The following is a 69,516-nucleotide window of genomic DNA, read 5'->3' on the forward strand; positions in this document are numbered from 1 at the left end:
GAACAACAAAAAAATAGAGTTGTCGCGGCCATCAGAGTTGTCGCGGTCGCCATTAGAGCTGCCGCGTCTCGCCGCCAGTCACCACTATACCATTGCATTTCAACTCGAAAATTATATGAAAATTATCAGAACATGACGATCTATACATTGAAACAACTTATTTGGCCGAAATACTTGATGTTTGTCTGGATCTGAGATAGTTAGAAAGTTTTCAAATTTCTGTTAACCGGATTTGAGGAAGATGAAATCATTTTTCACTTGCGTGATGGTAAAACGACGTTTCTCGTCAGCCAGCGACTTCAACGGTACAGGCAATGATGTTTCACGCGCGGTTGTTTACGGCAAAGGCGGCAGTCCAGCGATTGTTAAATTTGTATTTCTATTTTTTTTAATTAATTAAAAAAATAAATTGATTTTATTAAATTATTTAAATCATTGCTTTAACTTTTACTAATAAAAATTAATTATCTGCAATATTAGATTGATAAAATAAAATTGTAAATAATAATAAATTGATAATATTAAACAAGTTAATAAAAATTTGAAAGGATAATTTTGGATGTTTTGGCTTCTAATAAATGATAAATTCAAATTCATCAATCTTTGGTGTGGAATCTAAATTCCACATTATGATGTACATTAAATTTTAATAGAAATTTAATTCTTATAAATTATGATAAATCAAACAAAGGGAAAAAAAAAAGAAATTTAAATTACTTTCCTTTCTCCCTTCCTCTCCTTTAAACCAAACACCACCTAAATAAATTTCAAGTCTATTTTTCCGTAACTAGTATTTTATTTATTTATATTCTTTGGATGCGTATAAGAATCTAGAGGGTCGTATAATGTTAGATTATATATAAGGCACAATAATCCTTAAGTTATTATTTAAAATTAAGAAATTATAGTATGTAAAACAATTAGGTTGTTATGGGTGGCAAAATCGTAAATTTACTGTATGTTATATTATGGATAATAATTTAGGCCTGCATAAGAATATTATAGCCTTGTAGGTTCACGTGTGTATCAGACGAGAAGTTACGTTTTCGTGACGTGAGGAATAGAGATAATGTAAGCTAAGCTGTAGCCACTTGTCTAGATTCAACTACCGAAGAGCATGGAACCATTCTCTAATCTGTATGAATAGCTGTTCCCCTTCATAGACGGTCCATAGAAAAAAGACTTGCCTGTAATAAAAGTATTGCAGCCTTGTAGGTTCATGTATAATTAATTGCATATGTTATATTACATCAGACATCACATAGAATAATAATACAAAGTCCGGACTTTGCTGAATATACGTACACAAGAAACTTCATCTTAATTTACGTCGACGGAATTATTAACTTAAGAGAATGATGAAATTTGCTTCCACAGCACAAGTATAAAATATGTGCACAAGAATTGAAGTTCGCTGAAACTTACCTCAATGTATTGTAATTGATACCTAATTCATAAACGAATACTCCAAAGGACAAAATTTGTTCCTAGAACTTATTCAGGAAAAAAAACTTAAATGATTTGCAGATGCACTATAACATGGCTAATTGTTATAAAGGGCATAAATCCACCGATCACGTGATATCTTGTACTTTTATGAAATATACATTAATTTTTTTTTTCTTTATAGTATCTACCTGAAATTTATAAAGTATATCACTTTTTACCTTTTCATTAACATCCTTAAAAGATTTAACATACTATTCACAAAACATCTATTTTTCTTCTGGATGTAAAAAGGATATTTAATATTCTTTAAACGATAAAAAAGATTTCATTTTGTAGTTGTTGGAATTAATAATGATTACAAAACTATCTATAAAAACTCATCAAATTACGTATATAAAATCATAAAATTACCAAAAGAAGCACTCTAACTAATTTGTAGCTTATTTATAACATAAATCAAGAACTCATGCTCATATAATTCATCTTAAATGACACGTCTTTGTCAACAGTAACAAACTTTAACAGCAATAAATAGAAATGATCATAGTTATCTAAAATGCATTCGAAATAATCATAAAATCATTTATGAGAAATCTTGAACATTATACTTTACTTCCATCAATAAAAAAATAATAGTATAAAACTAGTTAAGAGAATCTTGGAGTTTACAGCTTATTCCCATCAATCCAAAATAATAATACATTCTAGAAGCATTGAAAATAATAATCAATGAATAGTCTTTTTATATTTAGGGATAAAATAATTATTTTTTAACATGCTGTTAACCCTCTAATGGTGCTAATTAAAAAAATAAAAACTAATAAATTTTATAAACTTCACATAAAAAGCTGTAAAATAAAAAATTTTAATATAATTTTATAAAATATAAAGTATTAGATGATAGTATAAAGGCAGTAATTATAATGGAGTTTGCTTCACTATAAATTACAAATTTAATATTTATTTCTATAATTATACAGTCGTTAATAATGCTGCATCGTAAAACAGTTCTAACATGATTAGATTCTAGTATGAAATATCTTCTATGTGGCTCCAATAGAGTAATGACAGCCACCCTTCCGGAGAAAAAGGCAGAGAGCGGACGATTCGAATCTTGACATCTTGTTGGCGACTGGAGTAGGGGACGTGTAACAATGTCATCAACTCGTCAAACCAAACTTTCATTAATATAAATTAATTACATGGTAGTTTTGATGCCTTAAAGTCTTTGTGGTAAGTAGGAACTACCTACCAACTCTTCCCCCATGTTTTATAAGAAGAATAAGAACAGCATGCGCCAGTGTTGCTCTTCTTACTTCTGCTTAAAATCTGAAAGAATGAAATAGAAAAAAATGGGAGGCCAAAAAGAAAGCAACAATGGTAGTAAGCTGAAATTATTATGCCTCCATGGATTTAGAACCAGCGGGAAATTTCTTCAGAAACAAATTAGCAAGTGGGATCCTTCTATTTTTGCTCACTTCGACATGGTATGTAATTCATTGTTAAATAATTATTTCGGCTGGCTAGTATTAGTGTATTACTATCGTATACAAAAAGGGTTAAAAATTAAGCCGCAGTTACAGAATATTTCAATTACAAAAGTTCAACCGTAATAATAGGAATTTAATTAGTAAATTAAGAATTTGACTGGTCATGCTTTTGATTAACTGAAGAGATTTATTTCAAGTAACAGGACTTCCCAGATGGGATTTTCCCGGCCGGCGGCAAATCTGATATAGAAGGCATATTTCCACCACCCTACTTCGAGTGGTTTCAATTCAACAAGGTAAATGAATAAATTATGCTCATTGATTTTGTGAAAATGAATCAATTAATGTACCATGATCATCCGTTAACTAATTGATTAATTGTTCAATCAATCAGGAGTTCACAGAGTACACAAACCTGGAAGAATGCGTATCTTATTTAACTGAATACATTACAAGCAATGGCCCTTTTGATGGTTTACTCGGCTTCTCCCAGGTACATACTTTTCCACTTCATTATCTGTGTGTTACTGTAGCATATTAGACTCTATGATTTTGTGTGTGAGTGCTCTGATTGGACCAAATAACTTATTTCTTTGTAAAGGGTGCAACACTGTCAGCTCTTTTGCTGGGCTACCAAGCACAGGTAATCAAAATTTGTATGCTTTTTCTCTCTCTCTCTGTCCCATAAAGTTGAATCATCAAGGTTACTGAAAAAAGGGAAAAAAATATTAAATTTGGTGAAACAGGGGAAGGTGTTGAAGGAGCATCCACCGATGAAATTATTTGTGTCAATATCAGGTTCAAAGTTTAGGGATCCAAGCATATGCGAAGTTGCCTACAAAGACACCATCAATGTGAAATCTGCCCACTTCATTGGAGCCAAGGACTGGTTGAAATTGCCCTCTGAGGAGCTGGCCACTGCCTTCCACAACCCCCTCATCATAAGGCACCCCCAAGGCCACACTGTCCCTAGACTTGGTATGCATCTATCTTCGTGTTATCATATTATATGCTCATTTATCAACTTTTTTTAAACTCAGGACGCTATCAGTTTGTACGTGTAATATTACTCGTTACTGACTATTTATATTGATCACTGCAGATGAGGCAGCCACCGAGTTGCTTCGCGGTTGGACCGTGGAGATCCTCCGGTGCAATAATCGCGGTCTGAATAACAATTATGATGAGATGGAGAGTGGGCTAATCGAAAATGTGCAGAAGGAGCCAAGAACAGAAAATGACAGCAAAGAAGAGATGATTAATGCTAATGCAGGGAAGACAGAAGTTGAGGTTTTGGATGCTGCCAAAGCCTGATAATAATGAACGCAAAATGTGCCCAACTTATCCCAATTGAAGGCCTAACTTATAACGGCATTTTGGTTATTGTTACTTTGCGTTGGCGCTAATATGCTTTCTTTTCTGCATCAATGAGAAAATGAACAATAAATTTGATTATCAAAACTCAAATCTATATGGGGGTATAGTTGAGACCAAAACTAAACAATCCAAATAGCCCACAACCACAAAGCCATATGGCCCAAATGCCTGTATAATATTCATAACACTAAATGAAAATATGTTTAGAAGAGACAAATATAATCATATGTGAGAGAATAATTAGAACACCGATAACATCTCTTGGTTAAAACCGAACAGTGGTTTAAGGTGATTGCTCGGTAAGTCGGTATGAGATAAAGTATGGGAAGATGCTTTTATTCTGGTATGTTAATCCTCTTTCGGCAATGACTTAAAGTTACTCTAAGGTAAAGCATAAATTATAATTACATACGTAAAGTGATAAATAGTAAAAAATATATTATAATAAAATATATTATATTTTAATCGTGTGGTTATGAAAGCGTGTTCTACTTTACAACAATTCTAATATAATTGGACCCTCCTCTTTTAATGGAATTCTAATTCTAACATCATACGTTAAATATTTTCTTAAAAACGAATAGCATGAAATCTTTAGAATACATTAAACTAAAATAATGCAATTATAAATAGATATAGAGACTAGAAAAGAGAGAATTTTTTTTTAAATTATGAAAATGAAAGTGAAGTTTATGGGATGTCCAATAAATTAAATTTGTCTCTTATTATTTGTAATTTGGGATATAAGTGTATGTAAATTGGGTCAAAGGCAATGGTTAACGCGTATCGTCAATGACTTTGCCCTTTAGTTATTTGCATTACCAATTAGGGTCGGCCAAAATTAATGGAATGGGTGGTTTGAGTTCAAAATTAAACACACTGCTAGTCAGTGCGATTATTTCCATGTTTATTATTTTTTATATTCCATATTTGACCTCTGTTTAATTTAACGGACGCCGTCAAAATCTATGACCACAAACGCGAAAACCCATGATGAGTAACGAGAAGAAACAAAAAGAAAGAGATCGTGTGAAATTAGATTAACGACTGCTCTCACTCACTAATGCCAAGTAAACTTCCTTGTAATAATAATAATAATAATAATCACGATAATAATTAGAAAAAAGGAGAAAAACACGAGTCATTCCACTGGAACGAACAAATAAAACAATCAAACGCAGAGTAGAAACGAGAGACTCTCCCTCAAAAGCAAGCAAATTACATGTGTTGAGCTGAGACGACGAAGCAGAAGATCTGAGACTTTGATTGCTTATAAATGGAAGGTATATTCTTTTTTTTTTTTTTAAAACCCTAATTTCTCTCTCTCTTTTTTTCTTAACTGATTTGACTCTCTGTTTGACTGGATTTTACTCTGCGAAGAAGCGGATTGACTCCTGTGATTCTCCAGAAGCTTCTGTTTTTGTTATGTTCAATCATGTGGCTGATCTTGTCTCATTTAATCGTACTTTTATTTCATCAGTAACTGCTGCTACAGTTGTACTTGGCTTATTAAGGAAAGTGGCTATTTTTGGAAATTAAGGTCTTGTGTTCTTGAATTATATCCTATGATTTCTGATAATTGCTCGTAATTGGCTTACTGTTGACGAAAATTGAAGTTCTTAAGCTGTCTTAGTTTCTGGAAATGATATATACTATGTGTTTGTTTGTCTGTGTGTGTATTTTTGCAAATAGAAGAACGCGAGATTTAGTTTTTGCTAGCTATATGAGGTCATGCGCTAGGTAACTTCTATTACGTGTTGTGAATTGAATCATTGTGATGCAAATGCTTTACTGCGTGCTCTTCCTTTTGCATTTTTAAATAGTTTGGTGTAAGAAAGTTGCTAGAGGTCTCTCAAATTGTCTGGTTACACTGAAAATTGGTCAAAGGTAAGAAGGAATGAAAATGAATCTCCAGGGACAAGGTTGGCTTTCTTGTTGTGTTTCTGTATAAGGAATGAGAATTGCCTTCATGACAGTAGCAAAACAAAAAATAGTATCAAGATATAGTTTTTGGTTCACTTGTATTTTTCAAGTTAGGAAGTTTTCGAATATGCTAATTGTTCGTTCTGCACACATGTCGGTGAAGTCACCTGCTAAAGTGATAGTTCATTCCAAAGAAATTTATGTGGTTTCTCTCCATGATCCACGCACTGCTAATGAGTTTGTACCAATTTTGTTATACAAAACCCCATGCCACCAAAAAATAGCTAGACGGGTTACTGTTTCCTCTCTTATATTTTGTGGAAACAGATTCTTTGGGCTTCAACGAAAGCTTATGATGCAATTGGATGTATCTTTTTGTATTTATAATCTTTCACATTCCCTTCTTCCTCCTGTAGTTCTTTTGGAAACTAATTTCTTAGTGTTGAATAATCTTTTGATGCAGTTGCTTGTTTGTTTTTGTTTTTTTTAACACATGATTAAATCTGGTGATATTGGATTATATACAGGATTTACTTGGCACATTATGTCTAGACATGTTATGGGGATGTACTTTTGGGAAGTATAAATGTTAGGGTTGTGAAGGTTCGTGTGATCTCGATATTCTAAAAAGAATAGAGAGTATTTATGGACTGTAGGATCTATAAATTCAGGATGGCTTTGGTAAACTGAATCAATGTTGTTATAATTCAGGATCAGTTTCACACAAGCATGAATGGTATGGGTCCATTGTATTGTGTATACATATTGAAAGTGGTGGGAATGAGTCCAAAGAGAATCAAAATCCCGGTTATTGATTGGTAAGTAAAGAGCGGGTAAATACGATTAAACACGTGGGACTGTGACAGGGGTTGCATGTGTATGTGCATGCACAAAATGAGATCTGCAGCTAATCTACATAACTATTTATACACTTACTTAAAAGGGGAGAAAGGATATAATTGGGATGCTTCAAAACTAGGGGCGCCAATGTACAGTAATTTTGTTACTAAGAGTTGACTCAGAGAGAATCACAATTTATTTTTTTTTGTTTTTTTTAATTATCGTGATGGTATATTGGAAAATACGTGTCATTCTGTGGATTGAAAAGAGATAGATGTATTGAGTTGAGAGAGAGCTTGGCTTCTTCTTAATCTTCTAAGCCTTTGTACTTTGGCATATGACTTGGATTTGTTGGTCAATGATATCAGACTGTAGAAAAAAAATGGCAGTAATGCGAGGTCAGATCCAGTTCCTAACTAAATTTCTTCATTTTTAATATTTAGGAGCCATCTCTCGAGGTCCAATGTGCCACGAAGTGCCACATGTTGGATATGTGTTTGAAAGTGACAAGTGAAATTGTAATGAGGTTGTTGCTTAGTAAGCACCTATATGTTTTGGAGCCTTTTGATATGTGTGGCTTTTCCTTTGGGATTGTTATATATGATATGTATGGTTAAGTCACTGATTCTGTATCAGTGAGTGAGCTAATTGAGTGAAATTGCATCTTCAGTAGAAAATAAACTAAGCCTATAACCATTATTCAAAGTCAGTTCCAACTTCTGAGTTTCACTGATTACATACCTTTAATGGAGTTGTTTGGCTTGGCAAATATCATCTAGGATGTCAATGTGAGAAGGGCAGTTTATTGAGTTGTTTGGCTAAACTGATATATCATCACAGCGTGTGAGAACGGTGGTTTCTAGAGTTGTTTTGTCAAGCTAATATCATATGGGACCTGGTGAAGAAAGGGCATACTAGTTAGGATAAGAGAATAGGGTTATGTGTTTACGTTTGCGAGAGAGAGAGTGAAAAGTTCAATGTACTATTCAAAAAAATGCAAGGTATTAATTAAGCTTTGTTATTGTGAAACGCTGATGGATATCAAGTCAATGCGACCTTAACCTCCAGTGTATTGCCCTTGGAAAAAAGTCAGCGTAGCTATGTTGTGCTGCTGGTTCATGTACGACTGCAGTCTTGTCTCCTTATGGAACAAATTAGAACTTTAACACAAGATATTTGGCAGCAGGGAGTTAAATCAATGACGCCAAGCCTTGGGTTAGATGGTTGTAACTGATTCGGTGTCAGTTATTTCTCTTTATCGTCAATGAGCACATAGGTGGATTTTGGTTCAACTCTGTGAGTGTGTCCTGACTATCAAAATTTTGAATAAGATTTTTGTTGTTGCTCATAGTTATTTTTCTGCCATTTGTCATTCTTATTTTTATTTTCATTCCTTTGATTCTGTTATGTCATCTTTACATTTATATGGCAGTTTCTATTTATTCTTTTTGACATTGTTTCTGGGGGGCTGGGTTAATTTATAATGGTATTGGTTGAATCAACAGTAATAAGGGGATTTGTTCAGTTGAGAAAGACTGTTATAGATTTTTATGCCAAGTTTTAGCAGATGATGTGACCATGTTCCATGGATAACCTTGCTGTAGTTTGTATATGTTAAGTGTTGTTCTCTCTCTTTAGCCTTATCTCAAGTGGTAAAGGTGTGAGATGTAGTTGGACCAAGAATTTTTTATTTTTTTTTCCATCTTACTACCCATGGCTTCTAGCTTAGAAAAATAAAGAGAAGAATGTTAAAAGCATTATTTTGATTTTGTATTTGAAAGTATGGGCTGATGCTAGTGTCCTTTGTTGCAACCCAATTTTGATTGTGAATGGCTTTTGTGCTCTAAATTGCAATGAACACCTTTCTTCTTTGCTTGACTCCTTGTCTTCGTTTTTGTTTATTAAAGTCTGAAATTTGATTAGCCATAAGTTTTATTGAAACTCCTTTTGTACTTAAATAAAATAATAACAGCTGTTTCTGGTAGTGGTATGATGTGCTTGTGGTGTGACCATGGTGATGATAACTGTAGCTGGGAGATTGATGTAGGATAAAGAATTATGGAGCTATGTTTGGCTTGTTTTGAATTATTTTAGGGTTCTAGGTTAATGGCAGAAATTATGTGGTTAAATTCAGGATTAGAATTGTGTTTGACTCAAATTATAATCACTCTTGGGCTGCCATCAAGGCTGTAAAGAAAAGTTTGGATTCCTTGGTGGTGGCTACCTTTTAGTAATCTTGGGCTGTTTTTATTGATGTAAAGACTGGAGTGATGGTCATTGGAGACATCATAGAAATATGGAGCTTTTTTGCTAGGCTTGCTTCTTTTTTAATTGATTTGAAAATTGTACTCCATGCCATCTGTTTCTGGGTTGTCTATAGGCTGGATGTTTTCTTTTTATATTCTATATATGCTTCATTTGGAATTCCTATATCCGATTATTCCTATGTCCAGAGTTTTTGACCCTTACATTTTATACTGCAAATTTTTGTTGCTATTGAACTTAAATCATGAATTTTCTTACATATGCGTGTATATTTGAAATAAAATTTGTTGCAAGAAAGTTCTTCAAAATTTGTCTTCCATATCTTCATGTGCAAATGAAATGGCAGTGGAATGTTGGGAATCTTTAGCATATGATTATAAGGATCAGATACTCTAAATAAGATTATGGTTTCCACGCTGACAGGGATTATCAACTTTCTTATATTTTGTTGTGACTGCCCTTTTTCTTTATTTTGGGTTTGGGGACGGTAGGTGGGTCTGTGTGAAATTTAGATGTAATTGTGTCAGAGTACACTCCAGTGACCCAACTGATCGATTAACACTAGGGCTTGATGTGTGGCAGGTGGATCCCCAGACCAGGAATCAGTAGGGTCTGGGACAAGAAGGTCCAGTGTATCGTCTGGCAGTAGGTCTCGTAATCGGAAGGACTTTCTTTATAGATTTGTGGACTGTGGAATTCTGACTGCAAAACTTGAAGATTGGTTTATATCAATTTCAGAAAAGTCAGCTCTGAAGAAACCGGCTTTGGATGTCCCTTTTGAGTTGATAGAACTTCAAAAATTTGATTATGCACTGGAAGGGGTTTCTTTCCAGCAGCTAATTCGGATGCCAAATGCTGTTTATGCCTCAACATCCGATGCTGTGGAAGCAACAGCATATCTTGCTGTTGAAGATTTTCTGCATGCGAGTGTGAAGGGCTTGTGGGAGGCATTTTGGGGTCATGATGAGCCCATGCCTTTTTCTGTTTCCTGCCTATATAATGCGAACTTAAAATTTTATCAGGCTGAGAAGGCAATCGCTAATGGAAAGCTTGAAGGGCTTTGTGGTACTGGTATATTGCTTAAGAACCCTAGACATCCACATGGAAAGTGGGATCATATACTTGAATTGGCTCTTCTGAGACCTGATATTAGAAATCTAGCTTCAGATAGTGATCAACAACCATCTTTATCTGTTCTAGGTGAGGCTCTTTTCTATGCTCTTCGTATACTATTATCAAGAAGCTTAAGCAGATTGAATTTTTGTCTGAGTTCAAACACAGTGTTTGTTCTGCTTGTTGATTCTCAATATGGTGGAGTAGTAAAAATTGAGGGAGATGTAAATAAATTGGATTTTGATGTGAATAATGTTTATGACTGTGCGGCTGAGTGGATACAAAAACATTGTAGAATTGCTGTCTCTCCAATTGATAGGATCTGGAACAAGCTTGGAAATGCCAACTGGGGAGATATTGGTGTTTTACAAATACTTTTTGCAACCTTCCACTGTATCATACAATATGCAGGATTGCCCAAGCACTCGATTGAAGATTTAGCTGCTGACCACAGTTCTCGCCTCCAAACAAGAAGAGTGGAAAGACAGTTGGGGGATACTGGAGTAAATGGAAATGGTGTATTTCGGTTTCAGCGCCATGGTGTTTCTACTGAAATTGTTGAAGTTCAGGATGAATCCATCAACATTGAGTCTGAAGAGTTGATGAAGCTGGAAATAGGGTCTGTGTTATGGTTAGAGGATTCAAATTTTCAGAAGGGTTATCAGATTAATGAAGTCCTCAGAAATGGTGATCTCACATATTATGTTGCTTCACCAGTTGAAGACCCAGGAAAGTCCCTGTTTCTATATGTCGGTTCCCATCCTTCTCAGCTGGAACCAGCATGGCAAGACATGAATTTATGGTATCAAGTACAGCGACAGACTAAAGTATTGACTATCATGAAACAAAAAGGTTTCTCAAGCAAATATCTGCCACAGTTAAGTGCATCTGGCAGGATTATTCACCCAGGTCAATGTCGGAGGCCCAGCTCAGGTGGAAACTGTGATCATCCTCTGTGTGGTACCCCAATTCTTGTGACCAGCCCAGTTGGTGAAACAGTAGCTAATATGGTAAGTGAAGGCCGATTTGGTCTGGATGAGGCTATTAGGTGTTGCCATGATTGCTTATCTGCACTGTCTACTGTTTCTTCCGCTGGAATTCGACACGGAGATATCCGGCCGGAGAATGTGATCTGTGTGAGATCTGGTGTGAGGCATCCCTATTTTGTCCTGATTGGCTGGGGGCATGCTATACTTGAGGATAGGGACCGGCCAGCTATGAATCTTCATTTCTCATCGACTTATGCTCTACAAGAGGGAAAGTTGTGCTCAGCTTCAGATGCAGAGAGCCTGGTTTACATGCTTTATTTCTCATGTGGTGGGGCTTTGCCTGAATTGGATTCAGTTGAGGGGGCACTGCAGTGGCGGGAAACCTCATGGTCTAGGAGAATTATTCAGCAGAAGCTTGGTGATGTTTCTACTGTCTTGAAAGCATTTGCTGATTATGTTGATAGTCTATGTGGAACACCATATCCTATAGACTATGATATATGGTTAAGAAGGCTGAGAAAAAATATTCACGAAGAAGATCACGGGAAGGAAATTGACACATCAGGCTAGGACTTGGTTGAAAGGTCAAGTGGATGCTCAGTGTTCATGTTGATCACTATCACATGCTGACAGCAGTTCATTTTTCAAGTCTCAGAAGACTTGGAATTCTTGGGTGGAGATGTGATCTTCAGGACGAATTGATGGCCCAGTGTTTCTGAGAATGGCTTTATCATGTGGAGGGAAGCAGTTTGGTAATGGCAATACTGGGGACTGTTAGTTTCTACAATGATTGACATTGGTACAGAGCCTTTTCAAGATGCTTCGTCCTTCCTAGTTGTGTAGTTATTGAATGGGTTTGTAGAAATTATCTGGATATGTTGCAGCCGGGTCCCCTCCTTTTTAGAGGCTTTGAAAATTCAATTGCTATATGCTGTGGTGGTAAGTTTCTTGTTTGGTGTATCTATTGTTATCATTTGTAAAGATAGGTGCCATTAGTTTGCTCGGAAATTTGTGTATTTATGTATGAGATTGACCTACTAGAATTATCCAGCCGAAGGCATCATGGGCCTCTTTTTTTTGCCTTTTTTCTTTTGAACTGTAAATGTGTTTGTGAGGACCGAGGGCTTTCCGAGTCTATTTCAACCAGCGTTGTCTGGCTCGTTGGGTAAGAATATCATAACATGCGGAAACAAGCAATAAGTAAATGCAAATATTATCAAATAATTAGATAAATTTTCCAGGAGCTGGTTCTCATTTATGTACAGGTACATTATCAGCATTTTATCCCTAACATGGTATTAGAGATGCATTCTGTGGATTCTTCTTTTCTTACTTTCTTTTGGGAGAACTCATGAATCTTGCTTGATTGTAAATTTTCCAATTTGCAAAATGTGCTTTTGGACCTCAGGAAGAGATGAAGCCAACGCAGTCACCGTGCCATCTATGGACCATGAACCCCAAGACCTTTCAATTAAAATTGATCTCTTTTTTAACAACTCTTAATTTGGGGAGCATTTACACACCGAGAGAGAACCAACGTATGAGGTCAAGATTTCACCATGCAAATGCATTCAAATCAGAGCAACTAGACTCCAGCATCACATTTTTTCCACCAGCTAACTGTTAAAACCAGCCTATGAATATAGGGTTTCTTCACGAGATTTGAAGACATGATCTAAGGTTTTGTGGAGAGAACAGTTGTCTGTAAAGGAGGGTAGATTAAAAAGGTTGATTTATTGAGAATTATGGAGAGACAAGATTGAAAAGAAATAACAAAAAGAGGAGAAATAAAGAGAAAAGTGGGTTGAGATCTTAGAATGAGAGAGAATTCGGCATTCCTATTCTTTGATCCTTCCCCCCATATACATATAATTCTATTCAGCATGAAATAAGCAAAATTTGGTGCAAAAATTTTGTTTCATGCGTGCATTTATATCAATACGTGATTACGTTTTATTTATTGAATATGAAAAAAATACTAAAAATTCATGAACGTTGAAAAAAAAAAAAGGTAAGACAAGGGCCAATTTACCTTATTTTTCAATCAATAAAATAAACCAGCCTGATCTTATCTTATATTTATCAATTTTTTCTGTCGGAATATCAATGCTCATGATATATACATTGTCATCCAATAATCACCGTCACGAACTTGCAGAATGAGGATGTACGTAACACATTATTGTTGAATAAATTAACGATTGAGAGACAAGAATTAATGCATGCAATGCTATATGCATGTATATGGTTTTTGCTGAAAATCTCAATTGGAAAACAGAAATCTTCTCCTTATTAACATTACAAGCACCACTGCAGATGATACATATGACAAGCATCTGTTGTCCTCTTAATTTGTAGGAAGGACATGCATGCATCATCATGATCACGTCGCTCTAGAGCAAGCTGGCCTAGATCTAGGTAGAGGAGGTTTAATTTATTAATAACGTAACTAAAGATCGAACTGGAGAAGGCTACGAAGTACGTACGCATAATAGATGAGTTACAGATGCATTAAGTAATTAATTAATTAATGCATATGCAAATTAGGGATTCAATAATTAAAGAGCCTGTGCCAGGCAGGACCAGAGTCCAATGTCGATATTTGCAACCAAACCGAGAGCTGAATCAACAACACCGGCAAGGACTGAAGGAACAGCATGAAGAGTTCCAGCAACCTTGGACAGAAGAGCGCAAACAATCTCTTCAAGTGGGAGTTGTACTTGGACGTAGCATGTGAATGGGTCGAGAAGATTGTATGTTTTAGTGTCAACTGGACAAACGAAAGAGCCGTTCGAATCCGTGTAGGCAACGACTGAGGGAATGTTCAGGCAGACTAAGGTCACCTTTAAGTTGGCCAAGCGCGGGCAGGTTTGGCCCGACTCAGGGTTTCCAGTTGAAGAGCAAAGTACAGTGCCATTGATTTTCACCAGAGATGTTTATTTGCCATCAACGCTGTAGCCATGAGCCACTCTCACTGAGGCAGCTGTGGCAACAATAGCAAGCAGACCAAGCAGCAGGACTTTGCTGGAAGCCATATCGATAGAGCTAGAGCTGGAGGGAGCTTTAATTAATTTGCTATTAGGCTGATGATGTTGATGACATTACTATGAAACCCCGGCCATAGTTATAGGCTCTTATGAACAATTTAATATCCTGCTCCACGTGGATTTCAGTTGCCCTATCATTTTTTTTATGCCCCAAGATACATTCCAAGACTCTCGGCTAATTAATTGCTTACGCATGTGATTAATCGCGCGAATCCTATGATTACTATATAATTTCAATATTATTATTGATTACTTACATGTTGTTTTTATCCAGCTACAATTCATTAAGTAATAAAATATAAACAATAATGAGGTTCAAATCCTCTCCCCCATTATTCTTATTCTTATTAGCTAACTGGCTAGCTAGCTACAATTAGTAGGCACTCGAGAGAAGTACGCATCCCCATTTATGTCCGTACGTGCATGCATGCTGCACTATTTGCAACAAATATCAATCAACCTAGCTAGCTAGCTAGCTCCACCAGTACTGTATAGTGCCACAATTAGGGTTAATTTATGTATATTATTTTTAACCATATCACATTAACTGGTTAACAAGGCACAAGAATTTATCACCAATAATATATAGTAGTGCTTGCTCGTTAATATTTGTTCGAAATAAGTATATATTTTATAAAAAAAAAAAAATGGAAAACAGTTCACTCTACACGTACAGGTGCATATGCGATCAAGTTGAAGTACTTGAAAGAAATAATAGAGTGCTTAGTTCATCGACATCCAGTAGACGCATGGCATCGCCATACCTGCAGGTGGCGGCGAGTTAACCATTACCTTCATTTTGTTGTATAAACAATAAAGCACGTTGTAAAAAGAAACGTAAATTGTGAACTTGCTTTTCTTTTTAAAATAAATAAATAAAGTAAGTTGTGAAAATTAATAATGAAGTTTAGATCCGCTAGTTCTGCTGAGTCATTTCATTTGTTCAGGATTAAATAAAATTCCAATCTTATGAGGAAAATAACGTTTATATAGTTTATTGAAACAATACGTGGGATTTTGATAATTTTCTCCTGTTGAATCCATAACAGTTTTAATGAGAAGTCGAAAAATCCCTTTGCTTCTGTTGTTCTTGACCTGAATCCTCTGATTTCTTTTTCCTTATTTTACTTGAGTTTTGAGTGTTCCGTAAATATAAAATTTCCTAATAATGTTGTTAATTCATTGGAGATAAATAAATAAATAAAATCGATAGAAAGTCCGCTTAACGCGTGCATTCAAATTAAAGAATAGCACGTGCGGAATGCATTAATGCTAATCTAAAATGGTATCTATATTCATTAATTTCCTTGGAGTAGGTGTCAAATATACAAGTTGGAAGACATCGCATATTCAAGTCTTCTTATCTAAGTTGTGCCACAATGGTTGATAATATATATATTTTCTTTCTATATTGGAGTATATCTTTATCACACTCAAATAAATTTGGAAATTTAATTAGACTAAAGCAAGATAGTTCTCAATAAAACTTGTAATATTATGTTAAAAGGAAAAATAAAAACTAATGACTGGTGTGTGTGTGTGTGTGTGTACTATAAATTTTGACCCTTTGGAAACGCGAAGGTGATAATGTTGAACTATGGTGTATATTAAAATTTTCTCTTTCTGTATCCTTTTCGATATCTATGCATGGCTTCGTCACTCATTTTGTCCTGCATCAAATAATTGAGCAGAATTCTGTGCATCAGCTTCCGAAACCACTGGTTTATATATATATATATATGGGTCATTAGAAATATGTTGATAAACCTACCGAGTAACGACACAGACAACCAATAAGTTCTTATTTTTCTTCGGAAAAAAAATGATAAAGAAATTAAAGACTGACGCCATATTAATTTGTTTATTTTTGTCAAAAATTTAAATAGATCATAATTAATTTAAATTTTAAATACATTTTAATTATATCATTTACATTTTTTAAATTAAATAAAAATTTAAAAAAATTAATGTACCGATTTAATCACTTTACGATTGAAATTTTTTATTAAATTAAAAAAATAAACGGATTAAAATTAAGAAAATTAAATTAATAAGTTAAAAACAAACTGTGTCGTAGTTTATAGTTGTCAGATTATATAATTGTTTCTGTCAGCATTCATAACGAAGTTCATAAGTCATACGCACTCAACACAACCCCCTCATCTCAGTAATACTCATCTATTAAATTTGAACAAATAAAATAATAGTAAATATACGTGGTAAAAATAAAAATAAATGAGAGATATAACAGACTAACCTTCCATCCCATTCCTAACCATACATTTCGTGCTATCTAAATTTTAGACCAGATGCCAACACATTAAGCAAAAGCGTAAATTCAAGTTTCAACACCAAAAAATTTGGCGCTATAGCTCATAGACCAGCAAATGATAATTTAAGAACTTTAACAGTATAGATGCAATTATCAGCGGTAAGCCATCAACCATCAAGAGAATCCACCAATCTATTAAATATTTTGAAAATGTTCCGAAAAGTATTCCAAGACAAGCCCTGAAATGGCATCAAACTAGTAACCAAATATTATCAACTCTGCTACACTAATCTGCATCCATCTCTTCCAACGCTGCTCTGGCGGCTGCCTTAGCTTCCTCAAGAAGCTCATCTGGTACCTGAATGTAATAAAAACAGAAACAAAAAATATATAAACAAAATCACTAGCATAATTATGCTGGTAATATTAAGTACCAACAGCAAACAGCAACCCAAAAAATTGCTCATCTAAGATCCAGTGAGCGAGGGTGGTAACAGCAGAGGAATAGAAGAACCACAAGTTTAAAACACACTAGTCATTTTAAATTATAAATTACCTTCTGATGCTGGCGGTTTGATTCATCACAGACCCAGCTCATTTCCAGTTCAAAGGCCTTGTCCTTAGCCTCATCGTGCACTCCATAAATGCTGTTTAGCATCAGATAAAAACGTTTAACCTTAGAGAAATCAAATTGATGATATAGCAGATATTGAAGTATCAAACTACAATTAGAATTACAAGTCTCATACATGCAAAAAAAATTCATAAATTTGTCAAGCAAACAAGAGAAAATATTGACAAGCTCAGAAATTATTCTTACATATAACATGCACAGCATGTAAGTTATATTTGAAAAGGCCTATTGAGAGTTAGTTGCCAGGATCCCTAGTTGCCAAGATCCATTCTACACTCAAAAGTTGACACAAAATAGCTGCATATCACTTTTGTACTACTCCAGCCATGATGCATTAATAAGGCTATAGCCAATTAGCCATCATCTCCAGTTTTAGCGCACAGATCCATGATAGTTCAAACACACGACTTTCAAAGTAATACTCAACTGACTTGAAATGGATGTTCTGTCTAGATCCTTATACATTATATGAATTTGATAAGTAGTGATACCTATACCACCACAATCTCATTGTATTAGTATTAATGTCACAGTTGCAACAGCATTTGTCAGTCCTAACTTGTACTGTTGTACTATAAACATGCATTTCCTATTTTGGCAACAGCCAATTCTTTTTATCTTCCTGCAATGAATTCATAACTTGTATGTCATCAATCAACATACTACATAACACTCACACTAATGCTAATTCGTACACTTTAACACGATTAGTTTAAAGACACTATGTCCAAGTCTTTATTTTTAGCAATTCAAAGCACAAAAAACACCCCACCAAAAAAATATTACTAATTACTACCGAGATGTTAGTCAAGAAGAAAACCACCAACGTCACACACTAAAATAAAAAATTTACAAGATGAATATCAAGTTACCAGAGAATAAATATAGAACTTACATCTTGGCTACTTCAATGACCCCTTGTCGGCAGGTCATTTCAGAAAGCTTCAACTTTTCAATCTCTCTGTGAAAATACAAGTTTCAACAGTATCAGTACCATCAGTTAATTTTCTCAGAAAAATGAAAAGCAAAATGAAGGTAGCTAAACAAAAAGAGGAGATGACCAGATGTTCACTTATGCCCACGTCAAAATTCTAGGGAAAATAATAAATCTTCTATTTTTGAACTTGGTAAATAAATAAATCTAAACTTACGTTTTAGCAGCCTGCCTGCCCTTTCCAATTGCAGCTCCAAAATACCTCTACAACAAATGCCAAAACACCAATAAGCAAAAACCACTCTAGAATAACAGTAATACAAATAAATAGAAGTTATACGTGTAGAACAAAAAAAAGATGGTAAGACATTAAACATAACTATGAAAGTATTTGACAAAATATTAACTTACATAGGAGATACCAGAAGGTTCAATCATATACAATTGCGGTCCATCTCTGTCATAACCTCCAAGAATTACACCACATCCAAAAGGTCTGCAGCACCACCATCATTGGTCTTACAGTTATTAAAGGGGAAGGAAAACAACTTAGTAACAAAAACAGAGGTAAGTAATATCTCATCAAATCATCAAACCTGAGCCACCAATATAGAGTACATAGATGCACATAGCTAGCAACTCGTTGAGCAAGTTCTTTAACAGGAATTGGTTCGCCATATACACTGACAGTCAACAACAAACACAGGATGAAATTGTTATGATATGATAAATAACATTAATACTTGAATAAGTAAGAGAGCATTAAAATGCCATGTAAGGAGGAGCAACCTTGGAAGGAAAATCTTAACTATCTAAAAAATTTTGATATTCTTTCTCTTATCTTCTATTTTCTTCTCCACATGATCACAATACTTATAGTTTGTTACTACATCTGGAAAGAATGTTATAAGTTTCACAAAATGTTGCTACTATATAATTGAATACCTAATACTGCATAAAGATTGAATAAAATTCAAGAGTTAGTTGTTAGGCATATTATAGACACATTTAATCTTAATGTTTTTGTTGCTTTGCAAACTGAAGGATGAAACATACTGATTGCATATTAACTTAGCACTTTCTATTCCCTCATCATAGCTACAAGCCTAAGTCCTGGACCTAGCCTCAAATATCATGCCTTTAAAGCTGTCTTTTCCATATATATAGCTAAAAACAGTGCCACTGCATTACACAAATTGCATACAAGTAAATGATCTAAAAGCAAACCTTTCATAGTTTGTAGCTTCAGACTTGGCCCTGGTAACAATTTGTCTCCCATCTGCTGCTAATCCTGCAACAGCCTGCAATTGAAAAATGTCAATATATGCTCCAAGATACAGTTTGAAATAGGTACACAAGGATGGGTTTACATGCACCAATATACAGTTTGAAATAGGTACACAAGGACGGGTTTACCTACAGCCCATTAAACCACAAGAAAGACACCATCCATAAGAAGACATCAAAAAACATCAAACAGTCTTCTGCACTTTCCACAGAAAGAGAGGTTGTGTCTACATAGATGACTACAAAGGAAACCCCCTTCCTTCTCTCCAGATAACTCAGTTGTACATTTATTTCCACATTTTTATGAACCTTTAGATTCTCTCCTAGTCATACAAAGTCAGCCCCAAACTTTAGATTTGTATCTTCTAGCAAACATCCACAATCATATCAGCCCAACACCATATGAGCTACTGTGTATAATTGTCTTACTTCAAACAAATCTGAGCATCACCCTCATCTCACACTCACACACACACACACACACTCTCTCTCTCTCTCTCACTAAAATCACATAATCAAAAGACCAAATTACAAGCTAAAATTCTCGATTTCACTATTAGGGATTTAAAATCTAAACTAAATCTATACAATCGACACAGTATAAGATAAAGGTAAGTACCATGCCGGAGTGACGATGAACGGAATGGATTCTTCTATTGGAACCAGGCAACATCATCTTCGACGCTATTAGCTTCTCCACTCCCTTTGGAAAAACAAAATAAAATACACCTAAAAATACAAATTTTTAAGATTTAGCGAATAAGTAAAAAAAAAAAAGAATTTACCATAACGATGCCATCTTTGCATTTAATTCCAATCACAGTCCTGCGAGCGAAGATTGAAAAAAATAAGAATATTAAGAAGGGAGAATAAAAAGAAGAGCGAAAGAGAGAGTGAGTTAACCTACCCGCTGTTGTCGACGGCTTTGGCGGCGTATTCGATCTGGAAAACGCGACCGTCGGGAGAGAATGTGGTCACCGACAGATCGTAGCCTGTGCCTATGCTGCTCATTCTTGCTCTCTTCTTTCTTTTTCGATTTGTGAGTCAATTCGATCCTCTTTCCCTTCTACTGAGAAAGCAAAGTTCTGTGAAATATAGACGAGTTTCTTTTTTATCAAGAAAAAGAAACAGACCGGGACTTTAAAATAAAGTAAAAACAAAGACTGATGAAGGGTATAATTGTACTTTTACGGCGAAAGGAAAATTACGGAGATGACCTAACAATGTGGTTAATTTATAAAATAACCCAGCTTAGATTTTCTCATTTTTGTTACTGGAAAATATTATCTTCCCCTGACAAAAGAGACAGATTACTTATCAACGTCATACTAATTGAGATGAAATTTATTGAACTTTACAATTAATTAACTTTACAGTTATAATATGTTTTATCATTGATTATGATTTTTTTTTTTTTGGTTACACTTCTCTAATTCATCGTTATAATATTTAAGAAGTAAATAGCTGTTGTAATATTCACTATGTTAGCGTGATACTTATTACTAATAGAGTCCTACAACTCAGATGCTACCCAAATTATGAGATACAATACCTTGAGATATCGCAGTAACAAGTAAAAACCCCTACTTATTTATTGAATTAAAAATTTTAAGAGTTGTGAAATTACCATGAATGCCAAGGGGCGGCCATTGACCAAATAAGATCCGACAATTTCTGCAAACAAGTGAAACTTTGAAAAGTTTCTTGTGATGGCACTTTCTTCGTTATGCCTAATGAGAAACTTTCCACGAGGACTAATATCTTTATTGGGAAAAAGATGAACCAATAGCAATTATTCAGATTCCCCTGGTTTTTTTACTTCAATTTGATATCTTACGCTAAGACCATCATGATCCATTAGAGAGAATAATCGATATAAACCGTTGAGAACAGATTTTATCTTGATTGTATCAGATTGTATCAGAATTGTGAGTAGCAATTGTCACAATGGCAGGGATTAGATTGGTTGTATCAGATTTTATCTTGTCATTCATGTGGGTTTGGCAGAGTGTTTTGATCAAGATTTTTGTGTACAAGGTTCTGGGATTGGGACATGCTCCCAGTGGTGAGGTCTTCAAGTGTGGCTTGTCAATAATCAGCATGTTTCTGTTTGCATTCTTGGGCAAAGTTACCAAAGGAGGGGCTTATAATCCCTTAACCGTCTTAGCTTCTGGCATTTCTGGGGATTTTAGTAATTTTCTCTTCACTGTTGGAGCTAGAATCCCTGCTCAGGTAAGCTCTTTGGATGCTAAATCTACCTTTTTGTTGTTTATTTTTACTTTGGGGGATTTAATTCTCTAATGGGTTTTGTTTGTTTGGTCATTTTAATATGTTCGTTTGCTTGCTGAGAAAACAATGAGAAAAGGAGAGAACATAGAGAGTATTAGTTTTATCTTATTATGGTTTCCATATAAAAGGTTCCATCAATTAACACAATCATCTGTACAAGTCTAGTTAGAGTTGAATTTTCCTCCGAACGTGATTTTTTTTTTTTTTTTTTTTTGATTTTGTTGCTGAATAGAATTTCAGTTTATTAATGCACATCACTGAATTTTTTTTTCTGTTATTGATCTCGTAAATAAAGTCATTTATATCTTCATCATCCTTTGGCTTGTAATATATTATTTTGTGGATCTTTCTTTGTTTTGCTTTGGCAATTATATTCCCCTGAGGAAAGGTGGTTCTTAATTGGATCAAAGGATTTTCCATCTCTTATTTTAAGATTACATGAAGCAAGCCTACTAAAGTACTAGGAATTTACCTCTGCTTTTGGGCTCAAATTTAAATTTGAACGTCCTGCCTAAGATCTGGATTTCTATATCTTGTTGGCATGCATCCCTAGTCAATAAGAATTGCACTTTGTGGGTGTTACACTGCTCTCGGCTTTGTCCGAACTGTTGGAATTTTGAAAAGGATAGGATAGATCTTACATTCAAATGTTACCAAGCTAAAACCAGAGGGGTGGGGCTAGAGTAAGGGAGTGTAGCACAATTAAATTACATTTACATCCAACAGCTGGTGTCCTGGTCTTTTTTGTGCACGGTGACAGTTAATGTCGTGGGGCGTGCATCATGTTCATGAAATAAAAGGCTTGAGTGATCATTTTGGATAAATATCTGGAAAGACTGAATGAATAAATGCATCTTAGATAACAAAAATGCAATAAATTAAGAGGGATTTCTTAGAAAGTTTTCGACAACGTCTAGAGAATTCTTCGAAATGAGGACTGAGATCCACCAATTCATATCCATCCCTGCTGCAGGAAAAGTAATACAGATCCAGTAGGCTCTGTTGGACGGTACCTGCTGAAATATTTTCTTTTTCCTTCCTTTCGTTGTTATGGAACTGGGTATGACGTTAATTCCTTCAGCTCAGTGGTTCAATAAAATCCCAAAAAAAGTATCCTGTTTCATTTTCCTTTTTCGAGTTTTCTGGCTGCAAATACAAGTAAGCTTCAAAACATAAATTTGCCATGTGGTGGAACATTTCTATCCGATATTTGGTGCTAAGGGCAGGATCAGAAGCAATGGATTTTCTCCTCATCCATTTGCAGTGAACTTTGTCCATCTCAAATTGGACTTGTCTGGTTGCATCTTTCCAATTTGAAGGAAGCCCTCGGTTTTGTGGTCCTGAAGTTTTGGAGCAAAAAGGAAATTGATTTTTCAGTATTTGACTTGTAGGAGTGAATTTGACGAATTTTATACTTCTTATGTATTTACTCAGCAACAAAGTGTCCTCTAAAATGTTTGTTTGTGATTCGTTTCTTGGTATCCCATTGTTAAGAATGTTAAGAAGGTTACTGTTGTTTTTTCTTTAATTAACTTGATTGAAAAAAATCTTTTCTTCTTCCTTGAGGACCTTCTATCCTCTTCTCTTGCCTTTTCTACTTTGGAAACACAGTTATATAACTGCTGGTGCTTTGAACAGGCTAAACTATTAACATAATTTATGTATGTAAGAACAAAATATATTCTCCAATCTGAAGTTCCACAACAGATATCCTTTTTGGCCATTCTTGTGGATTTTATGCGAGACCTCTTACAGCTGATCTCGCAGGTCTCTGAAAGGACTTAACAGTCAAGATGACTACCTTCTGGCAGGGTGTTTTATATACACAGAAAAAGAATTGATCTCGTAACATGAGATCTAGCCATTTTCCTTAAGTAAATCAGCCTCCCAAAACTATCCACCATTCAGTATAAAGGTTTTGAAAATAATATCTCTTCATGTTCCTGGTATGATAGAGAATGTGGTTGTTTCCAAGTTATGGAAATAAGACAACTTATTTTTTCTTTATGTACGTTTATTTTAGTTTTTTAATCTTGTTTCTTCAGGTAATTGGATCTATTACTGGGGTTAGGTTCATCCTCGATACCTTTCCTCAGATAGGACGTGGTCCAAGTTTGAATGTTGGCATCCATCATGGTGCATTGACAGAAGGATTGCTCACATTTGCGATCGTTACCATCTCACTTGGGTTGGCAAGAAAAATTCCAGGGAGTTTCTACATGAAGACATGGATTTCGAGTGTCTCTAAGTTAGCTCTTCATATTCTTGGGTCTGATATGACTGGCGGATGCATGAACCCAGCCTCTGTAAGTACCGATTATAGTTACTGTATATATTTGCTGCTTTTTTCTTTCTGTTCTTCTTCAAGTTGCAAATAGCGATCTCTGTTCGATTTTAAAATGTTTCAAAATTTGTAGGTGATGGGATGGGCCTATGCTCGTGGAGATCATATAACCAAGGAGCATATACTTGTATATTGGCTAGCTCCAATTCAGGCAACTGTGATTGCATTATGGTTATTTAAGTTGGTAGTTCGGCCACTAGCAGAGGAGAAAAAAGACTCAAAATCTAAATCAGAATGATAAAATTTCACTTCCTTTTGTCTTGTAACTCTGTTAGCCCTTTCTAATCGATCAGCTCAGATGAAGGCAAATGTAGGTTTACAAGAAGACAATTGGCCGAAAAGACTACAATCCATTTTGTAGATGAATCCCTTTGGAATCATCTTTCTGTAAATCTAAAGAGTACGATCTGTTCCTTAATGAACCTCTGTCACTTGATTTTTCACTCGTTAATCTGGCTGAGTAATGCCAGATAATAGATGTAATTGCAACAGTAACTGCTAAAATCGATAGATTGTTTTATGTCTTTTTGCTTGAGAAGTTTCATCCAACAAAAATCCTTAAGCTCATTCCTCCTGAGTAAAATGAACTAAGACATCTTTATTTTCGGATGACAAGAAACAGTTTTTGACTCGTAAGATGGTATAACAAAAACTGTATCTGCCAGTAACGGAGCCTTACAATTTGGGTATAAGGGCGGAGCACAGCCGAAAACTCTAAAGGATCAATTTTTTTCTTTTGAAATATTGATTAATTTTTAATGATATGGAGGAATGGTTGATTAACTTTTAAAGATGTTCTCATCTTTGTTATGGAGGAATGGTCGGAAATTTAGGGTATTGTTTATATAGCTTCCCATTTTTGGGGATTTGTTATTTAACGTGGACTTCAGTAAAACTACAAAATTACTTCATTATTCCAATATATAAAATTTATACATCAATCGTGTAGGAGCCAATATAAACATTTTTATAATTACTTTTCATATTTTATTTAGAAACTCCAAAAAATTTTAAAACTCTGTAAACCTTTTATAACCTCCGCCCCTGTATTGGGTAAGAGATGAATCATGACTAGGTGCAAAGAAATAAATTGTTCTGATATTACAAACAAAAACAAAAGGTAGAAAGTAGAAACTCATGTATCCTCAGTTACATCTGCCCGAATTCTTTTTTTTTTTTTTTGTTTCACAGAAACTCAAGATGAACATAAGATTTGGCAACTGGAACTTTCTACAAAATTATCAGTAAACAAGCTCTGGTTCAAACTCAGCAAAATCAACAGATCCAGAGTCAACTGGTGGCATTAGATATGTAGCAAGGAGTTCAGAAGCCAGTGCTGCAATCAGTGGAATCCTCTTCAAGTTCTTCACCAAGGGAATGTCATCGGTCGCCCCTGCAGCAAGAAGCCTCTCGTTGATCTCTACCATCCGATCCAACCTCCTCTTGAACTCTGGGTTTTCAACATCCAGCACAGCAGGGAAAATTCTAGCCGTTGTGCGATTGGTCTGTAGAAAAAGAATTTCAGATACACAAGTTCAAGTATCATAAAAAATAGTAATTCTGTCCTCTTTTCCTAGGTCATATAGATATGACACTGACACTGTTAGATGTCTTACTAAAACTAAAAATGCAAATGAAGAAAAGCAGGATATTGTTAAAGTGAGCTTTGTTGGCTCACTTGGCTGGTACACAATGTGCTGTCAAGTTCTACATATTGACAATTGATTCGCAGCACAGAAATCTTCATAAACTTCTGTAAAAAGCACACTAACAAGCTCAGCCACAGACTAACCTCAATGATGACATGCATGTCAAATTCTTTGGTGTCTAGTCCAATGCCCTCATAGAAAGCAGTACGCTGGCAGTCATTGAGATACATTGTGACATACACCTGCAGGAACAATTATGAAATTATCAGGAGAAGAATATATGAACTTACTGATACCTAAGAAAAGGATCCTTTATGTCATGCGACTTATAAGAAACACATTTAGCATGCAATTACAAGATCTTACATTAGGTTTCACAAACCTAAACATGATAGCAATCAACCTTACAACATTTTCAAAACCTCCATCAATATCCTGTTTGTACTTTCTTTCTATGGTTGTAGCCAAAGTAGCATGAAAATAATCACAAAAAGAGCCAATGCTTATATAAGTTGTGTGAGATATAACTGATGTTCATAAAGCATGAAGGATTACCGAGAGGCAGAAAAATCGGGCCCACAACTTTGCCTTCCAGTCATTGAGGAACTGGGGTTGTGCCTTCATCAAGGCTGAGAAGAAATCACCGTGACGGTTCTCATCCTGGCACCAGTTCTCAAAATACTTGAAAATGGGATAACATTGGAACTCAGGGTTGGCCTTGAGATGTCTGTATATGGTAATGTATCTCCAGTATCCAATCTTCTCAGATAAATATGTGGCATAAAAGATAAACTTTGGCTTGAAAAATGTGTATTTCCTAGCTTTTGTCAGGAAGCCCAAGTCCAATGCATAATTGAAATCAGATAGCCCCTTGTTCAGAAACCTTGAGTCAATAAAACAATTATGGTTATTTACATGAGCAACAGAGGATACACATACATAACGGATTTGGATGCACATTCATACCCGGCATGCCTGGCTTCATCCCTGGACATCAGAGAGAAAATCTCAGCTACCACTGGGTTGGTTTTCTGTACCATCAAACTGCAAAGTATTAGTCAAAGCATTGAATTGATTTTTCAACTCAAGTCAGCTATAAACAGTTGCCAGTAAATTAACCAGGTGTTTAATGCAAGTAAATATTCAGAAAGTGCAAGAATTTTGAATATTGGACATTAAGCCATTGCTCATCTATAGTTGTCTGAGAAGTGGATAATTTTATTTACATTCAGTGCCAGAACAAAAACGATATATCTGCAATTAAACAAACTCTTCATGCATGCAAGAACTAGAAGAAACCCATGCAACAGCAATTTACGAAGCAATTAAATAAACAAACCTTGAGTCTCCTTCCGAGCTCTTTGTAAAGAAGGAAACCAGAGAACTCAGCAGTGCAAGACCTCTCCAAGAACTCAACAAAGATCTGCCTGAGAGGGCCTTGCATCTTGTCAGCAGCTTCCTTGAACTCCTTGTTCCTCACAAAGTGAGTCTGGTTATAATCAGTCTTGAATTCTTGAAGCAATGCCTCAAATTCAGCCTGGTTGAGCTTCTTGTTGATCTCAGTGTTGAAAAGGGTCTCCATTTCATCAAAATCTGTTGTATAAAACCTTGGTGTCAGAAGGGTCTCCTTGATAGCAGTTTTGTTTGATTTCTTGCTTGGCTTTTGGGCAGTGGCAGCAGCCGCTTGCTCTGAAGTTGCTGACATTTTGATTGTACAAAATCTTGTGCTCAGAGATGTACATGTTGCTTTCGGGTAGCTGAACCTAGGCTTAGTAGTGGTGGCGATGGTGCTGAATTTGCTAATCGGTTTGACCAGTGCCATCTCAGCTGCCATTTCTGGAACCAGGAGAGGAACTAGAGAGTAACTGAGTGGCTTTCAAGTGTTACAAGCGAGGACTAAATCGAACCGAAGATAAGATGTGGGGACTTATAATTGGTGTAAAGTTGATTGCATATCCAATGAAATCGTGTGAGCATTGTGGATGTTTGACACGTGGTTGATGATCATAGGTTGGCTTGATTGCTTTCTTCGTTGTGATAAATTGATCTCAGGGAATGGACTTTGTGGTCCTGCTTTCATTACATCAGATTTTTCATTTTTGGTTGATGTGTTGCTATTTTGCTTGTAGTTTTTTCGTGGTCTGAAAAATCTATGGGAAATTTTATGGAAATTGTCTAAAATTTACGGTTATTATTATTTTATTTTAGTAATCAATAAAATGACATTTCAAACTTATATGTTTGAATGAAGTAATTTGATATGCTGGACGTATGATTGACATATAATCAATGTGTCAAAGGATTTTTATTTTTATTTTTTTTTTTGAAAGGGGGTGTTTAATTTTTAATGATCAATAAACGATAAACACGTTAATTACTTTTTTGACAGAATAAATTATCTAATCAAAATATTCCTTTTTTAGTACTAAAATAAGAATGATAATATGAGATACTTAATAAATTAACGCTAATTTTGGACTATTTCTATAAACTTTCCAAAATCTATGGAACTTTAAATAAAAAATATTTTTTTTTTTGGCATTTATGTATGTGCTTGGACTTTGATATCCCCACATATCTAAAGTCATTTAAAATAACAACAACAACAACAATAATAATAATAACAGTAATAAAATTAATTTTATTGGCATCTCAAAAATTTTTGCTTAAACATATCTAGATTTATATTATTTTGAAATTTAACTAAGTCTTCTGAACATTTTTGAATATTTAACCCAAATCGCTTTCAATATGCATTAAATATCATTATTGTATTTCTTCTATAATATATATATATATAATTAATTAATTAAATTTAAATGTTATCAAAGGTCACCGATCTGTTACCAAGTAAATATGATTAAACGCATAAAAAAAAGAAGAGTAAATATGATTAAAATAAAATGAAACTTTTTCTTTTAATAAATAAGGACTTCGGAGATCACAGATCAGAGAACACATTTCCGCATTGGTTTAATTGCATAATTCGTCGAAATATTCGGAAAGATTTCAGCTTTTTTTTTTTCACACCAAACAATTTCATTTTTGAAAATCAACTTCCTAAACATGGTAAAATACGTTACTAAAAAGTCTAAAACACCCCTGCTTCCGGCTGTTAGTTGTGAAAATACGGGCAGAGCACTGCCTTCAGGGGAAATTAAAAACTTTCCTCTGAAAGCTCCAATCAAATGGTGTGAACCAATATTCATAGAAACTGTAACTTAGTAACTTCAATTGGAAACCTTAATGTTCTTTCAAGAACGGTTATTAACACTACCTTCTGTAAAATCATTATAAACGAGAGCAAGGACATTCTATCATCAGAGAATAGGATAGGAAAGAAGAAGCAAAACTCATTATGGCACGGCAAACTGAGTCCGACTAGATTGTACTAATATGACAATCAGTTGCAGATATTGTACATTTCTAACCACAACTAGGAAATCTCAATCTGAATCAAGAAAGATTGAAAAAAAATAAAGAAAATGGGAAAAAAAATTATGTAATCTGATACAACCTATTGATCATTTACTCTTGCAACTTCATTTTGACATGGGTTTCTGCATTGTTTAGAGACGGTATGACATTTACAACTTGCAACTAAGAAGATGTAAAATTTGAATCAATTCCCAGTCAATTTCCAGACACACAAATGTTGAGCATACCTCTGTATTTGAAAAAACCTTATGCCCCCGAATCGCAGGACAGTATAATTACAGAAAAAAAAAAAAATTGAGAACCTTCACACCTGCTTCCGATATGTCCATGCCAATTGTAATACCTTCCATTGAGATACCTGTACATTATTGGAAAAATGATTATGATTAGAAGCCATTCGAGTAAGAAGAAAAAAAGGGCTAATTTGAATAATTAATAAATTTTAGAATGACAATTTACTATAATAAAGAAAGCAAATACTATAGCTCTGTACCGTTTAAAATAATATTCATATGGGCTTCTTCTAAGCTGTTTGTGCAAGTATTTGACGGTATTAAGACGTCAATAACATTAATTTGACACAAAGAGAAACATCTTTTATTACAAACAACTAAGGTCCATGGAATATGAAATTCAAAGCACTTGCTAAAGCAATGGAGTGAAGTAGTTGTTTTTTGGTTGAAAAGCTTCTTGATCTATTATCAAGATACATTGTAATTTTTAGTCATTTTAATAAACAGAAGGACATATATGAAACACCTAACTCAAGTGCGGTGATATTAGGCCTACTTCTGTAAGGTAACATTTTACAAAACTGAAGCTGTTATTATACTGTTTACCAATCAATTAGTAATTTTTTTCCCCTGTAGAACTAGTTTAACCGGTCCAAAACTATAAAAACCTTAGCCTGAAAAATCAGAGAGACAGTTCGACGAAAAAATAGATCAATACCTCTATACTTCCAGAACTGGTGTAGTGATCCCATCAGAGTCAGAAACGTTATCAGGTTTGTCTACTGCATTAGCCTCATTTCCACCTGTGGAACTTTGAACAGGTTCTCTGACTTCATCAATATCAGAGCTTGCTTTGGAGTCTCTCACCCCATCTCCAATAATTTGGTCCTGCAGATATTCTGCTGCTCCATCACCAACAATGCAGACTTGCACTGAATCTTTCTCATCTTGCTCAACAGGAAAGAATGGATCAAAACCTGGTATTCCTCTTTCCTCCTTTATCTTCAAGCTATCTTCCAAATTATCAAAATCCAAATTCTGCAGAATTTCAGGAAGTGAATAACCAGTGTCCTCTGCATGCTTAGATCCCATTTCAATGTCAATTTTCTCCTTTGAGCCAGCAGCAGTACCTTCACCAAAATTTGGAGTCAAAGATCCTATCACCATATGCTCATCTTCCTCCACAAACGATCGGAAATTATTCATTGAAGGAGGGATCTTTGAGAAGAAAACTTCTCCAAGATTTCTCAACATCCCATTATTATATGGGTTCTCCTTCTTGTCATACCGGTACCGGAAGTTCTCATAGGTAGTCTGTATCCATTAACCATGTGATAAACAGATTTTAAAAATCAGTAGCTCAAATTTGTTACCGGTTGAATGATGTCAAGCAAAAAACAGAGTAGAAGATGCAAATAACATATGATTAAAACATCAAATTGATGGTTAGCAATGGACTTATAAAAGCTCAGTTGCTACCTATTTTGGCATGTGCAACAAAATTGAAACTGGAACTCCACTGACAATGAAGAATATTTTAAATTAGGAACGACTTTGTCCTTTCAAATGTCAGGGGTGAAATAAGCTTTCCTAGAGTCAATTTATCACAACACAATAAGTACCAAGACCAAGCTCAAAGACATTTCAAATTTACTAAAACTAGACATGTTGAGAAAGTAAGTTAAGATCAACAACAAAGGGAGACCAAATGAAGACCATATACATCATCTTTGGTCAATTGTCCACTAGGAAAAGCAGAAGACACTGCCTGTCTACTGGGAGACTGAAAAGAAAATGTCACCCAAAAACAGGACCACACATGCAAATATGTTATCTGGCATAAAGTAGGATACCAAGAACACAAATGAGTTGGTACAGGATGGTAGGCATTACACAAAATACAAGTTCATAATTAGCACATTCTTGGTAATAGGCTTAAGCCAACTGAATATAAAGAAACAGCCACGTTTCTGGTACCGGATATTTGGCCACCAAAAGAGGTAAGAAAAACAGATAATGAGATGTATTAATGGTTAACATAACACTGCAGAAGATGCATTCTAAAACCTCAGGTAGCACTATATGAGGGACAAATCGGTAGGAATCAGATATAATATCACAATTATTCAATTTAGGAGTAAAATAATTCTTGCTGATCGCGATATAGGAACAAAAGTACAATCTCAAACTCCTTGATATTTGGCATGAAATAAAAAATAAATAGGGCCAAAAGTAGATTGCAAAAGTGGATGAACAAAAGAAAAAACAATAAATCTTTCCTGACATTGCAGAAGAGATCGCATGGTAAATCATATTAGCAAGGACTATCAAAACAAAAACAAAAGAAAAAAAGGAAAAAATTAATAATAAATGACAGAATAAACTTTTCTATCATTATTGATAGATTATCTCGAGAGAAACTACTGACTTATATTCACACTTCACAACCTATATTAGATATTGTATGCATGAATATTTCTGGACTGCCGATAACAAAGGAGATTTAATAATATGTTGAATTGTTATTGATGGACATATCAGTTTCTCATTGGAAAACATGAAGCAATCAGTAAACAATGATTTTTTATTTATTTTTTAACTCTTTTATGTATTTGAGAAGCAAGAAAGTCACCTGGTTTGTGCAGATCAGATAGAAATGGAAAACTGAGAGGCCGCCGACAAACCAGACAGCTATGAAGCAGTAAACCATTAATATAACTGATGGGACATCCTCAGACATAGCCTTCCAAATATTGTGATCCTTTTCAAGAATATTAACCCAAGAAAATGCAAAGACGTATACGCACAAAATGGTTGATGTTAATATAAACATGTAGAAGAATCGATAATTGCGCTGCAACCATAACAAAATATATATAAGAGATCAGTTAACTGTCAAAAAGACAATCACTTTGCAAGACCATTGATACCAAATCAGACTAACATCATCCATTTTGCATACTTATGGATGTGAAATAATTGGGTATTAGTTTTGTTGTTTAACCACTTTAGGTTAGATCAGAATTTTAGTATCTGCAATATCTGATTTCCCATTTTGCACCTACCCTACTAATTACGGTCTGTGCTGGTATACTATAAAATGCATAGTTGTCTTTGAATTGTGCCTCTACTGTTATTCAATTTCCAATTAAATTAGTGCACTCCTTGAATGATGATAACTTGACCCACTTGTTGCATGGTCAAGACAAGTGTTCTTAAACATGTAACAACAAAAAGGAAGAAAACTGTGTGATGGAACAAGAGCTTAGTTGAGCAGCTTCACAATAAACAGGAACCAAAAGTCTGCAAGGGAGCAATGTTCTGAAAGCAAGCAGCTTGTGGAGATGGCTAAAAGGCTAAAAGCGTCCTAATGCAAACAGGGTCCATGACCAACTCACAGTTATAGCCATCTTGATGATAACACCATTTTGCACCATCAATATGGCTCCTTTTAATGATGAAAGTGCAATGTATGACTACTAAGTTTTTCTGTTTCTGTAAAGAAAGTCTAGCATACCCCGGGTATAGAAACGTCTTCTTGGATCCTTGCAAGTGTGTATTTACTCTTTCATGATCAGTTTAGATGTACACATGGAAGAATCCAACGCGAGGGGATGCATACACTGGAAGTGTTCTAGACTCACTCATTTCTGAAATAAATTAATCTCAGTTCAATCGACCACTGGCCTACTACATTAGCAATAATGTTAGACATGTTCTTATATGTTTTACTGGGGAAAGTAAGTCCACATACATAAAAGTTAAACTTACAATTCCAATGCACTGACCAACCCATGGACAGTGATGATCAAATCTCTGAACACAGTTGTTGCAGATGGAACAATGAGAAGCACGAGGAGGACGATAAAGCATACAGGTGTCACAGTACTTCACTTTCACTGTATGGCCATTTATAATGACGTCTTTTGTTCTGGGTAGTTTCAAATGAGGAGTTCTACCATTGACCCATTCCATAGATGGGGTAGCCATATCAAATGCATCATCAGATTCAGGTGGCTTTGAATTTCTGGGCACCATTCCAGGATCTCTGGCAGACGTCAAGAAAAGAAATAATAGATCCTGCACAAAATTTGAATTTAGATTTGAAGATATATGTCAAAGGAAAAAAGCTCACTCATATCTATAATTCAAGGGGGGGAAGCTCTGACGGTAAGCATACGGGCATTCATCTCAAATGGTCAGCCATTCAACTAAGTAATTATCCAAAAGAAAAGAAGTTAAAGAAACTTCATCACAGAAAATAATTAAAATAGAATTGATTTCCAGTAATACTGATGCCTGCCTTAAGATTGAACACTTGCAAATGAAAATGATCAGCCATTCAGCTAAGTAATTATCAAAAAGAAAAGAAATTAAAGAAACTTCATCACAGAAAATAATTAAAATAGAATTGGTGACATGAAGAAGAAAAGAAGCTAATTTCAGGATATTTAGGACATAAAAGAAGAGAATTTACTTTGCATGCTGATTCCTTACTGTTTCAACCATCCTTGCGCTTCCACCACTTTTTCATATTTAGTCCACAGAGATAATTCCAAAAAAAATAACAAAATAAACTTTTTGAAAAAAATTAATCCCTCTCAATAAATTTTTAATCAATAATTTGAAAGAAGTGCTTAAGGTTACTTATTATCAGCCCTGGAATGCAATAGAGACTAGCAACCGAAAAATACAGAGTATATTTGCAAGATAACAAAATAGAGATTGTGGCACATTACAGTTTATGCAGAAAAAAAGTAAAGCATCTCACCAGTACAGTAAGGATTGACCCCACAATTGACACCACAACAGAACGAGCAGCATGGTCATCATGTCGTATCTTCAAATAGGATTTTACACAAAAAGCAATTGCAGGGCCAGCAATAAGGATCGTAGAGAGAAATAATGATGCGACATCGGGACCAAAGACCAGCAGCCCACCACAAAAAAATCTCTGAAAAAAAAAAAAAAGAAACAATAAAGTGCTATAAAGCTTGCATAATATAATGATTTATACCAAACTATCAACTCTGAAATGATGACTTATACCAAGCTATCAACTTTGAATAAAAGATGGTGCATCGAGGCCAAATTTCAGTTAGCCACCTTAGTTATATAAAACTTTCTTTCAAGAAGGACTAATGAGGGGTCATATAAACAGAAAGAAATTATGTTTCAAAACTCCGTTAGTCATGCGAGAATTCCATCTTAATCAGCTTATGTTACAAATCTAGCATCGTGTAAATATTTCACAAGAGTGAGAAGAAAGAAAATGTCAAACTAAATATATTAGTTTACAAGAATTATGAATGGTCAATCTACTCTTGGGCAAAATCCTATTAAGAAAACTAATAATTTCTTGCTTTTCTTCTATCACCTGTAGCCCCAGAAAGATAAGATTTTGCATGAGAAAAGGGGTACCAAATAAGAACAAGCAACTTTGATGAACAAACAAATTCATCATCTTTCATGAATAATCTACTCAATAGCTGCAGCAGAATTAGCATATTGTAAAGGAAACATAAGAAACTAAAACAAATTGATAAACACGTGAAATATTGAATCAAATAAGCAACCCAACAGTTGCAACGCCTCAAAAACAAGCTTAATTCATTAACAAGTAGGTAAAATGAATTATAACCAGAAAATGAAGAATCTCATAGGAAGATTAGCTGCAATTAATCACTATAGCCAGCCATAGCCGGTCAAATAAGAAATAAGAAAAGATGAAGCATTCAAAAAACGACCAAAAACAACTTATGGAAGATACCCGATTGGATTCACGACAAATAGATTACATAGAGTGGGGAAAAAAAGAAAAGAAAAAACTCACATTGCTTCCCTTCCAGACTTGATAAAGCCTCTTGGGTTTGTCATTATGATGATGACTCCGGGCCATTGAAGAAGAACCCAGATGAGAAAGAACAGAGATAGAATCAGTTACGGTCTTGTTTGCATAATTAAGAGAATAAAAGCAGAGTGGCGACTACGAGTTATTGCACATAATCCATGACAAGTTACAGTAAAAAACAAGAACTGAAAATAGCAGAAAGGTTGATATTCTTTTTTGGGATTTATGTGAATGTGAAGTGAAGAGAGAGAGAGAGGATTTAGGATCAAAGGACAGAGAAAGAGAGACGGATTCTACAAAGACTAACATCATCTTCCTCGTTCTCTCTCTCTCTCAAACGATCCCTCGGGGCGGATGTTTCAATTTCTCGCGGGTTTCTGTTTTTATTTTATTTTATTTTTTATGAGTTTTCTTATTGGGGTAATAGCATACGGCCCCCTGATTGTTTACAGTCTATCAATTTACGACATAGTTTGTTTATTGTATCAAAATATCCCTAAGTTGGTAACTCCTATTAAAATTACAATATGTGCTTTAAAATATAAACTTTGACCATCACAAAATTTGTAATAGGATGAATCAGTACGATGTGAATCTAAAATTTAAAAAAAAAAAAAAATTCGCGTCAAGTTCACAGTTAGGTATAGAATAATGAAAATTAAATAGTCACTAACGTAAATATATTAATATTACTTATTTTAAAAAATGAATTTTAAAAGTTAACAATTTCCTCAATAATAACAATTAGATTAAAAGAAGTTTGAGTAATTTGAATGAAATAGAAAATAAATCCGTGACAAGATATGATACACTATTAATAGTGATTTATGTCAGGACAGATTTTTTGAAAAATTAGAACCTAAACGAACGCGAACGGCTCGGAGTTCACATTGCAAATAGAAGATACGGACCTTTTTGATACAATTGCAAAAAGAGTGTGTGCATACTTGAAATATTATAGAAAATTAGGCACTCGGGTGTTGCATCTTATTTTATTTATTTACTATTATTTATTCATTAATTTGCATGAGCAGCTAATACGAGCGCCGGAGGCAAAGACCCAACCGAAGAGCAACGTGCTGTCACGGAACAGCCAACAGCACATTTATTCTTTTTAATTTGTCTCTACGCGTTCGCATGAAATCGTAATCTTAATTCACTTGCTTTGTACGTATTTACTATTACTAATTAGTACCTATTTATTATTACCACCCAGAACTTATCCAACAGTTTTTCTTTTTCAGTGACCGGTTGCATGGGATTAAGCTTTTTTTTTTTTTTTATATTAATCACGAGGTATTTTGAGGAGGGTCTCAACTGTGGGAGGCACCTTTAAGTCCGTACCACAACTTAGATTAGAAGTCCTCACTCAAATCGGGAGGTACGGATTCTCCCAACAAATGCGACTTCCCTACGACTCAAACTGGGGAGTAAACCTAGTCAAACCACATAAGGGAACTCCATTATCAGTGAAGCCAACACTTTATTGGTGGGATTAAGCTTTCTTATTAGAGTAAAAATTAGTTTTACTTCACAGTATTTTTTTGTTTTGGTATTATGACGCAATAAATCATCAAGCTTATGTATTTGAAACATACATGGGGAACTTGCAATAGAGTAGTCTTGTTCCTTAATTGTTTTTCCTTAAAATTTCAGATGAAGCGTATGTTAAGCTTTTCTTTTTCTTTTTCTTTTTTTTTTTCCCGATTCGAAGACTGGAATTTTTGACGGTCAAACCACGTCTTTCAAATTGTTTCTCATTGCTAGGGCCTAGGAAAAGGTATTGAAGTTTTGGAAAATAGTTTTTTTTTTTTTTTTTTTCCATTCAAGTTATAAAAAGAAAAAAAAAAAAAACCAAACAGCGTCTTGTTTTGACTCCAAATAAATGAACCCACGGTGAGGAATCTTGAATGCAAATACAAATATTCCCAATCGAAAATGCATCATAAAATTTTAACATTTTTTTTTTAATGTTTATCTTGATGTTTAACACGACTTCAATTGCAATTGCTTGTATTTTTCTTGAAAATTTTCACACCAGAACAGAGAATGTTCTCGTTACTTGTCTTTTCCTTTCATTATTAAAATATATATATGTAAATAAATAATATCACTGTCGTAAAGACCAGACCAGCTGCCACGACGTTGGACACGATGTCCAGGGAATGTGAATCAATGATTAAAAAAATAAAACAAACAAATTAAAGACACAATCTCATAACGTGAGAGAGCTGGCATTTGACAACATTACATTACCCCCCACTACAATTCCAACAAACACAAATTGTATCCAATTCATGCTATGCAATGCAACAATGTGGTAAATTTTCGCTACTAGTTTTTCTGTGGAAGTTAGTAGGAGTTGATTTAGGAGGTTTCAAAGTAGAGTCAGCTTAGTTCATACTTCAAATTTTCCATGTCACATGTCAATACTAAGAGGAGGTTTTAATAGATTTTTTTATTGTATAAATACTATAGTACATTCGTTTATAAATCGATAGATAGAAGGAAGCGGCTTTGATTGATTTCTAATTGTAAATTTTAGTAAAATTGTAATACATTTTTTTTTTTACTCAAAAAGCATAAACAATACATGTGTCAGTATATCAAACTTCGGTATTGTATTTCCCTTTTTGACCATCTATTCTGTTTTTTTTTTTTTTTCCCCTCAATCTCATAATTTGATATTCAATTAAATTAAAAATTTCCTTTCATGTATTTCATGGCAATTCTTGAAGAGCGATTTTAAAGAAGACAGATGGCATAGGTTGGAATCGGCAGGTTTTGTTGATTTCATTTGCCCTTTTTTTGTTGTCTTCAATGGTGGGGAATCAAAGAATTGGGTTATTAGTTGGCCAATAACTAGAGAAGCTGTCACTTAAGTTGTAGCCATTATCATATCATAACTAATATATATGTAACGTAACCTTTATCAGATTTTGCTTTTCTGATCAAACATTAAAAACTAATTAAAAAAAAATCTTGCATTTGTTTTCTGATGAAAAAAGGCCAGTCAAGAATGGTGACAAAGTTAAAAGGAATCATAAAAGATCTAGTCAAGTCCTGAAAAGGGCATCCATATAATCCGTTCCAAATTTACCAAATGTGTGCTGGGTTAAAAATTTTTGGTGCCTTTTCAAAAACAACCTTCCCTAACGTGTACACTAAAAATTTAGCAGTCACCATCAGCCAATCTACCATTCCCAGTCAAAACATAAACAGATTTTTACAAATCAGAGTTTTTCAGAAAATAGAAAATCAACAATAAGAATATGGAGATATCACGACAGGAAATATTCAGAAGATAAGCATAATCCATAGTTCTGTTAGTGGTTCTATGCTATTGGATTAAGCCTTCAAATAATTACAAGTTCAATTACAGCGCACTCATATTCTTCTTTTCATCAGTTCCTTACTTTTCTCCACAATCAGAACTCATCAGAAGAAGAAGAAGGTATTGTCTCAGTTTTGAAACACAATGATCAACAAAGGAATGAATGAATGAATGACTTTAGCTTTCTGCTTCTTTTATTTCATTTCAGTTCATTTACGCCATTGATAGTTTTTGCTTTTGCTTCAATCAACAGCAATGAAGACATTCTTGCAAAGATTAATACAACATTATCCGATCAAACCGGTGTTAAAAAGCAAGATCACATTTATGCATACGTTCACTACAGTCACTTGTAACATTAAACTGGATATCAACATTGCTGCATCAGATAGACAGTTGAACAATGATGCATCATAAAGTTTAGTTTGGAACAGGACACGGAAACAGTGTTGTAAGTGGTGAAATGTGATTGTTGCACTGGTTTCCTTAATAAGATAGCTATTACCAGACTTAATAAACAAGAAATAAACAGCATAAGCAAATTTTTCTCTGCGTTTTTTGAAAATTACAGAACTTCTTTCTTTTTTTTAAATTTTTTTTCCCTCCTTCTTACCGGACTCCACAGGCCAAACTAAATCAATCCCCTCCAGGACAGACTGTTTCAGAATTTGGAACTTGTAAATTATCTGTCTTTCCTAGCTATAGGTCTAAACAATCAACAAATTTCTTGAACCGTTTCACAATTTACAATTATTTGTTATTACTATCGATCAACTGCAATCACAGCTAATTAAATTGCAACATCAAATGAGTTCAACCCGTAGGAAACAATGCTAGACCATAAGTATTCTGTAAAATTGCCCCAGAAAATCTGCAATCTGATATTTGATCACTGAAAAGTAGCACACTACATCATCTATCTTTTGTACCATATGCTGTATACGTCTTTTTTAACTTACTGTGGGATACTTCAAGCAAAAAGAATACAAGATAAAGGGGTACCTTCGTCTCTGTTGTTTCAGTGATGTACTTGAATGGGATCTACTAAGTACTCTCATTGGAGCACCGCGGTGAATATTTGGGTACTTGTTCAGAAGGTAAGAAATATGGATCAAACGCATCAGCACCATTCCCCTCCTTCTTTTTCAAATTATCATCAATACCACTATAATCCAAATTCTGCAAAATACTTGGAAGTTGGACATCATTTTCTTTGCCATATTTCCCCATTTCTATATCGAATTTGTCTTTTGAACCTATGAACCCTTCATTAAATTCTGCTGCAGCTGATCCCGCTACTGAATCATCATCTTCTGTCACCCATGTTCGGAAATTGATCATTGAAGGGGGGATCTTGGAGAAGAAGAGTTCTTTAATGTTCTTTAATATCCCCCTATTGAAAGGGTTTTCTTTCTTATCATAACGGTAACGGAAATTTTCATAAGTTGTCTGCAGAAAATTATGAACCAGAAAGGAAGAAATGCAATCAAGAATAGCACACCACAGAAATACTTGATATGATAACATTCCTGGAAAAAAGAATATGAACTATATAATGGTGGTATATGCAACATCAAATAAGCCCGAGTTTTCATTCCTGCACACAAACACACATAGGGGGGCCAACACAAGACCATAAACTTTTTTCATTCAGAGCAACAACAATCGCATCAATCTGACAAATCAGGCATATCATGGGTAGTTAATATCACTTATTCTTATTTTCTGGGCAAAGTTCCGTATGCATGACAATAAAAATAAGCACCAAAATGGAAGAGAGTATCTAAGTTTATTGTCACATGGCTTTAGATAATCTACCTTTATGATATAAACTATACAAACCATGTACACAAACTGCACTTAATATAGTTCGTCTGTTTATTTATTGAAAGCAAACCACAGGAAAATATTCTATTTTCGGGTTATTGATTTTAAACTACATAGGAGCATTTTGAAGAGTAATCTCACCTGATTACTGCATATTAGATAAAAGTGGAAAACAGTGAGTCCACCAACAAACCAGACTGCTACAAAGCAATATACTATGAGAGCAACAGATAGTAGGTCATCTCTCATGATGCTCGATAGATCACCCTCCTGGCGGATGATGTTAATCCAAGAGAATACAAAGACGTAAAGGCACAAGAAGGTTGAAGTTGATATAAAGAATATGAAAGACACATAATTGCGCTGCCAACAAAAGAATAGCAGTTAGCATCTTACCACATAATTTTTTTTTTTTCCCACAAAGTGTAACAAAAAACAAAAGCAAGTTAATCAAAGTATGGTGTGTTATGAGCAAAGCTTAAGCCGTCAACTTATAATTCTAGATATTGACACATCTCTGTTCAACCAGAACTTGATCTCTTCTAATTGAATTAGCTGATGACATTTAGCTTTCTACAACCATATGTTCAGCATGCTTATCTTTGCTCATACCTCTATTCTGTTCTTTTTTATTCTTCTCCTTGTGCTTTCCGAAACCTTACTCGGCACTTATAGATAAAGATTTTCCTTATAAAAGCTCAAACAAATTATTTGCAAGTGTTTGAGACATCAAGGCAGTAAGCAAAATGAAATTGAAACAGATCATTTCTGAGGACCCAAAACAAACTTCCTTTAACAAAGATTAAGAAAAACCAAAGAGGAGATGTAATCATTCTCCAGGGACTAATTTAACTTTCATGGCACTTATGGATGGTCATTTAATAAGCTCGAAAGCAATTTATTTAATACTTACTAATCCAATACATTGTCCCACCCATGGACAGTGGTGATCAAATTTCTGGATGCAGTTGTTGCAGATTGAGCAATGAGAAGCTCGTGGAGGGCGATATAGCAAACAAGTATCACAAAACTTCACTCTAACTGAGTGTCCATTAACTATTAAGTCTTTCGTACGAGGCAATTTCACGTCCTTATTGCTGATCCACTCTATCGATGGGGTATTCAAGTCAACTGATTCATCTAATTCAGGTGGCTGAGCATTCCTTGGGATAATTCCTGGATCTCTACCTGATGTCATGAAGAGAAAAGTGAAGTCCTGCATAAATTTAAGTGTTAGAGTATGTCGAAGCATGCAGACTCCTCTAAAACCAAGAAAGTTTACAAATTCATCTAACATAAACATACCAAAACTGTAAGGAGCAATCCCCCAATCAATACTGGGTAGTTGAAGAATGGGTTTTCTTGTTTGATCATCAGCAGCATCTTTATGCAGAATGCTATTGCAGGAGCTCCAATCAATATTGAAGTTAGAAATAGAGATGCGGCATCGGGACCAAAGACTATTCTTCCACCACATATGAATTTCTGATATTACAAACAAAAGCTTAGTTCCATCGATTCCAGCACTTGTCATGACATCAAAAATTGAGTACAATATCATATTCTATTGTCCACACAAAAACCAAACAACTGACTCAACTAAAAGTAACAAAATTCCATGAGAAATATATTCAATCCCTAGTTGTCAAAAGCGCTTTGAGAACTCATCAAATAATCATTGCATGCAACAATATCAAATAAAATAAATGCACCATTAAAATAGAACAAGTTGAGGTTTCCATATATATATATATATAATTGGAATCAAAACGAACCCAATTGCATAAAAGAATCATTTATGACAAAAATAACAAACAACATTTCAGAAATGGCGAGTTGACGTTCAAATATCTTGAAAGCTAGCCCTTGAATCAAAAGAGAGAAGTACAAAAACAGAAGGTGAGAAAATAATTAATTACATTGTTACCCTTCCAAAGCTGATAGAGCCTCTTGGTTTTGGCCTGGTTAGGAGATGTGAAAATGTCCTCAGAGAACGAATTGTGAACCTTGTTTTTATTTTTGGTCATTTTTTTTTTCTTTTTACAAATTATGCCTTCAGTTCCTTCTCTCTTTTCATTTACTAAAAAATTCAAAATCAAACACTGCCATAATTATTCATAGGACAGAAATATCTGAAAAACATGAAGACAAAAACAGAAGATTATGAATTAAAGCGAATGAAATTAGATCAAACGCTTTAATTTCCTCAAAGTTTTCTTTTATTCAGTTTTTGCCTTGTTTTACATTTCTCTCCCTCTATTTTTAATCAAAGAAAAAGAAAATAAGAAAATTAATAAAATAAAAATACAGTATTTCTTACCAGCTCGAACCACTAACAAACATTGCCGTCGGGCCCTCTAACGAATTTTGCTCATTCGACCGTGATTTTCGCGGGCAAAACCAAACTAAACAAAAAAGTTATGTACTAAACTAAACCAAAAAGTTGCGTTCTTTTAAAGAACTTATAAAACGACATGAAAAAACAAACTAAAACGACATTTCACATAAAACCCACTGACGCATTTTCTTTATCTGCCTTTTTTTTTTTTAAATAGAATTTTCTTTGTCTACTTGAAGTAACTAAACACAGCCCATCCACCCATCATATAACGGAGTTCTTTGTCTTTGACTTTTTGTTTATTGTTCATTTTTATGCCGTGGCAATCAAATTTAGAATCACCGTTATCAACGTTCATTTTAGAATTTAAAAGAAAATTTCGAACCGTTAGGGCGACAGAGAGAAATATGATTTGGCGCCAAAATTTGAGTTCAGTCAACGGCTTTTCGATTTTCATTGATTTAGCACAATCAAGAAAGAGAACACAGGTATTACCGTCAAGAACCCAGAAGCAGATTAACCCGATTCATTACAAATTTTAAGGGGGGCAAATTTTTTTGTAATTGACCATTAGGTCTACCTTTATAACAAAGCTTTGGCCCCAAACTCATGATTGATTTAGGAAGGTCTCTTGAATGCTTATTATCCAAGAATACTAAAAAAAAAAAGATATCGCTAGTTTTTCCATGTAAACCATTTATCTCTTTACAGATTCTATAATATCCAATAATTCTTGTGGCAAAATATTTAAAGAAAAAAAAGTAAATAATCATTTGCTTGATGTTTGATTCTAAGAGCATAAAATATATATTTATTGTGAAAAAACATTAAAAATAATAAAAATTAGGGAAAATATCTTATTTAATTTTTTATTCATTTCGAAATTTGTAATTCTTATTTTTAATATTTAATAATCAATTGTTAATAAGTAAAAGCAATCAAAATTAGCTAGGTTAGGGTTCCCGTTTATAACTTGGGCGCCAAGATACTAGGCCTAGGTTTCCTAATAAGTAAAAGGAAACGATTTAGGAAACTGGAAAGTGACTCATCCTTTCGTCACAAGGAAATTAAAGAGGGCCGGGCTGTGGAGTCCTCTTCTATAAATACTTCCTAATCTGCTACTAATAATCTCCTCTCGTTCTCATTGATTTTCCTTTCTTGACAATGGAAAGAACAAGACCACCCCTTCCATTGGGCTGCAAATTCCAGCCCTCCGATGAACTACTTGTTCAATTCTACCTTTTCAACAAGATTTCTGGAACCCCAGCCCCCTTTGTTGATGATCTCGTAAGAACTGAAAATCTCTACGGTTTCAAGGAACCTTGGCAGATTTGGAGGCAATTCGGAGGACCCGATTTAGAAGATGGTGAAGATCTTTACTTTTTCACTCCCTTGAAGAAGAAGAGTGTTAACGGTTCGAGGATTGATCGCAGAGTCGGTACTGGTACGTGGCAAGGAGAAGATGCCGGCAAGGCTGTTGTGTCCCGCAAGTCTAAAAAGAAAATTGGTTCCAAGAAAAGGTTTCGATATGAGAAGGACAAGTCTCCACACAATGGTTGCTGGATTATGCATGAATACTCTCTGAATCCTTCACTGTTGCCGCAAAACCTTCGATCCAGTGACCTTGTTCTTTGTCGAATTAGAAAGAATGGTGAGCCAGCGGCAGGCGGGCAGAAAAATTCAAGGAAAAGGAGAAAGCTTGATGAACCAGTTGTTGAAGAAGACATTGATCAGCCTGCGGAACCCGTTTTCGTCGAGGAACACCAGTACCACTATCTGCAAGAAATTCAACCGCAGCCCTCTACTGAACTAGCTCCTCATAACCACCTTCAGTCTTTTCAGAATCATCATTTGATGCAACAAAGTCCTGCATGCTTCTTCAGGGCCCAAGAGGAAAATTATCAGCAGTCTATGACTCAAGAAGATCCTCATGAGCTTGAACTTTCTGACAGTCACCAGAATATGCAAGACACTCCGGTGACTGAGCAGAATTCACACGAGCAACTTCAGCTTTCTGCCGAGACTCACCAGCATTTTACTTCATCTGACCTCCAAGAATACCAACAAATGCCTGTAACTGACCAGATTCCTCATCATCAGCTTCAGCTATCTTTTGAGGGCTATCGGTCAAGGGTTCACACTCCATACATCTTGGAGGAAAATCAAGATGTGGTTGCTAGTACTCAACAGATTACTTATGAGCAGCATGAGTGTACTGTGGAGAATCACCAATATATGGTTCATCAGTCATCCGACATCGAAGAGAATCAACAACTGCCAGCTTCGGAGCAGAGGCTTTATGAACAACTTGAGCAATCTGTTGAAAAGCACCAGTCTGTGCTTCCTAATCCACCCAACTTCCAAGACAATCAACAACTGTCTGGAACTGAACGAAGTCTTTATGATCAGCTTGACAAAACTATTGAAAATCACCAGCAAATGCTTCAGACTCCATCAAACATCGAAGGCTGTCAAGACCTGCTGGCATTTGATGATACTCTCCTGTGGCTGCTTGACTCTTCTGATGAGAACCTCAGTTTTGATATTAATGACATTTTGAACGGAGAGTGAATGGAATATTGTTTATCTTGTTATGAATAAAAAACCACTGTCACTTTGTATTTGGCAAAAGTTAGTATTAATTAATGGAATCCTTGGCCATTGTGCAAAAGTTCTTCCCACTACGTTAATGAGTACCTGTGGCATGATTCTTTACCCATGCAAATTATGGTATGATTTTCCCTTTTTTAATCACTGAATCAAATTTCTTTTAGCGGACAAGGTAATTTTATTACTCAGTGGTCTTTAAGTAGTTTCTAACACTTTCTTCCTTTAATATTTTGTGCACAATTATCATACACAATGTATACATAACTATCAATTCAGACAGCATCTCAAATTCAAAAGATATTACACTTTACAATAAAATATTAAAATGAGTCCTTGAAGATGCTTTTATGGGTATTTTTTTTGTACAATGACAAAATGGGAATATGTTTTGCCGATGCATCGGAATAGGCACTACTAGAAAAAAAGTCCTTTACGACGGTTATTACCCGTCATCCGCCCTATAGTATGACAGTTGAGTGACCGTCATTAATTCCGGTGTCAAGAAAAATCCTTGACTGTTTTTATATATCATGTTTAGCATGACGTATTATCTATCACGATTTTGTCATTAGTACCTTGATGAGAAATTTTCACCCATAACTAATATCTATCATAAACATTTCCCATTCATGACTATTGTCTATTATATAAACATGACATATTTAATTGGAATAATAAAATTATTTTTATTAAATCTAGAAGGAATAACTGAAATTTTAAATAACTATTAAAATATTTAAAGTAATAAATATTTAATTCGGAGCAATTGTTTTTAATTTTTCAAAATATTTTGGCGGTAATTATTAAAAATTATTTTAAAATCATTTTGGCACATTTCAATAATATATCAATTAATTCTAAAAAATAAATAAAAAATAAAAAATCCAAAAATAAATCTATAATTGACATCCAAATCAACATCTATAATTTAATCATTACAGCCAAACAATTCAAGTAAACAAACGTTTGAACAATTTGGTATACAATCTTTCCCATAAAAAAATAAACACCAAACCCAATTTCAAAAAATATTCCCACTTTTAAATGAATCTTCATGTCTTCAACATCGACAAGCAAAGTCCAACAAACCGCCTATCGTATTGGCATGCTTGTGTTTAAGTTCCAGTTGCTGTAAGATGAACTGAAGCAATTTTGATCCCTGTGAAGCAGTCTTTGAGTACAAGCACTACACTATTGAAAATTTTGGGAAGAAAAATGCATACTAAAGAATACACATGAACTCAAACAGTGTTATTGCAAGGACTAACATTGCAAAGAAGATGAAAAGATAATGCTATTATTTACCATCATTTGCCCAAAAATTCCAGTTCACATTTATGGAACAATACTAAAAATTTCAGAAAAATTAAAATCTATGCAAAATCAAAACCTTAAACACACTAAAATCTGCTAAATAGACCTACAGGAGCTCAAATAATCTCCAAAATATCTGAATGACAAATTAATTTACAACAAAAAAATGTTGAAGATTTGTAAAACGGAGGCCCATACGATTATTCAAATTACAAAAGAAGAAAGGCTGCTGGCCAATAAATGATAAAGGCATGCATAAAGAAAGACAAAGAATACTGTGGGCTTTAGAGAATCAGAAACTTGATAGAACAATTATTTCAGAAGAAAGAAAAAGAAAAAGCAAGCACGCTTGAAAATTTTTCAAGATAATGAAACCGCATTAATTAACAGGTTAAATTTTTTTGTAAGATTAATGGTTTCTAAAAAATTCAATAAACCTTTCAATTTCACAGAAAGAGAGATAAGGACAAAGACAGAAGTCTACATTAAAAGCACTGCAAAAATTCAGTGCAGAATATGTCTCTACAAGTACCACAAAATATATACAAGTAAATATTTATAAAAGAAGCATTCAAATGAGTCAGAATGTGACCCACCGTTTGTCCTTCACTGTATATAGCATTAGAGCAATACTCCCCTATTATGATATGCGCGCACATAAATTATATAGACGCATAAAGTAAAAACAGCACAAATCTTATTATTTGTCTTGCTAAAACCCAGGAAATAGCTTATAAGATGACATGGACCGCCTATAGTTCAAACAAAGAAAAGAATAAGCCACATATTAATTGAAGCTAACAACAGACATAAAATAAAAAATGAAAAATGAAAAATGCTCACCTTTAGAATGAAGTCAATGTAATGAAGAGCACCATTCTCAAATTGAGTTCCGCCACCTGGAAAAATGAGGTATTCACCAGTAACTTTAGCCCCATTTTGCTAACCCTTAACTTCTGTAAGCTTTGTGTGGGGAACATTATAATACCAAATCTATCCCACACACCATGAGAACAAATCTTAGCCCATGTGAATTAAAAGTAGTCAAGTATATATTTTATAATGCAGAATATAAGATCATACCCTATCCCCGCTTTTAGGCCACTTAATTGAGCGTTTGTATCCTTTCAGTAAAGGAGCAATACAGGTACAAGCTTCTTCAGGGCAATACCTCTCTCGATGTTCATAATGCTTTGTGCTGGAAAGTATTCTAATTGCTTGCAAATTGTCCAGGCAAGGGATGCAATCTGGCCTAGCAGTGGCATTACACACTTTCCAGCAATGACTATACTGGTCCTTAGATATAGAAGATTGTTGTGATATTTTCTCATTCTATGACTCAATAGGTTGAATTGACCAAGGCCCATTCTAAGCATTAGTTTCCTTCAAAATTTCTGACTGGTCACCAAAAGGAAAAATCTCAGTTGAAGCCTAATCCTTTTCACGACTCTCAGCGTCATCATCTTGATCTTGAGAACCCTTCTCCTTTTCAATCTGACTAGCCTCACCCATTTATTTTCATCCAAGCTCTTCTCTGATTCAATTTGCTCAATTTTATTTGATTCGCCGCCTTCTATTTCTCCAGCTTCTGAATTCAAATCTCCACGTTCACTTTTAGATTCTTCATCTTCCATTTTTCTACCATCGTCATTTTCAGACACCGCCTTAGATTCCTTTTCAGACTCAGTATTCTCATCAAAACTCTCTTTCACTAAACGAAACGACACAGCTTAGAGTCGTTTGTCCAAAGCCTAAGTGACGCACGTGTTGAAGCATGTGAAAAGGGAATCAAATTTGTTACAAAGTCGTTATCCACGTGTCTAAATAATGTACATTCTGGGTTTGCTACGAGCTAATATATAAGCTGATTGTTGAGGCAGTTTCACGGGATTGATGAGAGCATTCTAGAGAGATTTAAGTGAGAGAGAAAGTATCATCTTATTCCTTGTAATCTTCTCTGTAATTGCTCAATAATTTCTTCTTGAATAATCAATAAAACTCGTTCCGTTGGCTTCTCTAGTTGATATAAATTGTGCATTCTTGCACAATTGAACCATGTAAATTTGTCTTATTTGATTCCTTGTTTCACTTCTTTACTCACTAAATTGTGTGTTTCTAATCTCCATTAATTTTCTTAATAAGGTACTATTAATTATTGAATCAACAAGATTGATTAGTTGGTTCATAAGCATCTTGAATTGATCTTTATTACGATCTTGGGCAGTGCTTTGATAGCTTGAGTGTTTGAAGCTGTAAAATCACTACAAATACGTATTATTATTATTTTAGGGTTTTACAACAAGATTGGGAGAGCAGGTAAAAATCTTCTTGTCCACTTCACTCTCCTCAATAAGAGCAACGCTTTCATTATTAAATTGAATGAGAAGTGTCAAATTGTATACATCTCAAATGTCCACTTCCAACAAATTCTCATCACTTTCAATACACATCTCAAATGTCTCGGCATTCCTCTACTCTGGTTTACCAAAAAAATTTGTCGTTGGCTCTTTCATAACCTGGGACGCCATTATATTCTGTTAATTCTCCATCAATAAGCTTCTCCTTCTACTCCTTTTATTTGATTGTCAATACCAGCAGACTCTGAGAAACGCCCATATGATATTTCTCCTCTATGAATCCCTAAAAGGAATTTTTCCTTAAATCTAGTTGATACTGACAATGAAGTTATGACTTGATTTTAAATAATGAGAGCAACAAATTAAATAACCCTCAAAGGAAAAAAAAAAAAAAAAAAGCGAAGACATAATCGTTACACTTTCTTACTGTTTTAATACATTCTTAAGGAGAATGAGAAATTTTGCTATTAAAGTAGAAGAAGAAGTTTTACTATAAAACCCTCATGCAGAGACATAAAATTTAAGGGAAATATGTTAACTTTGCTAAATATTTTGATTAATTATCAAGGGGCACAAATTAAAGCAAAACAAAAACCTTTGATATTCCAAGGTCTACAAAACAACAAAAATTTGCCTAATTTTATTGTGTATATGGTTTTTCAAATAATAAACAAATATTATGCATGGCTTTCTGTAAAATTTATTCAATCTTCTTTTATTAATAACCATACTAATTTATAATTCTCAATACAAAAAAAAATTGAAACAAAAATAACGAGAGAAAATAGAAAATATTATCGCATTTAACCTATAAAAACGCTCAAGAAATTAGTTTAGGAAGGTTGTTGTTTCCTTATATCACACGAAAAATAAAATAGTTCAAGAAATCCCTCAAATATTATTTATACGGTTCTATATCTAAACTCATTATCATTATCATTCACCATTCACAGTGAAGACATAATGCCAGAAAGATATCATAATCTACCATTGGGTAGCAAATTCCAGCCCTCTAATAAACTTGTTCAATTCTATCTTTTCAATTTATTTTATAGGCTTTAATAAAATAAGTAATTCTCGTAATGCTCTTTAACGCAATTTTTATAATTTCAATGAAATTAATAATGTCAGTATCAGTCCCTAACAAGTATTCATATATTTAACTAAAAACCTTCACATAAATATCAGTAAGTAATGTTTGTTGTCAAATTATTTTATTATAAAATATTTTAATTCAGCACAAAGTAAAATAAATTCCCAACTTCGCCATTCCTTTCAGATATAGCGTTTAGGATCACGAAGTAACAAAACAAATAATTTGGTAGTCAAGTTAATTAAAAATTAAAAATAAAAATAAAAACAATTTTAAAGACCGTTAAAACTTAAGCCTATTGGCCTTGACCTGAGGTTTCCTAAATGGAATTCATGAACAAACAAAACAGTCCATTTGCAAATTTTTTGAAATCCTCTTTTATCCGTTAATAAGCTAAATAAATAACTTATCAAAACAAAAAAAATCTAAATAAATAAAATTAGGACACTGACGAGGCACTTGCCTAAAACTAATCAAAATTAACTAGGGTTCCCGCTCCAAGATACTGAGGCTTAGGTTTCCTAATTAGTATAAGGAAACGGTTTAGGAAGGTGACTCATCCTTTCGGAAGGTAACTAACTAATTAATGCTTTGGACCGAAGTGATGAATTTAAAACTTATGCATATGAAACGACGGTGTTTTGTGTTAATGATTTTAGTTAAATGGTCACGAGCTGTACACGTGATTTTCTTAAGCCTATTCGAAACGACACAACTCAAAGTCGTTTGTCCAAAGCCTAAGTGACGCACGTGTTGAAGCATGTGAGGAGGGAATCAAATCTGTTACAAAGTCGTTATCCACATGTCTAAATCATGTACATTCTGGGTTTGTTACGAGCTAATATATAAGCTGAATTGCTCAATAATTTCTTCTTGAATAATCAATAAAACTCGTTCTGTTGGCTTCTCTAGTTGATATAAATTGTGCATTCTTGCACAATTGAACTAGGTAAATTTGTCTTCTTTGATACCTTGTTTCACTTCTTTACTCACTAAATTGTGTGTTTCTGATCTGCATTAATTTTCTTATTAAGGTACTATTAATCATTGAATCAACAAGATTGATTAGTTGGTTCATAAGCATCTTGAATTGATCTTTATTGCAATCTTGGGTAGTGCTTTGATAGCTTGAGTGTTTGAAGCTGTAAAATCACTACAAATATGTATTATTATTATTTTAGGGTTTTACAACAAGATTGGGAGAGCAGGTAAAAATCTTCTTGTCCACTTCACTCTCCTCAATAAGAGCAACACTTTCATTATTAAATTGAATGAGAAGTGTCAAATTGTATATATCTCAAATGTCCACTTCCAACAAATCCTCATCACTTTCAATACACATCTCAAATGTCTCGGCATTCCTCTACTCTGGTTTACCAGAAAAATTTGTCGTTGGCTCTTTCATAACCTGGGATGCCATTATATTATGTTAATTCTCCATCAATAAGCTTCTCCTTCTACTCCCTTTATTCGATTGTCAATACCAGCAGACTCTGAGAAACGTCCATATGATATTTCTCCCCTATGAATCCCTAAAAGGAATTTTTAAGAATTGTTCCTTAAATCTAGTTGATAATGACAATGAAGTTATGACTCAATTTCTTCTAGTTACTTAGCCTAGGATATCGGCATCAAGTTTTCCAACCGAGTCTTCCGGTCCAAATTATGAACATCAATCATCTGCTATGAAGGAGTCTCTCGAGTGATTACTAAAAGCTGTATGTGTATTTTCTTCTTTGATATTTTTTATTCACTCTATATACTTGACGCCATAAACATTCATAATTTTTTTTCCCGTGTACGAGTGTGCTTGATATAAGAGACTTATGCAGCATTATGCTTCTTTCACAATGAATTATGTTTTATTCTTGCCTGAGTTTCTCTTTATTTGACCATAGTTTAACGTGTACTTTCGTCAGGCTTGTGAAAATCTTCAATTAGTAACTCTGAGTCGTTGCCCCAACAATAGCAAATTACTTTTCCTTTGGAAGTGTTATATGACGGATTCTTAGATGTATTAATGTTGTTTCAGGTACAATCACTGTCACCTAAATCATTAAGTGCCTCCGTCAGCGAAATTTGCTCAGCATTGAAAACAGTTCATGCGATATCTGGAACAGCTTGTAATGACTATGGAGTTGATGTAGATGAGAATTTGGCATCTGAAACAAGGTGTTGTATGCGTGGATAGAACTTCAGCTTGCAATGTGGGTGCTCATCTGAAGAGAAGATGAAGCACAAAAGAAATGCAATTGCTCTAGATGAAACTGATATTCTCAAGCCATCAGCTGGTTAAATATGGGACATATATACAACCAGGATCATCACAAGGCGAATGATTGAGGTCTGATGTCTGCTCCTATCCTACATTTTTATTATTTGAATGTGCTTTAATGGTAGAGTAGCCACTGTGTTCTGCATCTCTTCCCAGAATTAGGTTTGTTTTATTCTATTGTTAGTTTCAACCTATGAAGCCTACATTTTACCAACTGAAATCAATGGTAAATGGCCAACATTAGCGGCTGTCATGAGGGGTGCATGTATGACATAATAACTTTACATTGTAAAAATCGGAAGATAATAGTTTAACTGTAGGAAAATGAAAATATAGGAATTTAAGATCCAATATATCAATTAGTACATTAAACAGATGTATGAACTTGATTCACATTAGTAATAGAAGTTCACGTATGGCTGGTAGAGAAAATAATAGAAGATTGTATGCTACAAAAAACCATTCACCAAAGATATGACTATTGTAATATTTCTGTAGCTATGCACTACTTCTTAGGTCTTTCTATCATCTTCAATGCTCCGTCAACTTGGACTGTATCGCTTCTTTGTTGTAGATGTGAAAAACTTGCTAATTCTTTTTGTTGATCTAGTTTCATCACAATTTTTTATTTTTTATTTTTTACTCATGGTCTCTACTTTTGTTGTCTTATTCATTATCTAATTTGCATACCTTAACCTTTTTTTTTCCTCATGTTTCTCTAAAGGGATTAATACGTATTGACTATTCACAGCCCAACAATACCCTGTTGGATATAATCAAATGCATAAACCAGTGGTTGATAGAAACTGAGATTGATTTGGATTCATCTGAAGATTCTTCAGCACTTGATGCTAGCGAATGAACAATAGTCAGATGCGTTTACAGTGCTGTGGCTCTCAATGAAAACTTCAAGATGCAATTTGCACCACAAATGGTGAGTTCTTAAATTGATGTGTCATAATATGACATGTAATATATGGATAGAAATTCTCAAAATAATTAATAATTAAATATGGTCCTCTCCATGCAGCTGCCACTACCCTTGCGGTTGTTTGTTCCTGCCAGTTATCCAAATGCTTCTCCTGTGACCTTAGGCGGGTTGAGTTTTGACTGGTGGTGAGAAATTGAAAACTCACTTCATTTTGATAATAAGATTTCTTTTTTCTTTATTTTCATTTTTTTTATGTTTCTATTTGATATATACTTTGATAAAATTTGGATAAGTTGTGTTCACATCCTGAAGCAGATGTGATTCTGTACCTACATACATTATATTTATGAATCAACGTCGGTGAACTCTAATCTTTCACATGGAGAAGTGATTCTGATGTTTTTCATTGACTGAATAAGAATGATTCCATAACTTCTGTGAACTTCTTTTGCTTTTATATGCAATGGTGAGAGCATAGGGTCGATTAGCTTATTAGAGAAGATGAGGTCACAATTCAGCTTATCTCTTCGCAAGCTTTCAGAGCCCATTATGGATGACAATGAGGCATATATGAGTTGGATTTACTTTGCTCCAGATCCAGATCCATAATAAAAATCAAGATCCGTATCTGCTCCAGATCTGTCATGAATCCATATTTTTCGCTTCATATCCAGATCCAAAAAATATATATATCTATATCTGCTCCAAATCTGAAAAAAATTAAAAATTCAAATCTGCTCTAGATCCGTCATGAATTCTAAAACTCAGGAATAAAAAAGTAATAATTTTTTAGAATGAAAATTGAAGGCTAAAATGTATTGATAACAAATAAATTATATAATTTTTCTTAAAAATATAATAAATATCGTAGCTAATACTTTTACACCAAAACAACAAATAAGAAATATTATAAAATATCATTCAAAAGTAATTGCAGGAGTAAGATCAATCTAATATTTTATTGTCTCTTTCATCATTCTAATATCCACGACACACTCAACCTCATTCCTACAACATTAGATAATGACATATAAATTAAATATGATTTATATTCAATCTTTTATTTTTTTATTGTGACCATATTTGACTAAATATATAGATAACTATATTCCTTAAAAATTATTTGGCCGATATAATAAAATAAATTGCCAGGTTGTATTACTTGGCTTGCAATTTGAATATTACATGTACATATTTTGGGGCTGGCTGACCTTTAAATTTATAAAACTAACCTTTAAATTTTAAGAGTTTAAATGTATGGTAAATACCACTAATATGCTATGAATAAAATTTATTATCATTATAATTCCACAATTGTTAAGAAACTTTTAAAATTAAATTAAATTAAATAAAAAAATGGGTGGATATGGATATAGATTTAGATATTAAGATATATCCAGATATGCTCCAGATCCGTCTTAAATCCGCACATTGATATCCAAATTCGATCCAAATTCATTTTAAACCAACCCAAATCCGATCCGATTAGATTTAGATCATGTGGATCTTGGGTCATATCCAATCCATTATCATCCCTAGAGCGCATGTCTCTTGCGGACATGGCAATGACTTGGAATATTTGTTGATATGGCAATGACTTGGGATATTTGTGCCCGCACCGTCCTCTTGGAATACGCTCAATCAGTTGACGGAGGGTGCTTTAGCTCAAACTATGGAAAATGGGAGAACTGTGTCACCGCTTGATCAATCTCACAAGCCGCTTGTATGAAATTAAGAGTGTAAATAGTCCATCATAAATCTCTCAGTTAACAAGATTTTGTGGTTCCAGTCTGCTAGCGTGTTTGATAATTTGCTCTTTAGTTGAAAACTCTTTACTCTATACCCTGCTCTTTGTTAATTAACAACTAAAATAGTCATATTAATTCAAGAAATCAAAAAGGAGATTACCCATTTTATTTAGAAATAAAAAATCTTAACCAATTTGTCAGTTAGGGCAATGTCTCAGCGGCAAAACTTTTGATCCATTTAGGAAGGTTTCTCCAATACTTATGGCCTAAGTCAACCAAAAAAAATTCAACCTATCAAAAAGCTCTTTATAGAATTCTAAATTCTTAACTTATGTTATTTTTGTTTTGTAAATTTATTGCTTCGTTCGGCTAGAAAACTGTAACAGATTATATAAAGTGTACTCATGAACTTGAATGTTGTTCATTAAAGCGGTCATATGGCTATTGAGGTCTTACAATCTCTTTTTAAGGGAAATGTTTATTCTGCAACTTGCAAAAATTATTCCTATAAATTGACTTACAATCTTTTTTGGGAGTCTTAGAGTGATTTCATAAGAAATCAATACAAAGATAACACTTGACTCTAAATAATGAGAGCAACAAAATTAAATAAGCCTCAATGAAAAAAAAAAAAAAGGCGAAGACATAATCATTACACTTTCTTACCGTTTTAATATATTTTTAAGGAGAATGAGAAATTTTGCTATTTAAGGAGAAGAAGAAGTTTTGCTATTAAACCCTCATAGAGAGACATAAAATTCAAGGGAAATATATTAACTTTGCTAAATATTTTGATTAATTATCAAGGGGCACAAATTAAAGCAAAACAAAAACCTTTGAAATTCCAAGGTCTACAAAACAAAAAAATTTTGACTAATTTTATTGTGTATATGGTTTTTCAAATAATAAACAAATTGTATACATGACTTTCTGTAAAATTTATACAATCTTCTTTTATTAATAATCATATTAATTTGTAATTCTCAATGCAAATAATAATAATAATAATAATAATAATAATAATAATAATAATAATAACAGAAATAACTAGAAAAAATATTAGTGCATTGAATCTAGCTATATATAAAAACGCTCAAGAAATTAGTTTAGGAAGGTTGTTGTTTCCTTATATCACAAGAAAAGCAAAACAGTTCAAGAAATCCCTCTAATATTATTTATACGGTTCTATATCTAAACTCATTATCATTCACATTCACCATACACAGTAAACACGTAATGCAAGAAAGAAATCATAATCTGCCATTGGGCAGCAAATTCCAGCCCTCTGATAAACTTGTTCAATTCTATCTTTTCAATTTATTTTATAGGCTTTAATAAAATAAGTAATGCTCATAATGGTCTTTAACGCAAGTTTTATAATTTCAATAAAATTAATAATGTCCGTATCAGTCCCTAACAAATATTCATATATTTAACTAAAAACCTTCACATAAATATCAGTAAGCAATTTTGTTGTAAAATTATTTTATTATAAAATATTTTAGTTCAGCAGAAAGTAAAAAAAAATTCCCAACTTCGCCACTCCTTTCAGATATAGCGTTTAGAATCACGATGTAACAAAACAAATAACCTGGTAGTCAAGTTAATTAAAAAAAAAAGTAATTTCGAAGACCGTTCAGACTTAAGTCTACTGGCCTTGACCTGCGGTTTCCTAAATGGAATTCATGAACAAACAAAACAGCCAGTTCACACATTTTTTTTTTAATTCTCTTTTATCCGCTAATAAGCTAAATAAATAACTTATAAAAAAAATCCAAATAAATAAAATTAGGACACTGACGAGGCAGAAACCAATCAAAATTAGCTAGGTTAGGGTTCCCGTTTCTAACTTGGGCGCCAATATACTGAGCCCTAGGTTTCCTAATAAGCAAAAGGTCTAGCTTTATAACAAAGCTTATAAATTTTAAATTTTATTACAAATTTTAAATTTTATACTGGGCGCCAAGATTCATTACAAATTTTAAGGGGGGAAATTTTTTTTGTAATTGACCATTAGGTCTAGCTTTTTTTTTTTTTATCAACCATTAGGTCTAGCTTTATAACAAAGCTTTGGCCCCAAACGCATGATTGATTTAGGAAGGTCTCTTGAATTCTTATTACCCAAGTATACTATAAAAAAAAAAAAAAAAAAAAATATTATTATATAACGGACATCGCTAGTTTTTCCATGCAAACCATTTATCTCTTTACAGATTCTATAATATCAAATAATTCTTGTGGCAAAATATTTAAAGAAAAAAAAAGTAAATAATCATTTGCTTGATGTTTGATTCTAAGAGCATAAAATATATATTTATTGTGAAAAAACATTAAAAATAATAAAAATTAGGAAAAATATCTTATTTAATTTTTTATTCACTTCGAAATTTGTAATTCTTATTTTTAATATTTAATAATCAATTGTTAATAAGTAAAAGCAATCAAAATTAGCTAGGTTAGGGTTCCCGTTTATAACTTGGGCGCCAAGATACTAGGCCTAGGTTTCCTAATAAGTAAAAGGAAACGATTTAGGAAACTGGAAAGTGACTCATCCTTTCGTCACAAGGAAATTAAAGAGGGCCGGGCTGTGGAGTCCTCTTCTATAAATACTTCCTAATCTGCTACTAATAATCTCCTCTCGTTCTCATTGATTTTCCTTTCTTGACAATGGAAAGAACAAGACCACCCCTTCCATTGGGCTGCAAATTCCAGCCCTCCGATGAACTACTTGTTCAATTCTACCTTTTCAACAAGATTTCTGGAACCCCAGCCCCTTTTGTTGATGATCTCGTAAGAACTGAAAATCTCTACGGTTTCAAGGAACCTTGGCAGATTTGGAGGCAATTCGGAGGACCCGATTTAGAAGATGGTGAAGATCTTTACTTTTTCACTCCCTTGAAGAAGAAGAGTGTTAACGGTTCGAGGATTGATCGCAGAGTCGGTACTGGTACGTGGCAAGGAGAAGATGCCGGCAAGGCTGTTGTGTCCCGCAAGTCTAAAAAGAAAATTGGTTCCAAGAAAAGGTTTCGATATGAGAAGGACAAGTCTCCACACAATGGTTGCTGGATTATGCATGAATACTCTCTGAATCCTTCACTGTTGCCGCAAAACCTTCGATCCAGTGACCTTGTTCTTTGTCGAATTAGAAAGAATGGTGAGCCAGCGGCAGGCGGGCAGAAAAATTCAAGGAAAAGGAGAAAGCTTGATGAACCAGTTGTTGAAGAAGACATTGATCAGCCTGCGGAACCCGTTTTCGTCGAGGAACACCAGTACCACTATCTGCAAGAAATTCAACCGCAGCCCTCTACTGAACTAGCTCCTCATAACCACCTTCAGTCTTTTCAGAATCATCATTTGATGCAACAAAGTCCTGCATGCTTCTTCAGGGCCCAAGAGGAAAATTATCAGCAGTCTATGACTCAAGAAGATCCTCATGAGCTTGAACTTTCTGACAGTCACCAGAATATGCAAGACACTCCGGTGACTGAGCAGAATTCACACGAGCAACTTCAGCTTTCTGCCGAGACTCACCAGCATTTTACTTCATCTGACCTCCAAGAATACCAACAAATGCCTGTAACTGACCAGATTCCTCATCATCAGCTTCAGCTATCTTTTGAGGGCTATCGGTCAAGGGTTCACACTCCATACATCTTGGAGGAAAATCAAGATGTGGTTGCTAGTACTCAACAGATTACTTATGAGCAGCATGAGTGTACTGTGGAGAATCACCAATATATGGTTCATCAGTCATCCGACATCGAAGAGAATCAACAACTGCCAGCTTCGGAGCAGAAGCTTTATGAACAACTTGAGCAATCTGTCGAAAAGCACCGGTCTATGCTTCCTAATCCACCCAACTTCCAAGACAATCAACAACTGTCTACAACTGAACAAAGTCTTTATGATCATCTTGACAAAACTATTGAAAATCACCAGCAAATGCTTCAGACTCCATCAAACATCGAAGGCTGTCAAGACCTGCTGGCATTTGATGATACTCTCCTAGGCCTGTGGCTGCTTGACTCTTCTGATGAGAACCTCAGTTTTGATATTAATGACATTTTGAACGAAGAGTGAATGGAATAATGCATGTTTATCTTGTTATGTATAAAAGACCACTGTCATTTTGTATTTGGCAAAAGTTAGTATTAATTAATGGAATCCTTGGTTATTGTGCAAAAGTTCTTCCCACTACGTTAATGAGTACCTGTGGCATGATTCTTTACCCATGCAAATTATGGTATGGTTTTCTCTTTTTTAATCACTGAATCAAATTTCTTTTAGCGGACAAGGTAATTTTATTAGTCAATGGTCTTTCAAGTAGTTTCTAACACTTTCTAATTGAATGCCCAAAAGCATATCGGATACTAATCACTTTTCCTTTAATACTTTGCGCACGATTATCATAAACAATGTATACATAACTATCAAATCGGACACCATCTCAAATCCAAAAAACATTACACTTTACAGTAAAATATTAAAATGAGTTCTTAAAGGTGCTTTTGTGGGTATTCTTTTGTACAAAGACAAAATAGCGATATATTTTTTTTGATGCATCGTTATGTTCTTTTGTTTCTGCAACTAACTTTAATCCAGTGGATAGGCAATTAACTTGTGTGCATCCATTAGAAGCTTTTATTTCAAATGAAAGTAATTAGGGCTAGAGAGAATATCAATTTGGAACCAAAATCTTGAGTTCAACTTCTAAGGATTAGTATTATTATTATTATAGGGTTTTAGAGCAAGAAAGGGAGAGCAGTTAAAAATCTTCTTGTCGACTTCACTTTCCTCTCTAAGAGTAACGGTTTTGCATGGTTGGTTTTGGAATCTGCCTCTAATTCTTGTAGGCCAAACAAACATAAAAATCAGATTATTAATGCAGTTTCCAAGATACTCTTGCCCACATTATTCTGTTTTTCCTATAAATACTTGCCTAAATTAATCATGCTGATTTCGATTGCTAATTTCTTCATTCAACCCCGCCAAGAAACTGATAATCCATCTGATATATTCCCACCCAAATTTTTTTTTTTTTTTCTGTTGGTTGTCAAGAAACCAAAGGAAGTGTACCGGTGCTACTAATGTCATTTCTTGGATTAAAACTTGCGGTGATGAATCAATTTAAAGTACCAAAATATTAAGAGAGAAATTACAGAGAGTGAAGATGAGATATTAATTCCAGCCAAAAATTCTAAGTCCGGTTTTCCGAAGATAAAGATCGAAGAAGAGGAGCAGGGTGCTTTTACTGATAGCTTCAGGAAACCACTTGGAGTTCAGCCTCCTAATGTTTGTAAATGAGAGCTTAGTAAATGTCCCAGTTCAAATGTTGTGGTTATTATCGATACAAGATTCGTAAAAATTTTCTAGAAGGGTTGCCTAAAGTTGCTGGCGAGGTTGAAGAATCGATGAAGGAACGAGTAAGAGCTTGTGACCCAGTTGAAGTTGCTGCATGGGTTGAATTATTGATGTTAAAGAAGCTGGGTCCTTTCAATTATGGGACCAAGGAAGTCAAGCTCAAGTACAGATCCATATGTTTCAATGTAAGGGATTCAAACAATCCTGATTTGAGAAGAAAGATTCTTCTTGGAGAGGTGGAGCCTGAGAAACTTGTCAGGATGATTCCTAAAGTGATGGCAAGACATAAATTAAGGCATGAAATCGGACAAATCAGAGAGAGACGCTTAGCCAAGATTCGGGACAAGGATGATGAGGAGGAGGAGGAGGAGAAATCTGAATGTGATGATGCTCAATGATTTAATTTATTCATTATAATGTTTTCAAATATTAAACATCTGTATTGTCCAAATTTCAAATGTACATACGCTGAGATGATATTGTTTACTTACTTCACTTATTTATAACATTACACATTGTCTCACATTACACGCTAGGTATTCCCAGGTGTATGTGGCATGTGTTGCTTTAACTTTTCTATTTTCTTTTTAGCATATGTTTGATCAATTTTGAATTATTTCATATCTTTTTAGTTGGACATTAAACAATATAAAATCTTTAGCAAAAGTTATTATATAATACAGATACTTATAGTTCGTATATAGCAGAAGTTAGTTTTGATGGTATCCGTATTAGGAAATACAGATTCAAAAGTTCTTCCTATTGCACATTAGGAAATACCTGCGGCCTGTGGCATGATTCTTTTCCTGTGCAAATTATGGTATGATTTTCTCTTTTTAACCAGTGGATCAAATTTCTTTTAATGGATAAGCTTATGTTATTACCTAGTAATCAGTAGTCGCTAGGCAAGGGATTTGGGATATTTCTGCTTGCACCATGCTCTTGAATTGTGCTCGACTAAGCTTAAAATATGGCAAATAGAAGAATTGTGTGACGGCTTTATGTTTATCAATATGAAATTAACTTCATCTTATAGATGACATGGCGTAAACGTTTACAGAATTTGTATGAAAAGTTGTTGATATATTCAGAACATAGATAAAATGCGGTATGAATTTTAATGGAGTAAAACATATATGACATATCGTTTATAATTTCTGCATATAGATGACATGTCATAATAGTCAATAGAGGCGCTTGTAAATAAATTTACAAGCTTGATTTTTAAATATTAAATAACAATAAAAAAAGGGACATTGAAGCAACGAAACAACAAGGGTTTTCCATATCCTTCACAGTAATTGACCAACCAATTAGCATGTAAGTAAAGTTGGTGTCATTATCGGGTTAAAATATACTTATTCCTTAAATTGAAGATCTTGAGAAAGAATCAGTCCCCTCCTTCGCAGAAATTGACCAACCAATCAGCATGTAAGTAAAGTTGGTGTCATTACTGCGTTAAAATACACTTATTCCTTAAATTGAAGATCTTGAGAAAGAATCAGTCCCCTCCATCTTCATAGAGACTGATTCTCTTAACAAGTCAAACGAAGTGAAAGAATATGGCGAGATTACAACATCCATGTCCTTGGCAGCATTTTCAAGTAGTGTTAGGCTCGGTACCACCTGCATAGAATTAAAAGGAGTCCTGAGGGCTGAGACATAAAGAGTTATCTATTCTACAGTCATTCTTTTGATTCGTCTTTATATTGCAAATTCCATTGTCACTTTCGAAAGTTTAAAAGGAGTAATAAACTCCTAAGATTCAAACACAAATGTATTTTCTGTTAAAAGGTACTCGTGCTTGGTTAAGTAATAAACTTGGAGATTTAGAGAGCATGTGTCATGCAATAGATCAGATGGTATATACAAGCTCATGGAGGCCTAGAAAGATTAGTGTAAATTACTTCAGCGTGAAGAAATGAATTAGAATTTAGATACCTTGTTTGGCTCCATGAAGGAATTCTCATCCTTCAAATTGGTAGACGTGAGCTGAGTCTTTGTCGATCCAGATAATTTTATGGAATTTGGCCCCAACCCATCCACAGAAACTTTGAGATTAACTGAACTGCTCCCGAGGTTCACAACCTGCAAAATCATATTAGCCTGAGCATAATTGAGGCTCAAGAATCAAATACAACTATGTGTTCACTTTTGGTGGAGAATGGTAGAAGTAATAGATGCGACAAGAAATTTGGATGTTTATGTAATTTGCACAAGCATTAACACGTCATCAGATTGCTAACACATTTTGATGATTTTCTTATAGACGAAAAGAAATACAGAATAAAAAAAGAAAACGTTTGAGGATAGTATGCATATCCATATGTATCAGGCCTTATACGCTATTTCCAAGACAATGTGCATCAAATAAGGTTTAAAGAGAAAATTATGCCAGAATGAAACAAAAAATCTTAAAACTGAAGATTGATTAATTGAACACAAATTGCCAATGGGAAAAACCTTAATTCTCAGGTAACTTTTGGCATTCTCTGAGTCTTCCCAAGAAATTGCAGATGCAACAATTGAACTAGAGGAATTTGTTAGCAGGGTTGCATTGAGAAGAGTTGCCCCACTTGACTCTCTGAAAAATTGTTGCACCCAGTAGCTAGGGGTTCCATAGAGCTGTGCAGAGTTGAAGACAATTGCATCTGGCTTCCACCTTAACAAAATAGGTTTATAGTGTCAAGAATAACTCATAGACATTGATGTTATTTTTCCCCCACTTTTCAATTCTCAAAAAACAAAAATAAGAACAGAAACAGAGCATGAGTGAAGTACCGTCTGTCATTGGCATTTACAAAAAGTGGTGCATAGCTTGCCATCGCAACAACATCACTGCAGCAAATAAAAGCTTGGAATCATTTTAATCAAATTTCTACTAAAATAAATTACATCAAAATTTATGACCCTCAAAACCTTTTAGATTGGTCATCGTAATTGAGCTACTAAGATTTTCGAAAAGTGACATAAGAATTGTCAAACTCATGAAACAGACGCTTAATTCTTAAAAAATTGTTTACCAAGAGAAAACAATCAATTAAAAGTAATCCATCTTTTGTAACCTGTTTTTTTCCAGCCCTATAAGGAATCCACCTTCAGCAAGTGCTGCTAAAAGACTTCCAGTGCCAGCATCATTTCCTGTCACAGCATATTCACTGACGAAGGCCTGAAAAGTATAGAATGAATGCGAAGATTCATATGTATGTACCAATAACCAAATTCATAAGTGATATAGAAGCACATCACACCTTGGGACCAGTGCGTGATGTATGATCGAACTTATGAGTCTTTGAAAACATGTCGTTGGCAGATGTATAAATCTGATCAAGAATGAAAGAAGAAGGTTGGTCAAATGTTTCCAAACAAGCCATAACAATTATGTAATAACATCAAAAGAAAAATGATATATCCAATGTCCAGTCATGAGTAACACAGGCACTATATCAAGAGTCTTACATGAAAATCATAAAAATCAGCTTTATGATCCAATGGACTAGAAGATCCATCACAGTTTGAGATTATTCCAATGTCTGGGTAGGCACGTTTTATAGCATCATAGAACTTGAGGTAGTTTCCTGGTCATTTAAAAACAACACAAGAGTGAGTCTCTGAGATCTATCATTTTTCAGAATCAAGTGTGCAATCAAACATTAGCTGAATCTTTGGGCAACCTTGTACAGAAAACCAGATTTGGTGACAAGAGCATCATTTCATAACTTTCTAAACCATAACAAAATACATCATGGGCAAGTAATCCAGGAAATTGCCAACATTATATAGTTAGAGAACGTCTAGAATTCTAATTATTTCCCAAACAATTAATAAGACATAGTAAAGAAATAAAAAATTGCCAAACCCCAATAAATAAATGAAAATAAAATGCTTTCAGAACTTGCTCTAGAAGCATTTTTATAGCTTGAGCATTTTCTTGAGGAGATCTTAATATTTTTTTTAGCATTTTCTCTGTCTTCCCTGCAATTGTAATAGAAGCACTTGAACGAAAAAAATATAAAAGAAAAAGATAGGAAAGGAATATAAATTGGAAAAGAAGAGGTTAAGCCCTTCACACAGATATAATCCCACTTTCTGCACTTGTTCTTTATTTATATTTTTTTCTCTTTGGCATTCAAGAAAAACTTTTTGTCATACAGAGAGAGACTCGTATGCTAGCATAAAAGTTAACATTAACAACATCAACCAACAATGTCTTACAAGATTTATTTTTTCATTAATCCAACCATTTAATTATCATTCAAATACTCAAGATGCAATTCTGTATTCGTTATTGTTTAATATAATTGATTACTTGATCCAAAAATTAGAAATGATTTACAACAGTATGCAAACCTCTGTAATTCTTTTTCGGACAATCTTCATTCCCAACAGCAACATATCTCAAGTCAAAGGGATCAGGATGTCCCATTGCAGCTCGTACAGAACCCCATGTAGAGTTTGCATCACCTCTTGCAAACTCAATACCATCAAGGGCTTCCTACAAAGCGCAAAAAAAAAAAAAAGGAAAACCTACTATGAATCTGTACCTCTAACCTAACAATAAGTACCACCTTGAACAGCAAGATATGAAGCTAAGTTTTTCTGGACAAGAATGAAATAATTATACCACATGAAAGGGGCTTTTGGAATCAAGTTCCTATATTATATTAAAATTCAGAATTGATTTGTCAAATATGCTGCTGTATGAGGGGGATAAAAATTAGTAAAATCTCAAACCATTTTTTTTTCCTTGGAAAATTAGCTTAAAGGAGATAGTTTTTCTTGTTTTCTTGTTTTCAAATTAAGAAGAAGGCTTTTCGTCCCATGGTCTTGCAGATATGGGCTACAGACTTGCACACATACTTGCACAAAAGGTAAGACAGCGGAAGTATCGACTTCATCAGTATGGCTGATTCCTGTAATAAAACCAAAACACACAGAAAATAAATAAATCAACTAAACAGGCCAAGGAAAAAGAAAAGGCAGCCCTAAAATCAACCATGTGCTTAGTACCATTGTTAAATACCCATATGGGCAGCGCACCAAGGTCTTCCGCTAGCTGCATAAACAAGTAATTTTATCTTGTTATCTACTTGAGCACAGAAATGAAAGTCATTTTCTAAAAACTGAAAACTAAACTTCATCTATAAAAAAGGATGTGATACCTACTTGAAGGAACTCAAAATAACCAAGTCCATCATCTGTCCAATACATCCAAACATCACCAAAGTGCCCAGCTCTATTTTCCCAGGGTCCAACGCTTGCTTTCCAGCGAAATGCATTTCTTAACCATTCACCTTCCACAAAACAGCCACCTGATGCAATAAAATTGCAAATACTGCATTGTTTAGGGTGGAGTTCCTGAAGGTTCTAACAAGGAAAAAAATTATATACATACACATATCTATATGTATATATAGGAAGAAATATAGGGAGGACTGGGATTGGACAGAACCAGTCTAATAAAATATGCTGAAAATTTTAGAAAGTCTAACATTTACGACAATTGCCCAATACTTGAGCCAATGTAGCAGATTTGCATATCAGACTACTACTGCTATAGATAACTATACAATATACTAACTATATCACCGTAGAAAGTTGATGGTTTTATACTAAATGGATTATTAATCTATTAAAATAATAGATCACTTATTCAAACACAAATTATTTGTATCCACACCATTGCTACAGCAGATGTGTAAATCAAGTGCATCAGAGGCATAATAAGGGAAAGCGAGGAAGGTAAGTTGAAGCTGTGGGAAAGGGGGGGGGGGCGGGGGGCGGGGGTGAAATCAATCCAAATGATTCAAGTTTATGGAACATATGCATAATAAGGGTAAAATGGCAATTCAAGAACAACAAATTCAGTGAAAACTAAAATCCAGAGTGAACCAGAAAATACAAACAAATTAATAAATTAATAAAATTTGTTTATCAACAAATGAGAAGATTCTATTAAATTTATGAATTTAATAGAGGTCCTTCTGTTCACCATTTAAACAGATATATAGCCAAAGGTAGCAAATTCAAATATGAACCTCATCATCTCAGCAGCATGAGAACCATAGCAAGGGAATCCTCATGGAAAACCTCACCAGAGCAGAAAATTGCCAACATAAATAAATTCTATATACCTGGAAATCTGAGGAATCGAGGTTTAAGATCTGCAAGCATTTGGAAGAGAACATTTCGAAAACCATGTCCCTGTGCCAAGATAAAGATGCAGAAAAGCTTAAGAAATATTCATAGAATTAGCTATTAAGTCATAACAAGAAACATTATGAAACTGCATAGATGCAGGAAAAATAGTAAACACATAATGTTTGACAGTTCTCATATATTATTCAACTTCTAAAGTGACCAGCTACAAATTAGAAGTTAATTCGAAACCTACTTTTGGTCACTAATGACATTAAAATGCCATAAAAGAATGTGCAACACCACGTAAGAGGAGGCATACCCGAGCAGCATCAAGAAAAACAAAACAAACAACTAAAGCCTAAAATCTTAACATCCAGAAACAAATAAAGCAAATATGAGATATAAAATTTAACGAAGCAGTAAGCCGAAAGAAAAATGCAATATATCCTTCCCTGATACCTCTATATTGAGGTAACTAACAATATGCCCCTCTCTTTCAAATGCTGCCCGATTTTTACTAGACAACCCTTGAAACTAGACAACACTTCACTGACCATCATAGTCCTGAATGCCATCAAGTGAGGAAAATGTCAAAGAAGAACTTTCTGCTATGTCTGTGTTTCCAGATTTTGATTTTTAAGTTCCTCCAAATTAGTTAAACTCATAAGATATCTTCTTCAGATTCTAAAATGACATGAAATAGCATATACATCTATGTTAAGTACATACTCCCTTTTTGTCCTCCTAAGTCAAAACTGTTGAGTATATAGTAATTGAAATTCTGGAGTTTATTACACATTGTATTTGAAGAGACAGATGAGTAACACATAGTAAAAAGGTAAACTCGTTACCTTGTATGTGTCCAAGGGCATAGCTGACACTTGATCAAACCATATAACGCCTTTTCTTGAAGTTGTCAGTTGAAGTCTTGCATTAGGATTCGTTTCTTTGGCTTCCAACAAAGTTTCCACCCTTGTCCAGTTTGAAACATCAGAAGCAGAAGCTCTGCACGAAAATTAAATATACTGTAAGTCCAGCAGACATAAAAGCCTGGTTGGAAAAAATTCATCAATAGCAGATATCTAAGAACAGTAGGGGAATATAAAATAAAGTGATGGTGCTCACATAATATTAGAAGTAGCAAGCGTCTGCAACCCATTTGAGCTTGTCAGTGATACCGATATATTTACTGATCCCAGTGAACGGATATAAAAGACCACCTTGTAGGTCTTCCCTTGTTTTATGCCCTGGAAAAAGACAAGTAAAGAAGAATGCAGATTGCAGCAAATAAGAAAACAAGAAAGGGATTTGGCAATCTTGTTTCTTGTATAAGCAGATCCTATAGAGTTAGAATGGGCAAAGATAATATTCTGGGACAATCACTGTGCTGTATAGGGAAAGAAGTAACGCAGAAATAGTTTCCTTATAACAGTGGCCAAGTAATTCTCACCATGCCCCAGTATCCTGGGTTATAAACTCCAACTCCGCCAACTGGACAGATATTAGTGCCTTGACTGTCGCAAAGCACCTCCATTCGAAGGGCAACTTTGTTCCGCTCAAAGCATGATGAGCGGTCTGTTGATACAATTAAAGATGAATCGTTACCAATAATAGCCCAAGGATCAATATTTGAGGGAATGTTTTGACCCCCAGCTTCAAAACCTGTAATAGGAGATGCTTCAGATATAAATAATCAGAAAAAGTAATTTAATGTCAATAATAAATGGCTTAATGATCATGGTGGATATTTTGATTCTTAAGTGAAATGACCTCCTCCCCGGTAGACATTGCTATATTAGACATAGTGAAAAACATCAGAGAAACAGCCTAACAGGTTTCAAATAATGCGTACAGTATGCAGATAAAGAGAAGGGGGAAGATATTTATTGCATCATGTACAGATAGCAGATATGCACCAAACCCGCAGGTCTCATGAAGAATAGAAAGTCTAAGCATTCACTGTTCAATCAAATGATCAAATGCTTTCAAAAACCCCCAAAAAACATGATTTCTCAAAATTATTGGGGCAGTTGAGTGACTGTGTCCACTGCTTTTGTGGTTTAACCAATAACCAAGGTTTAGATTTGAGAAACAAAGGAACCACTGACAGCAATCAAAGATTAGTCCGACGCATTTATAAGGCAAAGTGGATTCTTAAACTCTAGATATAACAAGAATATCAAGGTACTAAAAATCACATAAGCATATCCTTTTGCAGCAGAAGAGTAAAAACAGCCGATTTCGAAATGACCTCTGTTGCTCACAAGCTCTGCCCACAGTCCACCAGCTCCAGCATGATTGATCTCCTGCAGAAAGAAAAAAAGAAAAATACAAGTTAAAAGCTCCGCAACCAACTGAAAACCAGCAAAATCGAACAACATTATTTCAAGTCACTGATAAACAAACCTCAAAGAATATTCCAAACAGAGTTTCAGGTATTAGCCGACCTTGAGAGGCATCTACCAACAGCCTTGCCGTCTGGTTTACCTCTACTTCGGCAGCAAAACATTGAAAAAGAAAACAAGTTGCAATGAAGAAGAGAAGCAAAAGAACACCGCACGAAGGGACCTTGCAAAAAGCCATTGCTCAAACACCAGTCACCGCATCCAATTCCAACTCTCTTCAATCACAGCCTAATAATACCCAATAAAGCTGATAATTCAGTTACATTTCTGATCACATAACAGACAAAAGAAGATAAAAGGCATCATAATCATAACCATAACCCAACACCATGTTCTGTCACTCAAATCAGATAAACCG

At 34.4% G+C, this 69,516-nt stretch overlaps 11 protein-coding genes across 14 annotated transcripts in view; 6 read left to right on the forward strand and 5 right to left on the reverse strand.

Annotated features, from left to right (window-relative positions):
- The first annotated feature begins 2,695 nt into the window (after window positions 1–2,695).
- On the forward strand, window positions 2,696–4,435 carry LOC18038495 (esterase C25G4.2). Its single transcript, XM_006430374.2, has 6 exons — window positions 2,696–2,936; window positions 3,143–3,235; window positions 3,334–3,432; window positions 3,541–3,582; window positions 3,686–3,917; window positions 4,042–4,435. Exons 1-6 carry the CDS (start codon window positions 2,802–2,804, stop codon window positions 4,251–4,253), a joined length of 813 nt encoding a protein of 270 aa, XP_006430437.1. The 5' UTR covers window positions 2,696–2,801; the 3' UTR covers window positions 4,254–4,435.
- A 999-nt stretch (window positions 4,436–5,434) lies between these two features.
- On the forward strand, window positions 5,435–12,525 carry LOC18039748. The gene is made up of 2 exons (XM_006430376.2): window positions 5,435–5,599; window positions 9,927–12,525. Exons 1-2 carry the CDS (start codon window positions 5,593–5,595, stop codon window positions 12,014–12,016), a joined length of 2,097 nt encoding a protein of 698 aa, XP_006430439.2. The 5' UTR covers window positions 5,435–5,592; the 3' UTR covers window positions 12,017–12,525.
- Window positions 12,526–16,699: 4,174 nt separating this feature from the next.
- On the reverse strand, window positions 16,700–20,733 carry LOC18039375 (proteasome subunit alpha type-3). Its single transcript, XM_006430377.2, has 10 exons — window positions 20,528–20,733; window positions 20,406–20,445; window positions 20,240–20,323; window positions 19,561–19,634; window positions 18,930–19,016; window positions 18,745–18,829; window positions 18,551–18,597; window positions 18,295–18,360; window positions 17,322–17,412; window positions 16,700–17,123 (listed from the first exon to the last, which is right to left on the reverse strand). Exons 1-10 carry the CDS (start codon window positions 20,629–20,631, stop codon window positions 17,052–17,054), a joined length of 750 nt encoding a protein of 249 aa, XP_006430440.1. The 5' UTR covers window positions 20,632–20,733; the 3' UTR covers window positions 16,700–17,051.
- A 509-nt stretch (window positions 20,734–21,242) lies between these two features.
- Window positions 21,243–24,773, forward strand: LOC18039376 (probable aquaporin SIP2-1). Its single transcript, XM_006430380.2, has 3 exons — window positions 21,243–21,852; window positions 23,955–24,215; window positions 24,327–24,773. Exons 1-3 carry the CDS (start codon window positions 21,568–21,570, stop codon window positions 24,489–24,491), a joined length of 711 nt encoding a protein of 236 aa, XP_006430443.1. The 5' UTR covers window positions 21,243–21,567; the 3' UTR covers window positions 24,492–24,773.
- A 512-nt stretch (window positions 24,774–25,285) lies between these two features.
- Window positions 25,286–27,810, reverse strand: LOC18039962 (magnesium-protoporphyrin IX monomethyl ester [oxidative] cyclase, chloroplastic). The gene is made up of 5 exons (XM_006430381.2): window positions 27,242–27,810; window positions 26,869–26,933; window positions 26,458–26,785; window positions 26,046–26,144; window positions 25,286–25,758 (listed from the first exon to the last, which is right to left on the reverse strand). Exons 1-5 carry the CDS (start codon window positions 27,734–27,736, stop codon window positions 25,495–25,497), a joined length of 1,251 nt encoding a protein of 416 aa, XP_006430444.1. The 5' UTR covers window positions 27,737–27,810; the 3' UTR covers window positions 25,286–25,494.
- Window positions 27,811–29,400: 1,590 nt separating this feature from the next.
- LOC18039963 (probable protein S-acyltransferase 4) lies at window positions 29,401–35,767 on the reverse strand. Of its 2 annotated transcripts, XM_006430382.2 has the most exons (6): window positions 35,407–35,767; window positions 34,345–34,527; window positions 33,345–33,653; window positions 32,206–32,427; window positions 30,292–30,887; window positions 29,401–29,698 (listed from the first exon to the last, which is right to left on the reverse strand). In XM_006430382.2, the coding sequence occupies exons 1-5, from the start codon at window positions 35,470–35,472 to the stop codon at window positions 30,294–30,296; spliced, it is 1,374 nt and encodes a 457-aa protein (XP_006430445.1). In that variant the 5' UTR covers window positions 35,473–35,767; the 3' UTR covers window positions 29,401–29,698; window positions 30,292–30,293. The 2 variants fall into 2 exon arrangements, with proteins under 2 accessions (XP_006430445.1, XP_024038465.1); XM_024182697.1 differs by lacking the exon at window positions 32,206–32,427.
- Window positions 35,768–39,699: 3,932 nt separating this feature from the next.
- On the reverse strand, window positions 39,700–42,612 carry LOC18038580 (probable protein S-acyltransferase 1). The gene is made up of 5 exons (XM_024182630.1): window positions 42,505–42,612; window positions 41,891–42,070; window positions 41,499–41,801; window positions 40,727–40,948; window positions 39,700–40,207 (listed from the first exon to the last, which is right to left on the reverse strand). Exons 1-5 carry the CDS (start codon window positions 42,610–42,612, stop codon window positions 39,803–39,805), a joined length of 1,218 nt encoding a protein of 405 aa, XP_024038398.1. The 3' UTR covers window positions 39,700–39,802.
- Window positions 42,613–44,087: 1,475 nt separating this feature from the next.
- On the forward strand, window positions 44,088–45,494 carry LOC18038581 (NAC transcription factor 47). The gene has a single exon (XM_006430384.1). It carries the CDS (start codon window positions 44,088–44,090, stop codon window positions 45,492–45,494), a length of 1,407 nt encoding a protein of 468 aa, XP_006430447.1.
- A 12,424-nt stretch (window positions 45,495–57,918) lies between these two features.
- Window positions 57,919–59,331, forward strand: LOC18038567 (NAC transcription factor 47). The gene has a single exon (XM_006430385.1). It carries the CDS (start codon window positions 57,919–57,921, stop codon window positions 59,329–59,331), a length of 1,413 nt encoding a protein of 470 aa, XP_006430448.1.
- Window positions 59,332–60,566: 1,235 nt separating this feature from the next.
- LOC18038568 (transcription elongation factor TFIIS) lies at window positions 60,567–61,010 on the forward strand. Its single transcript, XM_006430386.2, has one exon. The coding sequence runs from the start codon at window positions 60,567–60,569 to the stop codon at window positions 61,008–61,010; it is 444 nt and encodes a 147-aa protein (XP_006430449.2).
- Window positions 61,011–61,875: 865 nt separating this feature from the next.
- Window positions 61,876–69,516, reverse strand: part of LOC18038569 (alpha-L-arabinofuranosidase 1) — an 8,195-nt gene continuing 554 nt past the window's right edge. For all 3 annotated transcript variants that reach the window (XM_024181935.1, XM_006430387.2, XM_024181936.1), the window contains exons 2-18: window positions 69,160–69,386; window positions 69,005–69,059; window positions 68,204–68,415; window positions 67,879–68,000; window positions 67,605–67,758; window positions 66,747–66,816; window positions 65,779–65,924; window positions 65,623–65,668; window positions 65,473–65,525; window positions 64,963–65,107; window positions 64,072–64,190; window positions 63,864–63,935; window positions 63,678–63,781; window positions 63,394–63,450; window positions 63,076–63,274; window positions 62,554–62,700; window positions 61,876–62,238 (exon numbers count right to left, since the gene is read on the reverse strand). In XM_024181935.1, the coding sequence (XP_024037703.1) occupies window positions 62,089–62,238; window positions 62,554–62,700; window positions 63,076–63,274; window positions 63,394–63,450; window positions 63,678–63,781; window positions 63,864–63,935; window positions 64,072–64,190; window positions 64,963–65,107; window positions 65,473–65,525; window positions 65,623–65,668; window positions 65,779–65,924; window positions 66,747–66,816; window positions 67,605–67,758; window positions 67,879–68,000; window positions 68,204–68,415; window positions 69,005–69,059; window positions 69,160–69,336 (2,028 nt within the window). In that variant the 5' untranslated portion in view covers window positions 69,337–69,386 and the 3' untranslated portion in view covers window positions 61,876–62,088. The remainder of the gene's footprint in view (window positions 62,239–62,553; window positions 62,701–63,075; window positions 63,275–63,393; window positions 63,451–63,677; window positions 63,782–63,863; window positions 63,936–64,071; window positions 64,191–64,962; window positions 65,108–65,472; window positions 65,526–65,622; window positions 65,669–65,778; window positions 65,925–66,746; window positions 66,817–67,604; window positions 67,759–67,878; window positions 68,001–68,203; window positions 68,416–69,004; window positions 69,060–69,159; window positions 69,387–69,516) is intronic.

Source organism: Citrus clementina, unplaced genomic scaffold (genome assembly GCF_000493195.1).
Source record: "Citrus clementina cultivar Clemenules unplaced genomic scaffold, Citrus_clementina_v1.0 scaffold_6, whole genome shotgun sequence".
Lineage (NCBI taxonomy): Eukaryota > Viridiplantae > Streptophyta > Magnoliopsida > Sapindales > Rutaceae > Citrus > Citrus x clementina.

Bases quoted from the DNA above. Each gene is read 5' to 3' on its own strand.
- LOC18038580 (XM_024182630.1), bottom strand. From the start codon at position 42,612: ATGACCAAAAATAAAAACAAGGTTCACAATTCGTTCTCTGAGGACATT. The intron at 40,949-41,498 runs GTAAGTATTAAA...TTTTGTTGGCAG, and splicing joins TGGGACAATGTATTGGATTA to CGCAATTATGTGTCTTTCAT. The intron at 40,208-40,726 runs GTGAGATTACTC...AATTTTCTGCAG, and splicing joins ATCTAATATGCAGTAATCAG to ACAACTTATGAAAATTTCCG.
- LOC18039962 (XM_006430381.2), bottom strand. From the start codon at position 27,736: ATGGCAGCTGAGATGGCACTGGTCAAACCGATTAGCAAATTCAGCACC. The intron at 26,145-26,457 runs GTAATCCTTCAT...TTGTTCCTGCAG, and splicing joins CCCGATTTTTCTGCCTCTCG to GTGTATGTCACAATGTATCT. The intron at 25,759-26,045 runs GTTAGTCTGTGG...CTTTTTCTACAG, and splicing joins ACATGCATGTCATCATTGAG to ACCAATCGCACAACGGCTAG.
- LOC18039376 (XM_006430380.2), top strand. From the start codon at position 21,568: ATGGCAGGGATTAGATTGGTTGTATCAGATTTTATCTTGTCATTCATG. The intron at 21,853-23,954 runs GTAAGCTCTTTG...TTGTTTCTTCAG, and splicing joins GAGCTAGAATCCCTGCTCAG to GTAATTGGATCTATTACTGG. The intron at 24,216-24,326 runs GTAAGTACCGAT...CAAAATTTGTAG, and splicing joins GATGCATGAACCCAGCCTCT to GTGATGGGATGGGCCTATGC.
- LOC18039375 (XM_006430377.2), bottom strand. From the start codon at position 20,631: ATGAGCAGCATAGGCACAGGCTACGATCTGTCGGTGACCACATTCTCT. The intron at 18,598-18,744 runs GTAAGTTAATAT...CATTTGTTGTAG, and splicing joins AACCTTCTGGTATCTCCTAT to AGGTATTTTGGAGCTGCAAT. The intron at 17,413-18,294 runs GTAAGTTCTATA...GATGCTAAACAG, and splicing joins GTCATTGAAGTAGCCAAGAT to CATTTATGGAGTGCACGATG.
- LOC18038567 (XM_006430385.1), top strand. From the start codon at position 57,919: ATGGAAAGAACAAGACCACCCCTTCCATTGGGCTGCAAATTCCAGCCC.
- LOC18038581 (XM_006430384.1), top strand. From the start codon at position 44,088: ATGGAAAGAACAAGACCACCCCTTCCATTGGGCTGCAAATTCCAGCCC.
- LOC18038495 (XM_006430374.2), top strand. From the start codon at position 2,802: ATGGGAGGCCAAAAAGAAAGCAACAATGGTAGTAAGCTGAAATTATTA. The intron at 2,937-3,142 runs GTATGTAATTCA...TTCAAGTAACAG, and splicing joins TTTTTGCTCACTTCGACATG to GACTTCCCAGATGGGATTTT. The intron at 3,918-4,041 runs GTATGCATCTAT...TGATCACTGCAG, and splicing joins CCACACTGTCCCTAGACTTG to ATGAGGCAGCCACCGAGTTG.
- LOC18038568 (XM_006430386.2), top strand. From the start codon at position 60,567: ATGTCCCAGTTCAAATGTTGTGGTTATTATCGATACAAGATTCGTAAA.
- LOC18039963 (XM_006430382.2), bottom strand. From the start codon at position 35,472: ATGGCCCGGAGTCATCATCATAATGACAAACCCAAGAGGCTTTATCAA. The intron at 34,528-35,406 runs GTGAGTTTTTTC...TTTTTTTTTCAG, and splicing joins AAGTCTGGAAGGGAAGCAAT to AGATTTTTTTGTGGTGGGCT. The intron at 30,888-32,205 runs GTGACTTTCTTG...TAATGGATACAG, and splicing joins ATCTGATCTGCACAAACCAG to ACTACCTATGAGAACTTCCG.